This window comes from Gymnoscopelus braueri (genome assembly GCF_963280865.1).
Source record: "Gymnoscopelus braueri genome assembly, chromosome: 6".
Classification (NCBI taxonomy): Eukaryota; Metazoa; Chordata; class Actinopteri; order Myctophiformes; family Myctophidae; genus Gymnoscopelus; species Gymnoscopelus braueri.
The window spans coordinates 15,561,231-15,633,319 of record NC_137607.1 but is presented as its reverse complement, the minus strand read 5'-3'; the positions used below and the strand labels follow the sequence as shown (position 1 = coordinate 15,633,319).

Sequence of the window (72,089 nt, the reverse complement as noted above, 5' to 3'; positions counted from 1 at the left end):
TCTTTGAACACCCACAATCTGGGCCATTTTGTTTTGCAGACATTGACATTGGATTTGTCCTAAACTTCAATCCATACGTTCTGTGGTATAATGAATTCATACCAAGGAAGCAGTAGTACAAAAGCTGTGATGTTTTATCAATATGTGCCATGCAATGTATCCTTGAAGATGTCACATGAGTCAATGCCCCCACCTCAATGTCTGGGTTTTTATGAATAAACTTGACTTTGAGTGCTTATCATGTCCAACCTGTGTTTTTTGCGTTTTGTTTGGTCTAAAGCTCAGCTGTCGGTCCACAACTACAAAAGTCTTAGTGGTCAATGTCCCAATTTTCAACATATCGAAATAAATTGTGCTGTAAAGTTTAACCCAGCCAGGGGTGAGGGTTAAAGTGAAAACTACAACTTTTTCAGACTTAGTTGCAGTTAAAAGAGAAAAAAATATATTGACTAAACATCATCTCACTCCTGTGTACCAGTGCTGCAGAATTGGGATGTTGCTGATTTTTTTCCCCGTCACATACTGTATTGTCTAATATATTGCAGTTCATGAGAGCAGCATGGTGTCAATCCGTCTTTGACCGTTTGTGGAGCTGGTGCCCATTGATGGCATCCGAATGGGGTGGAAAAAGTCGCCTAATGGTCTAGTATCCAATCCGTTAATTTGAATGTTGATCACCAAGGGCACTCACCCAGAGGGAGGCTTAGCCATTGCACTCAGGCCATGATGACCACTGTGAATCCCTCAATAGAGGAGTCTCTCGACTGCATCATTTCTGGTAGCCGGGGACTGCGTCCACTTGTATTTATTTGGGTGGCCATTGCTGAGTGGGTCCACCCGCCCACCCTCCCATTAGCCAATTTTAGGATAGGATAGATTTACACCTGCATTTTTTGGCTGTAAGAGCGACGTAATGAGAGCTTTGTCATGCTGTAGTTTCCTCCACTCACTTTAATGACTCAAGTTTCCTTATCCTTGTACTGGACTCCGGTCACACCTCCATCCTCCTCCTCCAAGCTGGTCATGGTGTCTTCTTCTACTGTGCCACTGGTGGGGAGTAAAGCGCTAGTATGGAATATTCCTCCTTAAAGGAGAATTTTGGACTAAAGTTTTCTTACCTTTTCTATGACGTTATGATATCTTAGGATGAATGGTACAGTAGAAAAAATTCATAACTCCACCCCTGAGCCGCCACAGCTTAAAAGGTGCGCGGATAGGCCTTAGGTTAGATCACATATTTTAATAGCTTTTTCTTTAAAAAATTTTGGTGAGATCTGACGTTCATAGTGACAGAACACCATGCAACCAAAAAAAATTTAAAAAAAAAAACAGAAGTCTCGCTAGACGAGATTGAAATCTCAAGATTTCAATCTCGTCTAGCGAGACTTCTGTTTTTTTTTTTTTTTTTTTTTTGGGACAGTGTTCTGTCACAATGAACGTCAGATCTAAAAAATAAAATAAAATAAAAAAGCTATTAAAATATGTGATCTAACCTAAGGCCTATCCGCGCACCTTTTAAGCTGTGGCGGCTCAGGGGTGGAGTTATGAAAATTTTCTACTGTACCATTCATCCTAAGATATCATAACGTCATAGAAAAGGTAAGAAAACTTTAGTCCAAAATTCTCCTTTAATATTAGAGAAGGTTTCCGAAGGGAAATAGATTAACCACAGGGATTTCAGTCTATGAACCAACTTTCCAACCAACATGAAAGCAGTATTTACCTGTCATTACATGAGACATCTTCCTCTGAATATATCTCCTCGTCCCATGATAAAGCATCTGTGATGAAAGGCCTGTCCACACTGGCTAGGTGTGTTTAATCTCCACCTCTGTGCTACTCTCCACTCGGTTACATTTGCACATGTAGGACCCATAGGGGGTAGCTAAAGCAGTGACATGGGTTATATCATTCATTTCTGTAGCGTAGTATTAGAAGAAGTAGACCCAGATTATTTGCTGGATATAGCAATACCATAATGTAGAAGTTCTCAGTTAAGGAAAATTCCTGTGATCATAATTTTAATTGAGTATTGGCAACAACTTTCTTAAAAAAAGCACATTACATGCTCACAACAACTTATTGACTTATTTCTTATTTGCAATTTGTTGGCTTATTTGAAACAACATAGTTTAGCTTATTTGTGTCATTGTGGTGTATTTTGATGACATTGAAGAGTATGGTGTATTCTTTTTTTACTATATATATATATATATATATATATTGTATTACTAGCATTTTAATTGATTTATGGCTTGCAGCCTTTTGCAAAGCATCCCATGCTGGCTAAAGAGTGGAAAGGTTTCACATGCAGAGGCTCAAAGACATGGTGCCAAGTGGCCATTTTGGCCCGTATTGCTTAGGCCCATGCCGTTTGGGAACGATGCCCAGCATTGGGAATGCATGCCCCTCTAGTTATGCTATATAATATGTGTACCAATTGTCAGAGTACCCGTTGTGTTTAATATGCACGTTTAAAATTGAAATTTCTGACTCATCATTGTCCTCACCCTTCAACCCAAGGACTTAGACCTCAAGTGGCCTTATGGCTTATTGGTACTATAAGCTACTTGGTGTCATGTTGTTTGATTTAATAACTGGACACACACAGCAGTAGCTGTGCGACCAGCCATGCGTCAGCTCAAGCCAAAGTAGCTTACTTCAGGCTTAGCTGCCAACCTCTCCCTGTCTCCCTCCATCATTACCGGACCCATCATCAGTGATGCAGCAGAGAGAGGCTGCATGTCCTCTATCTTGTTAGAGCAGATTAAGTACTAATATACAGGCAGCAAAGAACACTTTATCCAACTAATACTGGATACATGCTGACTCCTGATCCTGTCCTCTTGGTTTCAATGGCCTGATATCTTAATGGACGCTGACTGTGGACAATCTTGTGGTTGTGAAACTGGACCATTGAAACATTTCAGGGGTTCTTTTCACAGAGGTTTTTCTGCAACTGATCATCAATTTGGCCAATATTTTATTCTTATTTGCCTTAAAGTCCACTCAGAAATCAATATTATTGTGACATAAGTATGTACAAGGAATTAATAAGGATACATACAAACGTGAGAGACCATCTTCTAACCAGACGTAATTCGATTTGATTGACTGATAGCTAGAGTCCATGACATGGCTACCAAAGTGTTAATTGAGGAAGACCATGAAGCCTACTGTTCTCCAAGGGCAAACACTATTAATTGACAAACATATGCACATGGTGTGAGTTTGCACATACAGCCTACATGTACGTGCAGGTTTTAGGGCGATATAATAATTCCTAATGATTGGGATGATGGATGAGGAGGAGTACATTCTACACGAGTTAATCAGATTTGCTTTACTATAAAACGCCACTGGAGGGCAGTGCAATACCATTTCTGAGTTGTGAACGCAAGTTTCTGGTGGTCTGTTCAGACTCTCTGTTGGTATTTATTTATTGTCTGAGATAAAGATTATGGTGTGCTGTTCACACACCTCTTCCCCCATGGCTTGGGCTTTCTGCCTTTGTTTTATATCAACAATTGTGTGTCTGTCAGGGTGCCTGATGGTTCTGTTAGTGCACACACCATACTCCTTGTGAGCAGTGCCATCTATTAGAGAGTTACGCCAACTCCGTTCACTTCTTCGGGCCAGGTCTTCTACATAGCCGTCTATTGGCGAATAGTGACAAATCCCTAAACCGGAAGTTCATGGAATGCATTGAAGTCGACGGCTCCTTGTCACTATTTCCAGTTACATGAACCACGTGACCAACGCTGTTTCTGACCCCTCATTGGCGCAACTCTCTAATAGAAGGCTCTGCTTGTGAGTATTATACCCAGGTTTGAATCCGGCCCCCCATCTTGTCTTGCATGTCCTTGTTTTCCTGTCTCTCTGCACTGACCTGTCATGATATTTGTTGATCAACTGAGACCAAAAGAGAGAACACCTACGGTTCCACTCCAAAAACTAAGCATTTGTTTCTATGCACCAAACATACTTTCCTTGACAGTAATAATAAGGATGTTTAGATTTTGTTTTTTGTTTTTTGTTTATTTGTTTTTACCTACATGGAATTGTTTTAGAAGATTTTCATTTCGACAAATGACACAGACACATTTATTAATGAAAACTATTTATCCACTGTCCCCCACTGCTGAACTGAAGAAACTGTTCCGAACAAATGAGACAGAAAGTACTTTAGAACAGAGATCTTCAGGGATCCGGGACCCCTAGGGGGTCCTCAGAGTTACTACAGGGGGTCCGCCAAATCTTTGTGTGATATGATCATTTTTTTCTTACATTAACCACTTGAACCCTAGCATCCTTTTTCTGAAGAGAACTTCAGCCAAAAATAGCAGATCTACAAGCTCACAACACCTCGAGCTGAGAGGCTTTGTGAGCTTGTAGATTGGCTATTTTTGGCCAAAGAGTTATAGGTGTAGAGGGGGGGAAAAAGCAGCAAAAGTTTAATCTGAAACACAATTTTATACAATATATAGAGGGGGTCCCTGCTTCATCACTTTCTCAGCTAGGGGGTCCTTGGCCTGAAAACATTGAAGACCCCTGCTTTAGAATGAATGAAAGAAAGAAGAAGAGAGAGCAGAAATGGTTAGATAGAGAGAAGGGAAAAAAGGAGGATAGGGGATCTTTTAGTCCTTGAAGGTCTGAGCTTCTCCCCTATATATGTGCTCTCACTCTGGCCGAGTCTGGCAGCAGCTGTCCTGCTTGACCGACTCTGATGAAGCTGCAGATTCCAAGTCCTTCGTGAATCATCTCCCTTCATTCTCTCCCCCCTCCTCCTCCTCCTCCTCCTCCTCCTCCTCCTCCTCCCCTTCTCCACCCCTCTCTCCCACCTGGAGCCCCTTTTCACAAAGAAGGGGGGATTCCTCTTCTTAGAACTCTTTCTTCACCGACGAAGCAATCAGACTGTTGAACGCATGGAGGAGATGAGACATTTCAAATTGGCGTGAGGAGAGAGAGAGAGAAGGGGAAAAAGACATTTTTCATTTTCTACAATAAAGGGTACTACATTGAATTCTCGGAGCATGACAATACGAAAAGAGCAGGTAATGGAATAGGAGCGGACGTCGTGTCCGTGTGTTAGTGGATAATGAGGAATTTGAAAACCGTAAGGTCCTCTACTCACTGCCATTCAATCAAACTCGCCCTTGCCACTGTACCTGTGTCACAATGTGCACTGTGCAGCAGCAGAGGTGTTCCAACTTTTTCTTGGGGGTACCAAACATTTTCTTTCTTTAGTTTTATTTTTAGATTTTTTTTTTTGGAGCATTTTATGCTTTAATTAGATCATACTTGGGCAACTGCGGGGGCCACATGTGGCCCCCACCTTCACTTAATGCGGAAGGTTAATATTGGAATACTGATGTATTATTGATTTCAGCTGTTACAATTCCAAACTTGCAAACATGAACCCTTTAATTACTTCAGTCTATATTAGTAGCTTAATGACTAGTATAAAAATTATATTGTCTTTTTTATGTCCAATGTATTTGTATTTAAGTTCATAAAGTTAACATGAGTATAACTAAATGCATTTGAAATGAAATAAAAATTTTACTTTTCAGGATTCCAATACAAAAATAGCAAAACTAGCAGATCTACAAGCTTGTAGATCGGCTAGTTTTGCTACTTTTGTGACATAGAAAGTCCCTCTGGAGTGAGTGTGGAAATATAGTGGCCCTCTCCATCATCAAAGTTGCCCACCCCTGATTTAGATAGGAGAGTGTAGAAAAACAAGAAAAACAAGTGTAGAGAGAGAGGAGAGACATGCAATATTGGGAGTCAGATTTGAACTCGGGTTCCTGGAAAGTTATTCATGTCTGTGTGTACATAATAAAGTCACCAGGAGCCATCCCTCGGGATCAACATTTTCAAAATATTTTTTTTTGTGCCCCCCAAAAAAACTCTGTGGTAAGCTAATCAAGCTGAATTCATAAGCAGCATATCCCACAGCACCTTCCACTCTGCTTTTCTCAGAGTCCCTGAAACACTGACATTTATTTATAGCACAGAACTATTAACGTCCTTTTATAAGTGTAAACTGTGACACAGCCTAATTTGTGCTCCGTTGTACGATGGAGTATAAATTAGACACAAGCCATTCAGTATTATCCACAGACCAACATTGATTCTAAGATACCTACAGCACTGTACAATAGCAGCCCAGTGGGTATAGCTGATTGTAATTTTTGGCACGTACACGTTGCTGTACACTTTGGAATGGATCTGTATTTTATTATACAATGTCTATGGCGGCCATAGCTGAATGAGCATGGACGCCACCTGGGGCAACAGGAGGTCCCCAGTTCGCGTCCGAGCCCCAGTCTATCGAAGTGTCCCTGAGCAAGACGGTTAACCCTATACTGCTCCCCAGGAGGTGCTGCCCCTGGTTAAATGCAGAGGACAAATTTCATTGTACGTGCAAATATACAGTGACAAATACCTCCAAAAGGAGTGGGGACCAGATTGTTATTATTATTATGACTACCACTTACATTATACTATACGTATAGCATCCTTGGGGGGGTGGGGTGCTACCAGGGGGTCCCCATGCAAGACTAGTTAATATGTCGTCGCAATCATTTTAACCACTTTAACCATATTATTGGGGGTCGTGGGGGGGGGGGGGGGGGGGGGGTCCGCAGCCAAAAGAAAACATCATTTTGGGGGTCCTTGACATGAAAAGGTTTGAGAACCACAGGCATATATATATATAATAGTATAATAAGAGAGAGAGAGAGAGGGAGAGAAAGAGAGTGTGTGTGTGTGTGTGTATGTGTGTGTATGTGTGTGTGTGTGTGTGTGTGTGTGTGTGTGTGTGTGTGTGTGTGTGTGTGTGTGTGTGTGTGTGTGTGTGTGTGTGTGTGTGTGCGTGTGCGTGTGTGTGTTTGAGAGCAAAAGAGAGAGGGCATCCTCGAGGGGTCATTTTCCTCACAGCGTGGGCGGTCATTAATAAACACACACAGCAGGAGACACAGGACAACACAAACAAGTCAGCACATCACAAAGAAGGCGGCATTGGACTTTATGTAATTTTCTATGACCGCTGAGCATGAATGAACAACACCGGAGCGTGTGCCTTATAATGGCATGATGCTTCTCATTGTATGCCCACCTGTGCCGTTCATTAAAAATGCAATATGTGTTTTTGTTATGAATGTTTTTCATTCATGCTAAACAAGGAAAGCACATTTTGCAAGCAATATCCTGTTTTTCAAGCACAAAAAACACACACATACATGTACAGCGGTGGACATGCTTTACCGTATTGCATCTTCAAGCAAAAACATTTCTTGAAACAGTTTTAGCAGTTTTTTTTCAGACTCTCTGCTGACAACCATCCCAGAATGTCAGCTCCAAGTATATTCTGATGATTTCCAATATAGTTTTCTTTTTCTTTCGCTTAACGAGTTCCAGATTCATATTTATTTTTTCCTTCACTCATTATTGAACGTGCCAATCGAAGAGGATGGGCTTTAGATGGGAGAGTAGAGAGCCTGTACAGCCCAGCTATCAGAGAACATCCTTCAGCTGCTTTGCAAAAGAAAAGATGAATGTTCCCGAAGTGTTCCAAGGCCACAGAGAGAGGGCTGAGAGGAATCTGTTGATTCGCTAATGGAGCGGAGATGGCAGAGAATACAATCTTCTCTGCATATGAAAACACTCTTTGCTCTGACCCGCGCACCCCCCAACCCCCTCCCCCCCCCCAGCACCTACGTTCTGTACCTCCTTCAAAATGTTGTGTTTTTTCCCTTCATTGTCCCCTGCATGCATAAATATTCTAGTCACTACTTATGATTGATATTTTTCAAGGCATCAGCATTCAGTTTGTTACCTCCTCAGCTACTCTGGAGATGCAGGGACAAATACATTGTAGCAACAAAATTACACTCATAGAAAACATGCACACACACACAAGTGTACACTGGCACTCTCTTTCTCTCTCTCTCTTTCTCTCTCTCTCTCTCACGCGCACACACACACACACACACACACACACACACACACACACACACACACACACACACACACACACACACACATGCTTATGCATAGTAGCATATGCATGCACGAAAGCCTCACACACATTCAGAAAGCTTGCAAATTCCATTACACTGAAGAACTCCAAAAAGATTTGGGTTAATTTAGTAAACACAGGGTCAGGGCTGCCACAAACAGCAAAGAGCTGTGGAATGAAAGTGGAGATGTGAGTGTGAGTGTGTGTGTGTGTGTGTGTGTGTGTGTGTGTGTGTGTGTGTGTGTGTGTGTGTGTGTGTGTGTGTGTGTGTGTGTGTGTGTGTGTGCGTGTGCGTGTGCGTGCGTGTGTGTGTGTGTGTCGCTCGCGCATATATTTGTGTGTGCACAAGCCTGGTGTGTGTGGCTCCCAGACTTATGTTGGTGTGTGTGTGTGTGTGTGTGTGTGTGTGTGTGTGTGTGTGTGTGTGTGTGTGTGTGTGTGTGTGTGTGTGTGTGTGTGTGTGTGTGTGTGTGTGTGTGTGTGTGTGTGTGTGTGTGTGTGTGTGTGTGTGAGAAACGCTGACTGTGTGAAGCAGGGAGTCCTGGCAGTAGCAGTCTAAACCCAGCCAGTCCCTCCAGAGATAGCGGTTCTTTCTCATTTGCTCTGGCCCTATTTTAATAATAGCTGTGCATAAGTAATTTCTGAAAGGCCAGGCAGGCACATGGGCACGGGTGGGGGAAATTAAACTCATTTTATCTGTGAGCAGGTGGATTCCTATTTATCATTAACATGCATAGAATTTGCACAATGTTATTTCTTGCTGCTTCTACTGATGGCACGTCATCCAAATAATGTAGGAGGGTTCTGCCTTCTTTTTTTTTTTTTTTTTTTGCTTATGCCAGAGTGAAATTCATAGATAAAAGTACTAGGGGGGTTTTTTCTCGCAATTTTCTGCAAACGGAAACTAATTCTGGGAAGCTTCTTATTACGGTGCAGGCTCATTTGGTTTGCATTAAAAGGGGACAGGGGCGACATTAGGATTTCTGCCAGATTTTCAGGAGATGCTCCTACATTCTCTCTTATATCATTAGTAACGCCCCTCCCCCCTACTTACAGCAGCCCCTTTTCCCTCTTTTAACCGGCATTAAACAATCTCTGCTCATTATTGGCGCAATAATAAAACTGGAATATATTTGACTTCCCTGATTTAGATTATATCAAAAATATTGGAATATAAAATGTGCAATTTTAATGCATGATATTGAGATTAATAATGGCTGGATATTCTATATGTTATTAATATTTTAGCATATGTCAATTTTTTTAATTAGGATTGTGCGTTTTAATTCGTCACAGACCGTTAGTCTTTTTTTTCTCCCTCTCACTTTGTTACAACTTGATTCTGGGCTGGTACCTCGTTCTTAGGCCTCGAAATTCAACCGCCACTAAATATCAAAATCCAAGCTGCTGTTGAGTTGAATGTTTGTCGTACACTCTGCCATCTCTCCTGTCTGTCTGGTTGTATACATCACACAAGGCCATGTTGTTGTTATGTTGTGAAACAGCATCACACGCCAACGGCGTGTGATGCTGTTTCACAACATAACAACAACATGGCCCTTCGGATGTACACCCAGACACGCCACGCTTTTCAGAGGGGATCACGGGCGATATGGTTTGCGGGAGGATTAGACTCCTCTCTGTGACCAGCCATTCACACCAGTGTTTACCGCGATGAAGAGAGAGATGATGATGTGTGTCTCTGTCTCCCCTTTCTCCTCCTCATGACAAATAACAGCATCACACGGTGGCAAACCCCACAGCTCTGACAGGCAGCCAAGCAGGCAGGCAGTCAGCCATTGTTTTGTAATGTGTTTCACTCTGCCAGCGCTGATCCTTTGCTAAGGTACTTACCATGCCATTGTTGTCTAAGTACGCTATTTTCTGGCTGGGCACCTCCACTATAGAATGGGGAGTTTTTTTTTTTTTTTTCTCCAAACGCTAGGTTTGTTACAGTCAATGTCATGCTAATCCTTGTGTGTGATATGTATATGTGTCAACACAGCGAGAGAGAGAGAGAGAGAGAGGAGAGTCTTGGAGGGGCTAACCTAACAGAGAATGGTGTGAATGGTAGAGAGATGGATAGACAGACAGGTCCTATTCACCCCCCCCACTGTCCTCCGTGACACCAAATTACGGTTTATCAAAAATAAGACGGGCAATATAATAAGACTACTTTAGGGAATATCATCTAATACCTCACGGATTTGTCAATGCATGTGTTGTATAGAGAGGCCTTATGGCATTTCATTAAAGTCCATAGCCGCTGTATGCATCCAAGTGGGGAGAACTTTAACTTGGTGTGATTATTGATACTTTATTGACATGCAATCAAAGGCGCTAGACAATAAGTTAAAGTAAACACAAAAGGCTATTAAGGTGTGCAGGTTAACATAAGGTCACATGGAAATATTAGTGTATAGTGACAGCTTGTTTGATTCTCGGCGTTTACTGGCTTCCATAAAAATAAAAAATAAAATAAAACATTTTGACCAATGACAACAGCAAAGAAGGTCATCTTGGGTCCTGACAGTGCTTGTATTCTTGACTACGTATATATTAAATACTGAATTCTGTATTTTCCCTTTCACAATAAACTAACATGTGTCGCTGCATGGTGTAAAGCAGCAGCACTATTTTAAGTAAATTCTCATTTTAAATGAATGATTATCCAGAGACCCTGTTTTACTTTATTTTATTTTCAATATTTCTGGCCAAGTGTACATATTTCACAAGCTCAGTTCGACTGCGGGCCAGTTTCTCATACATCTGCGGTAGCATTAATAGGCCTAATATAGAAACATATTTGAACCCTGGTCCTCCGGTAAGTAGATTATAAACATTTATTATGGCATGTTATCATAATATCCTGTGCAGCATAGCTACTGCAAAACTTCTGTTGGCCAGTTCTCCCGCTGCAGAGGAAGATCATAGTTAATTCTGCGGCGTTATGGTAATGCAGAGGTCCCTATCACTCCCAGCATCACACATACTAACAAGCTTAGGATAAGCCCCGCCTGGGATGGTATAAGGTTTGAATTTCTGGAACCGGCGCCGTCTCTACAGCCAAATCTCACTTCAGCAGAAACTGGTGGGGTGATTCCTCTGCTTAAAAATTAGTGCTAGTGCATTTTTTATTTTTTGCAAGGATAGGAGGTTTGGCACCTTGCGAGCAAAAAAATGCACTGTATGTAAAAAATATATATATATATATTTTGGCAAGGCAAGAAATCGTCTTGAGAGGGCTAATCAGCTGGGGACTCTGAAAAGCTTGTAATGTGCATTAAGAGATTTATAGGCAGCGCAGTCAAAGTCTAGTATCATTGTTGACTCATTTAAAGATGCCAGCATCCTCAACTTTGTGCACTGTTAACAAATGCACGTGTTAAGTTGGTGTACTCTGCACTTCTCCTGTCACTGTAAATCGCAGTGTATCTGCCATAAGCATGTCATGTCTCATCAGTCCCATGTGATCCCAGTGCAGTGCTGCCACTATATGACAACATGCTAAATCCTGTTTGTGTGTCTCGGCTGCTCTCAGCCCTGAGACTAATCTAACCGCGCTCAACCCTGCACACAGAAAACAGTGCATTTGACAATTTGTGAGGACAGGAGCCGAGAATCTGAATCCAGTCCACGGCTCTCTGTCGGTCGACATCAAATGTGGACCAGGTGACCACGTTCATCATTACGTTCCTCTGCATATCTAAAGTCGCAATCAGTTTCTGGGAGGAGGTTACAACTGAAATATTATACGTGAAATACAGTTTTAAAAGAAAATCTCAATGAAAGAGTAGGGAGATCAGCTCCAACCACTACAGATGTGCTAGTTATATTGTATTAACATACTCTACCATACAGATTTGTAAAAAAAAAAAAAAAAAAAGCTTTATGTCGCGTTATAGTGCAGCTTTAAGGAAAATGAGCAACCATGTGTAAAAAAGTAGTTAGGAGGTTTACACTCAGACCAATGAAATTGGACAAAACACATGAAAAATATCTGCATAAGAGGCACCGACAGTTTTAGTGATGAAAAGTTACAGTGAACATGTCATGTACATTAGATGGTGTTTTATGTGCAGCCTGGTAAACCTGTCATGTCTGTCTTCTGCTGCTCTTGCCAGTTTTTAATGTATTTAGGGCTGTTTCTGGCAAACACAGCTGAAAGTAATAACATTGATTCTGGGTGTGTTTGATTTAGAGGTTTCTGTGTGCCAGCATGAAGTTAACTATAGACCAATTATTTGTTTACCAACATGGAGACTGGACGCACAGGTGATTGTTTCATGCAATCAATTCCCAACATATTGTTTTGGGGTGCGCTGGTTTCAGTTCATTCAACCTCCTCTTGTGTGTTGGCTAGTGAGGCACGTCCTAGTGAGACCTGACAAAATGGGTTTCATTTGGTGCCGGCCTGCGAGCGCACACTGGTTCTTATCAGTGTGACCTCGTCTGTTAAGGGGTCTATACATACAGGAGTTGTCCTACTGTTGGTAAAGAGTAACACTGAAACGAAACAGCACCTTAACGTAAGTAGGCTACCTTCATCTACAGTTAAAATGCCCACTGCGAAAAGCGACCATTCTGATGGTGATCAGATCTTTGAAGGTCTATAGGTCCTACTCCTTTGTTTGCCTATTATGACAAGGGTTCATGTGTTTAATAATGTGTGTTAACCGGAACTACTTGGGGACCCACAAGTCGGGAGCGATGTAAATCAGGGGGCGATGCAAGTTGGGAATGCATGCCACCTAGTTATGCGAAACCCATTATTTTGTACCTGTTTTTTGAGTATTTTCTGTTACCACAGTTGTAAATGGGCACCAGCCTATTCAGGAACAATGCAAGTCGGGAACGATGCAAGTTGGCAATGCATTCCCCAGCCGCTTATGCAATATCCGGACTGTTGTTGCACTTGTTGTAGGCTACTTGTACTGGGTACAAGGGTACCAGAGTACCCATTGTAACCCGTTCTCAGAGTACCCAGTGCAGTAATCACTAACATACGACCACGGATCAACTAAATGGACTGATCATGCTGCCACTTATACAGGAATGGTCGCAGCGGCACAAACGTGACGCAAAGCTCCACCAATCTGTAAAGCCGACAGGTTGGGTTAGCCAATCAGGGAAGCCAAAGCCTATACACCCCCCAAACACACTTCTGAGATTCTGTGTGTCTAATACCCACGGACAGACAGACGGACAGACGGACAGACAGACAGACAGACAGACAGACAGACAGACAGACAGACAGACAGACAGACAGACAGACAGACAGACAGACAGACAGACAGACAGACAGACAGACAGACAGACACAGACAGACAGACAGACAGACAGACAGACAGACAGACAGACAGACAGACAGACAGACAGACAGACAGACAGACAGAGACAGACATTTGTGTTTTTTTTCGGTTATTGGAAACTGTTGGTCCGACCGAATTGCCACTCGGCACCGCACACCCTCGTGTCATATGTGACACATGCCAAGTTTGAAGTCAAACGGTCTGCCTTTGCCTGAGACCCCGAGTTATGCCCGGGACAGACATCCGGCACATGATGCCACTTCACACTGGTCTGGTTAGTGGGAGAGGTTTCTGTGATTGCCAGAGTTGTATCTGAGAAACCTACCTATGTGCATAATGAGCTGCTGGCTCCCTGAAGAAGATGTGGAGAATTAAGGTAAATGTCCTTTCGGACTAATAACTGCCCACTGATTTCCAACCAATGTGCAAAATATTAAATAATCTAATCTACTGAACAAATCCATCTCTGTCAAGTGGAAGTGGAGGGGGAAGTTTGGCCTTCATACCAGCAGGGCCTGGTGAGAGGTGTGTTGCTCCTCATACACTCACCACGTGCCTTCCTTATCGCCCACAACACTCACACGCTCGAATATTTGAAATACCCATTGAATATCAGTGACGGAAGAAGTACTCATATGTTTTACTTAAGTAATAGTATCAATACTGCAATGTAGATAAACTCTGTTACATGTAGAAGTCCCGTATTCAAAATGTACCTGAGTAAAAGTACAAAAGTATTGGCATCAAAATATACTTAAAGTTCCAAAAGTAAAAGTACTCATTGTGCAGAATGTCCCAATTCACATTTCTAAATGTATACAAAGATGTTTAGAAAATAGCCGATCTACAAGCTCACAATGCGTCACAATGAGCTTGTAGATCTGCTATTTTAAAATGGCCAAAATATATATATAGGGCTGAAGTGGTTAGTGTGTTTTGTAATAATAATCAAAATCTATGAAGTAATTAGTAACTTATTTTCATATTGTCACAACCCGGCCCGTGGGGCGCCATGACAAATTGAGGAGGACACAGTGGTAGTGCTTAAAAATAACAATTATTTATTAACAAAAGGAACTTAAATAATGCTTACAAAAGGAATGAGGCGCGTAATTCAGTAATCAGTAGTGTCAGCAATGTATAGATGTGTGTTCAATGTAGTGTGGGGTGTTTTAAAGTGTGTGAACTCAGTCATAATGGAAACAAACATAAGGGTGCTGTCATCTGGAGGGACACTTGGAAAAGCTGGCACCCACTTTTATATAGGGCTCCAGGGAGCATTGATCAGGTGCTCCCAATGCACCTACAGTACAGTAATTGGGGTGCACCCAAGTTGGCCGACGCCCATAGGATCTGTGGGAGAGATACACACATAGGGGAGTACACCATACAACCACACAGGCCCTGCAAGCCAGGCCAAGGGGCCGTGACACATATAATTGTAGTGGAGTAAAAGTACAATATCTTCCTCTGAGATGTAGTGGGGTAGAAGTAAAAGTAGTCTATTGAAAATTGGAAATACTCCAGTAAAGTAAAACATACCTCAAAACTTGAGTAAATGTACTTTTACACCACTGTTGAATATCTGAGTTTAATAACCACCCATAATGTAACTATTCTAACCTATGAAAGGCTCATACTTTATCTGTAAAATTAAAGTTTGTATTTAACTGTTACAGGATTTTACAAGGTGCCTTGTTTTTAGATAAACCTGTGGATTGCTGAAGCCATACAAACAGTGATGATAGTCACTGGCCTGAGGATTATTTAACAACCATGCATATCTTTTATGTACAGTTTGAATTGAAGTAAACTGCGTTGAGGTTCAGTGTGTTATTGTCAAGGACATGTTAAAGTGTTGGTGAATTGTAATGGAACTAAATTATAGAATAGAATATGAGGAATGGAAGTGGATGGCTTATCACTAAGCTGTAGAGCGTCTAATTTGAGAATCCACTCACCTTTATAAGAGTATATAAACACACATAGAGGCCCTACTCGGGCCTACTGTCTATTGCTTTGCATCCCTCTGTCTGTCTGTCTGTCTGTCTGTCTGTCTGTCTGTCTGTCTGTCTGTCTGTCTGTCTGTCTGTCTGCCTGCCTGTCTGTCTGTCTGTCTGTCTGTCTGTCTGTCTGTCTGTCTGTCTGTCTGTCTGTCTGTCTGTCTGTCTGTCTGTCTGTCTGTCTGTCTGTCTGTCTGTCCGTCTGTCCGTCCGTCTTTTCTTTCTCTCTAAATGGTAATTCAGAACCTCACAGATTTGGCATTTGTAGCAGGTCCATCAGAAAAATTAATTAATGCAAACTCCAAGCGCTATCAAAATTATACATTTGGAGAACACAGATAGAGAGAGAGAGAGAGAGAGAGAGAGAGAGAGAGAGAGAGAGAGAGAGAGAGAGAGAGAGAGAGAGAGAGAGAGAGAGAGAGAGATGAGGACGTTCTGGTCTCATTAAGAGAGCAGGCAGAGTGGAATTAGTCTGAATATAATGACAGACCACACTATCTCATGTAAAAACAGCCCTGTTTTTCCTCTCTTATTCATTGGCACTAGTAATTAGTTTTGGCCCTAAAACTGCCACCCTTTACTCTAGAAAAGGCAGATGTGATTTGAGGTGCAATTTAATCTTGCTTTAATGAAGAACTAATGGACGCATTGCAAATTACTTTTCTCCAAAAACCCCCTCTCTGATTGAACAGGCACTGTGGCGAGAGAAAAAAAAATCAATTTCCTGCTTTTGAAAAGATCAAGAGTATCTTTGATAATGGTGAGAGCGTCACCGGCTGTTTCATCGCATCGAGCCAACAAGCTCTTTTACCCTCGACTCACAATTCAGTGGAGAGGAGGCCACAATTAGTGACAAAGCAGGCAGAGCACCGCGGGGCCCGGGCAGAGCAGAAAGCCTCTCGGTGCTCCAGCCTCCTTGTTAGATGCAGGCCCTGGAGGTGTCACACAGCAACAATGAGGCCTGATAAATTACCCCTGAAAAAAAAAAAAAAAAGATGTACTACTAATTTTCAATTACACCTATAATGCATTCCCGATTGGAGGGAGAAATTGGACATGTGTGTGGAGGAGAACAAACAGTCATCGAACCTCTTTCTCACCCCCTCCCACAGTTCTCTCCCTCTCTCTCTCTCTCTTTTTTTTTTTACGTGTTTGTGACACAGGACTAGGGAGCTTGCTAAGAGCCTATAACATCCAGATATATTATCAATATGGGGTGTACTCTTTCATTTATTCATTCATTTATTACATTTTTTGTCAGAGGTTAATTCGCCAAAAGACGCAAAGTTTTTTTTTCATCTACAGTATATTGCTTAGACTCTAATTTTAAATATCTCTGTATTTTTAGGGGAAGAAAGTGAGAAAGAAAGAAAGAAAAAAAGTAAGAAAGAAAAAGGGGGCTTTTCCCCTGGCTTTGGGCTTTGGGTTTGTGTGTGCGTGTGTGCGTGTGCGTGTGCGTGTGCGTGTGCGTGTGCGTGTGCGTGTGCGTGTGCGTGTGCGTGTGCGTGTGCGTGTGCGTGTGCGTGTGCACGCGTGTGTGTTTGTGTTTGTGTGTGTGTGTGTGTGTGTGCGCGTGCGTGTGAGAACTGCTTGTATGCAGCCTTATAAACCACTTAGGTGACACTGTGTTTCAAACTGGCGTCACTAACGGATGATGTTTTATAGAATATATCAAAGCCAAATAATAGTCCTTGAAATGGCTGAAAGGGATGTGAGAACTGAGGAGGGTCAGACATGTGGAACATGTGTATCTGTCTCTCTCTCTCTGTGTGCATGTATTTGACTAAACTGGGAGCAAGGCTGAAAGCCTAATGGGAGTGGGCTTAACTCTTGCACACAGCCTGGCTACATATCTGATTACTGGCCCCAGTAATTTTCTTTCCTTAAATAAGGAAGAAATTGGATAGGATGAATGAAATTTGGCTGTCATATTGCAGTGATGGTGCGGCAGAGAGATTATGTATTTCACATAATCGTTCATCATTTCCCAACCAGTGTTCAGGCTTAGCATAATGGAATTGGTAAACTGGTTTAAATCAGAACATGTAGACAGACTATCAGGCAGACTGTGAGGGTCTGTGGTAAACGTCTCCAGACCAAGGGAAATGTTTTCCTTGAAGAACTACATGCAGACCCTGCAAACACACACACGCACGCACGCACGCACACGCACCCGCACCCGCACCCGCACCCACTCACACACACACACACACACACACACACACACACACACACACACACACACACACACACACACACACACATACATGCAAGCGTGCAGCCGTGCACACACACACACACACACACACACACACACACACACACACACACACACACACACACACACACACACTTTTCTCATCCCGTCAGAACACAATGTATATCTTCACATAATATGTTCAAAGAGGTATTACTGTATATGTTTATTTATTTTTATTGTGTTAGTCGTAGGACAACACTCTGTGGTATATTTTGTTACTTAAAAAGTATCAATCTCCAAACTAAATAATGAAATAGAATGTATGCACACCAAACTTGACTTTAACATCCTAAAAAACATTATTTTAGTTAAGAATCATGATAACTAAGTAAGTAAATTAAACTGGTCTCTATTCATTACAGCAAACCAAACAAGACTGACAAAGCAAAGCTTGAAGATGCATGCTATTAAGAATATCTCAAAGAAAATATTAGCCCTTTACCTACAGTTCATGTACCTACTGTACATGATTGCTATTGTAGATTTACAATCATTTCTTTCCATTTGTGTGTGTACGCTGTTATAAAGGTGTTATTTATTTTACAACCATTTCATTCTGAAGTATTTTGAAGCTGATGAATTATTTATTACGGTGTTATATTCAAAATGACAGCATGGAAGGAGTGAGAGGGACTTGGGAGAATATTATATATTCTTGATTTTCTCTAATTATTTGCATATTCTTGTTTTTAACTTTTACTGAACAAACATATATATGCAACAATACATTGTCCACCATTAACCTCCTGAGTTTGAAGTAATGACATATAAGAAATTAAATAACAGTATAATTGTCAATTGAGCAACCTCATTTTAGACAAAATCTCTGTAATAAAACAGAGGTTAAGACATTTTTAAGCTTAGTACATTCTTTTGCTAGCTATATAATTATATGACTAATTCTTACAATTATGTTTCTAAACAAATAATTGTGTACTAAATGTATAATAATATTATTTATTAATACTTATTGTGTTTCCAGTCGCAAAATTTCTGTTTAAACGTGAATTAAGGTCAAAGGTCCTTAATAAAAAAAGTCCAACATGGTTAATCATTTTGTAATGACATTGACAGAGAGAGTAATCATATTTTTTCTGCAATATTTCTGAACCCGAGGTGACCCAAACCTGAGAAAAAGATGGGAAATGCAATTTCTATTGAATTTGGTATGTAAGCTTAATGTCAAGCTCTAAATCGTGTCACTGTAGCCTGCAATATCAAATGTTTCATTTTGTTTAGCAGGCACATGTAGGAGGTTAACTATTGGCCACTAGGTGGCACAGTAGTTGTTTCTATAACCACAGCACAGGCTGTTGCCTAACTGAATGGCTCCAAAATACACACAGCATTTTTAATAAGTGTAATAATAATAATAATAATAATAATAATAATAATAATAATAATAATGATAATGATAATAACAATAATATGTTTAATGCACATAACCTTTTAAGACCGAGAACGCTGTGTCATTTAAAGATTTCTTTGGCTATTCAAAAATAGCAGATCTACAAGCTCATAGCGCCAGCTATGAGCTTGTAGATCTGCCATTTTTTGAAAGAAACGTGACATTTGTTTAAATCTTATGGTAATGGGTATATATATATATATATATATATATATATATATATATATATATATATATATATATATATATATATATATATATATATATATATTTAAAGCTCAAAACTCAAATCTTTGCATCTGGGGGATTTTACAAGTCTAAATCCTATCCTTGCTATATATATATCAGTGGTTCTCAAACTTTTTCATGCCAAGGACCCCCAAAATTATATGTATTTGGCCGCAGACCCCCATCTGAAAATATTTTGTTCCAGAGACCCCCAGAAGCAAAGATTTGAGTTAAAAATGTATATAAATATTCAAAGATTTGCACACATTTTCACGCCTTTTTAAAAGAAAATACCCCTAATGATGATAACGGTGTGCTTGGCTTGTTGATAAATGATTGGTTTCAAGGAAATACCTGTGTCGTTGCTGTCCGGCAGGAACCAGCTAACTCCATTTTCCCGCTTTTGCATTACGTCTGTGTGTTGATTCAAAAAATATTGAACCAATGAAAAGTATTAAAAAGTGCTTCTGACAAAAGCAGAGCAACTCCATTGGATCCTCAAACTTTCTGCTAAACCAGCTAACTCCAGCAAAGGGGGGTGGAGTTAGCTGGTTTTGCCGACTCCAGGCTCCACCTCCTTTTGACCTCCAACCTCTTTGTGAGCTTGGAGGTCCATTCAGCTGTTCTTATCATTATCAATGATGAACAAAACCTCCTAAAACTCCATTTTTGTTTAGTTTTTTTCATTTCCTGAAAAATGAACATTTTGGAGTTAGCTGGTTCCTGCCGGACAGCAGAGATATTCTAGAGCAATAGCGGAATGAATAAACATACAAAATGGCAAACTCCCATTTGCTTTGTTGGATACCCATTACCATGTTAGCTGGAGCATTTCCACTGGCTGGCCCTATAACCCTGGTTCCAAGACTGATATCAGGCTACATCACCAATTCTGTCAATGAATGAATTCCCTGTTCATACAGTAGATATCTTATCTAACAATTTAATCTCTTAAAATAGATTGATGCATTGTACAGTATCAGATATACTATAATATATATATATAATATAAGAATTATACCACAGACCCATAAGTAATTGGGAGGACCAGCAATGTGGCATATTAGTTTGTTCCACTACATCAGGGTGGTGTAGTAGTCAGTTTGAAGCCCTATATACTGTACTACAATAAGCTCACATTGCGTCTCATCTTGACGAGTTACAGTATAAAGGGCCATTCACACTGAGCACTATAACTATAAAGATAACTATAACGATACAGTATTTTGGGCGGTGAAACCGCCCCTATATGTGAGGTTTGGATATTTGCACACCAAATCCTGCGCTGTGATTGGCCACCAGTGTACCCCCCTAACCCTGCACCGTGATTGGCCAATCACAGTCTATTCAGGACTGTGATTGGCTAGGGAAACATGACACATGTGCATAGCCCTAGAAATAGGACTATGCACTTAGTTAGGTACAATGGTTGGTCCACAATATTACTTTTCTTCCATCACTTCTTCCATCACTGTGATGACCACTGTGACCACACCGCCCACTTCACACTGGGTGTGATTTTTTAAATATAGTTGGCGTGCTTATAGTTATAGTTATAGTGCTCAGTGTGAATGGCCCTTTAGCTTGTAGATCTGCTATTTTCATGACATAATAATGACATGACCAAAATAGAATGCCAGGTTGAAAGTGGTTAAATTGTTGACTTATTCTATGCTTGAATTGTTCTGATTAGCAGCCTATAATAAGATGTAAAAGTAAAGTTGGTTTTCACTGTCTGTCTGGCACTGGGTGAAACAAGGTTTAATATCTGTTATACATGTAATATTACTTGATATAGCCTAGTAGGAGCTATTAGAAATCTATTGTGAAGGCAGTTAATCAGTTAACCATTTGGCTGTGTAGGACTCAACTCTATAGGCGGGCTTGTGTTTTTGTGTGGTATTGTTTTAGGAGCAGGGATTCCTCTGATAACAATGTCAGAGACATACCCCTTGACTATAAGGCATTAAGGCACTGGTCTTAGAGCTGGAGCGGGTCTGTGGTGAGTGCCAGCGCCCACTGCTCCTAACAGGACGAATGCAGGGTGAAAATTCTGGGTGTGTGCAAATCTACTTGGCAAACAATGGAAACAAACCACTTCAAAAGTCAACATTTTCTAATAGAAAAGTGGATTTTCAACATCCATGTGCCTCTTCCAACTGCATCTTATGAGATAAACCTTTTTGGATCCATGGGGGGTAAATTCAGGCGTCATAGCAGCAACAGCAGTAATATTGGGCCTGTCGCACCTCCAACGGTGCCCATGGTGGACCTAAGAAGTTCTCATCAGCATCTATGCTCATTTATTTGATTTGAATTGTATCTTTATTTTTATTTATCTTGGATTAGTTCTTGACTCTTGGGAGACTTGGGCTACCTGTTAGTAGGCTACTTCTCAAGTGTTTTATCCAACGCTTAGCAGGAAGACCATCCCTCTGTATGAAATAAAGTTAACAATGAAAAACCTAATGTTGCTTTATTAGTATTCTGTAGCTAATATTCTGCACTGCTCACTTTACCGCCATACAGTCTCTCACTTATGTATGTATATATATATATATATATATATATACATATATATGTACATACGTACGTACATACATACATACATACATACATACATACATACATACAGAGAGAGAGAGAGAGAGAGAGAGAGAGAGAGAGAGAGAGAGAGAGAGAGAGAGAGAGGTTCTAAGTCTTACAGATATATGTCTTTCCACTGATATTAATAGCTATGTGAGGATCAAAAGAGGGGTACATCCATTTTCCATTTAAAGGCAGGTGCTGAACTTCAAACTTATAAAATGACAAAATGACACCCATGATGGGAGTTATATGTTATGTGACTTCTTGGGTAATCTCTCCAGACTGTAGATCCTGTCATAGTACAGGTTCCCATGCAGTAGCTCCCCACACACACTGCTTCTTTGGGTGGATTCCAAAATTAAACTCCAGCAGCACCTGTCTCCCCCGCCCCGCCCCCTAGTCTCCCCGCTGCCCACAATCCTTTGCGTGTCCAAGATGGAGGAACTGGCGGTGGAGGTCCGTGGAGTAAACGGAGCTTATTACAAGGTAGATATACCGCCTTAAATCACACCATAACAAACACCAAGTTATACGTTGTGCTTATGTTATACCTTAGTTATACGTCCCTGCTGTTGTGCGTGGGTGAGACTGTAAACAAGCGGGGTTGAATCGTTAGCTTCAACTTGCTAAAGCTAGCCAAAGTTAGCCGGGGCTAAGCTAGTTAGCATGTGAGGCTGCGATGCCAAGGATTCGCCAGTGACGTCATAACCACGCGTCGTCTAGCAGGGGTTGGGGGTTTTCCGGGGGGGGCCTCGAGACTCAAAACAGCAGCTCGTGTCACGTAAAAGCTTAATATATTAGTTAAAATAGTAGCGTTTTTGTAATCAAGCAGCCCTGGTCAAAAGGGTTGTGTAACTTGTGTGCACTGTTGCCAGATTTTGCGAGATAAATAAGCAACCAGGAAAACAAGCCCAAACAAGCCCCTTTGAGCTTGTAGATCTGCTATTTTCAGAGAAATCCTGAAGATGTGAAAAATGTGGAATATTTTTGAAACATTTTAACAACATGAATCTGGTAGGGGGGTCCCTGGCATAAAATGTTTTCAGATGGGGGACAAATAAATATTAATCTGGGGGTCTTTGACATGAAAATGTCTGAGAACCACTGATTTAAACAACATTAGGAGGAAGCAAGCTCAAAATAATCAACTTCACTTTAGAAACGAGCCCAAATAAACAACTACACTTTAGAAACAAGCCCAAATAAACAACTACACTTTAGAAACAATCCCAAATAAACAACAAATAATAAGCGGACTTGGCAACCCTACACACACTTCAGGGTTGTGTAAGCTGTGTGTGACGTACCTGTACCATCCTTGGTGTGTTCGTCCTGGGTCGCAGGTCCTCAACTCTCACCTGTTAGCGACGTTCTTTCAAAGATGATGATGATGATGACCTGATATATCACATCATATCGAACTGAACCGTCTATCTGCCCGATGTTTGCTGTTTGATAGCATTTGGTCTTAAATAGACTCATGCAAAAGTCGAAGGCGAATGCTATTAGCTAGTGGACAAAAAGTTAACGTTAGCAATTGCCTCAGTTTCTTTCTACGTAACATTATACACCCGAAAGAGCCTGGTATCTCTACAGCTGACATGGTCACTCAATATAATGTTCCAAATGAGTTAAAAAAACATATTAGTCACTGGCCACGGCGCTTCTATAGGTTTATTTTAGGTTTTGTTTATTTTTGGAAGGTAAACATCAAGTTGGGGCATTGAGTTTGTAACGTTTACTGAACATGGTTTCCTGGACGCTTTTGTAACACTATTATTTGATTGTGATTCATAACTCAGCTATGTGGGTTGTGGGTGTGTGTGTGTGAGTGAGTGTGTTTGTGTGTCAGCTGCCCCTTGTCAATCTGGACCAGTTGTCATGTCAGGACAGGGTCACTGATACTCTGTACTCTGTCTAAAGCTATTTCTAGACATGCCTGCTTCAACAGCCCCTTCCCCTCCTTTTCCTCTGGCCCCATTCCTCATCTTTCCTCCCCCCTTCCCTTCTCTCTTCTCATCACACCCCCTCCTGTCCTCTGTAACTCAGCGGTTCTCAAACTTTTTCGTGTCAAGGACCCCAAATTGATTATGTGCGTGGCCGCGGACCCTCATCTGAAAAGGTTTTGTGCCAAGGACCTCCAGAAGCCAAAATGTTCGCTTTATTTTTGAGAAAAATAGCAGATCTACAAGCTCGTAGCTTGTAGATCTGCTATTTTTTAAAAGCTAAAGTATAAAATATAGTTAAAGTAGTTAAAATGACTGGGACACTATACATTTGGCTGGGGACCCCCTGGTACCCCCTGGGGGACCCATCTCTTACAATCTGTCTCTTCACAAAGTCATTCTCTTCCCACCCACTCAACCCTGAATGTATGACTTTCCCCGTGTGATCCCGTTTGGCCCTCCTGGCCAGTTGTCCAAGCTGAATTACTGAGTGTTTCTACTGTGTGGTGTAATTGTGTATCCTGTTGATTTGATTGGGTTTATCCTGTTTTCCTAGTAGGAATGTGTTTTCATTGATGCGTGTTCCAGTCTTAACAAATCATCCTTCAGTACAAACCTTTCCAATTCAAAGAATATATTGTGCTCAAGCACATTCCTGTCAACTTTCCTTACTTTATCCATTAGTTCTTATTGACATTAGTTGTTTGGTAAACTTCACTGACTTGACCCGGCTTCTGTTGTGATCTTGATTTGATTCCTGTGGCTAGACTGTATAATTATGATTTGGGTCGTCTCGCTTGGACTTACGTATCCCTTCTTGTGGCTTGAGCCAGTGTCACTTGGCCCTACCTCTGGTATTTTAAGGTTCTGGTACACAGACCTTTTATCGGTTTATCTGTTTATCTTTGTTTCCGATAAAGTCATTATTTTAATTGCAAGTCAAGAAGACGGTGTGCGGGGGTCCGTTGTTTTACGATTGTCAGCCCATGATCTTCTGACTCACCTGTTGATCTGTAGGTGTGGAAATGTTCTACCCTTATATCTGTTACAGTAAAAGTTGCAACATTTGGGAGAATGTAATAAGGAGAACATGGTCAATTAGCAATTCATTAGATGCAAGAATAAAATATGACTTTATATAGGTATAGGGCCCCGTATTGGCTAAGCTTCAGTGAAACTAAGGTTAGAATTGTCCACCAACGGCAGTAATTATTAAACCGGACAAAGCAGTTGGTTTCATTGCTAACCGTACAAGCCTGGCCTAGAGTGCGCAGTGATTATATATTTGGTAAACAGGACATTTTGGAAGCACATCATAAACCTCTCAATCTTTCCCTTTGATTAAATGAATAAATACATTTGACCAACAGCCAATGTTTTGATTTCAGTATTCCAGTATGAACAGAGTCTTTGACTTAAAAGAAATAAAGAATATAGATAAAAACCAAGGCATAGCCTAATAATTCAATTCTAAACCTGTGAAAGAACACGCCGTTGCCTCATACATGTGCAGTTTGTGAACACACACCGCATAAATCACAATGTGGTGTTCAGTGGCAAAGCCACATTTTACAGAAACATTCCTGCCTTGACGAACTGCCTGCTTGTGGGCACTTGTGCGATGATGACTAGCCTATAATGTTTCCTTTGGCCAAATGAAAATGGGGAATCTTTATTCTTCACCTATAGCAGCCATGGACCCCTAAATTGATATACATTTGGCCGCGGACCCCCACCTGAAAATGTTTTGTTCCAGGGACCCCCAGAAGCAAAGATTTGAGTTAAAAATGTTGGCTTTAAAAAATATATATTTTGAAAGATATGCACACGTTTTCAAGATTCTTCAAAAATAGCAGATCTACAAGCTCATAGCGCTATGAGCTTGTTGATCTGCTATTTTTGAATAGCCAAAGCTAAGTGGTTAAAATGATTGTGACGCTATGTCAACTCATTTCGCTGGGGACCCCCTGGTACTCTCTCGAGGACCACTGGTGGTCCCCGGACCACTGGTTGAGAACCACTGACCTATAGGAACAAAACAAAGGCTTCACAAAAACAATGTATGGTGTAACTAAGTGATTCATTTATATTTATATATTTTAGACATGATCTGTCTACAATCCAACTTTCACACTCTTCATAAGTTTCACTTTCATTTCACCAGGCATTTTTGGGGAAATGGGCCTGGTTGTGCAGACTGTTCATGCTGCATTTTGTTTATGGCTGCAGGAGATTTAGTTCGTGACATCATGCACATAGTTGCATGAGTTGTAAATCTTTTTTTTGGGCTTTTCTACCTCTATTGGATAGTACAGTGAAGAGTGACACGCAGCAAAGGTCATCAGGCTCTAGAATCGAACCCGCGACTTGCTGTCAGGCCATGTTGGAGCCTGTATGTGGTATGCGCCTTAACCACTAGGCCATCGGCGCCCCGTAAATCTTGTACTTTTGAGGGGACAGGCATGCATACAGACAAATCCTTTTCTAGACAGCTTGAAAAGTGATATTTTCTTCATTAGGCTGTCAGTCTGCTGTTCGGTAGCTACAACATTGAAATATTGAGGCTCTGGCAGAGCAAGGCTCTAAGCCAGTGGGTTTTTCATGTTTTATTATCTGATTGTCTGATTATTCAAAGGCTATGAATTAAGTACCGGTAGGCTTTTCTTTTATCTTGGCATATATGTCTTCGTCATTTTCCTCTGCACTTATATTCATTGTCCATGATGTGTCTTGAAATGTCAGTTGCTATACTTCCATTACATATAGTAAGCTTAGCAAAAAAAACTTTTAGCATTATTTTCAATTTTTGTGTCATCAAATGATTATCTTTTATTTTGTTATTGAATCATATTGTAACTAACACAGTCCAATGTGCTCCAGTAAGTTTTTGTTTCCAAAGATGGAAATTGGAAAAAATAAATCATCTTCCACATTTGAATGCTGACAATGGAACTAACAACAAATGTGAGCAAGTTGTATTTCAAATGAACTCATATTTCATTCTGTCTTTGTCTGACCTGCAGGGCTTTGTCAAAGATGTTCACGATGACTCTCTCACCATTGCCTTTGAGAACAAGTGAGTTTGTCCAGCCAGTTGCATTTAAATACTTTTTATTTTTTTAAACGTGTGTCCAAATACCCTTAACACATCGACCGCCAGAGGTTAATCTCATAATGTACTCACCAGTGCCAAGGTGTTTTTGTTGTTTTTTTGTTTTTTTCATGTCGCCATAGATCTTGTTAAAATCCTTAAGATTGAGCTCTACACGGTCTGTTTACATCCGCGAGATCTCCCTGTATCTCCCAGTGAAGATCGCGTGTCAAACGGGGCATCCATGTTGTAGTTAGAGCGGATTACGTTAAACAGTGAAATGCGAGGAGAAAAAACTACAGGAAGAGAATTGAGTTTCAGTTTCGTCTGTAGAATGGGAGCGGGCGTGATCGTCAAAACCGGATCCCAAATAATTATATTTCCGGTCATCAAACCGGAAACGGAAGTGGATCAAAAAAATTCCGAAAGTGAACCCGGAAGTGAATAGCGCGAAAAGACCGTGGACCGTAGGGCTACGGTCTCGGCGCTTAACAGTTGGATTTAACGGACCGTAGGACTACGTTCTTGGCGGTTAATGTGTTAAGAAAACTATAATATGGTTGTGATGGCATATTAAAGTGGTATGTTGTATGTTAGCAAATATTAAGACCGGAAGCTAGTGATTGGTAATTTAACTTAAAAGTAATGATTATACCTTAACGTTTGGGGTTTATTTGGGGGTAGGGGGGTATATGGGTGGGGGTATTGGGTATGGGGGTATCGGGCTTCAACTCAATGGATGTCACAATTTCTATTACATGGTATTTGTGATCAAAATATATACATTTGTATATGTCTGTTAATGTTAATTTCCATTATCATTGTTTCCAGCTGGCAGCCAGAACGCCAGGTGCCCTTCAGTGATGTCAGGATGCCACCTCCTGCTGACGGGAAGAAGGACATTGGAGAAGGGGAGGAGGTGGAGGTGAGCATGAGTCACACAGTGCAAACATTCAAGACGTTCCATACAGATAGATGATTGACTTCATTATTTTATAACTACCTGCTCTTTGTTGAGCTCTCTTTTCCCCCCATTTCACTGCTTATTGCGTTCTCCATCTTTATTTCATTATTTTTCTCTAATGTTTCTCTGTCTCTCTTCCCCTTTCTGTTTTTGCCTCTCTCCTGTTAGATCTTCTCCAGAGCCAATGACCAGGAGCCTTGTGGCTGGTGGATGGCCAAAGTGCGCATGATGAAGGGAGACGTGAGTTCCATTTCCTTATAAAGTTTAATTATGGAATTGGTCAGAGATAAAATGTGGACCTAGAAAGACAGTTTGGATTTCATAGACTAAAATCTCTCGCTGTGCTGAGTCCAAAATAAACACTGGCAACAAGCTGAACAGGGACTGAGAATAGCGTGTGTGCTATTTGCTCTCTCTGACAAATCATGCAAATGCAGTTTCATTCGTTAAACTACCTGTGCCCTCTTATAGCCAATCTACATACATACATTATGTAGCTAGCAAGCCCGGTAAAGTTAGCTAGCCTAATGCGCACGTCATTGTCAAGTACTATGTGCAATTTGAGAACGGGTGATAACTTATTCCGTCCACTACAACTTGCCATCTCAGACGGCGTGCTTGTGGACACACAAGTTGCTGTCTGTGTGCCTGCCTTGTTGTCAAGTGATGTAAAAATCATAGTGATGGGGGTGTGGTTTGGATGATTTGTCAGAGGGAATAGCATTCACTGTTTGTTGGTAATCTGAACCTAGGCTGGCTAATGTGACTGGTACAACAAGATGTATCCACTACGTCTGGGTTAGCCTCACGTAATCACAGAGCGTGTTTTGACTGGTTCTCATATTTGAATCCACAGTGGCTCTCGCCTACCAATCAGTTAGCCACGCCCCTACTAGAGAAAACCAAGTAGGTGGCTTGTTTGGTTCCCTAAGGTGGCATGCACATCGGGAGTCATTCGATTCAAAGTGGTGATATGCAAATAGCATAGGAACTTTCCTTAAGGTCTGAGGGCTTCGCCCCTTCATTTTCTGTGTAATATGTGAGACCTAAAAAGGGTTCCCAGACTCGGGATTCAGTCTAGACTTGCGTTAGCCTGAATAACCTGAAGCACCCTCACTCACGTACACTTCCCACAACTTCGTAACAAGTGAAATCCAGTAGCTGACTAAAATGTGGACATCAAAAGAACATTGTGCTTGTAAGTCTGTCATGACGTGTCGTGTCTTTTTTATGTGTTGACCCTCTCTCTATCTGTCCAGTTCTATGTGATTGAGTATGCAGCCTGCGACGCCACCTACAACGAGATAGTGACCTTTGAGCGTCTGCGTCCGGTCAACAACAACAAGGCGATGACCAAGAACTCCTTCTTCAAGTGCACTGTCCCTGTTCCGCAGGATCTTCGAGAAGCGTAAGTACAGTAAAGCAGCTACAGACATGCAATGTTAATTCCTACCATGACTATTTATACTATCTACCTAACTAATTTGCTAATGGCATTTAGCAGATGCACATATGCAGAGTAGGTTAGATACAAAATAAGTGTGCTATAAAGTAACCTGAGCAACAAGTAAACAACATACTTGGCATCTAAATAACGTGACTGGCATCTATCTAAAATGGTAAACAAATGGGAAGTGCAGACACAAAGATAATAAGTAAATGCAAGGCGATGAGTTCTCAGATTTTGGCAGACGATGGGGAGTCAAGTGACTCTGCAGTTGAAAGGACGTCTGATGGGAGGGAGGTCATTCAACAGCTTGGGAGCCAGGAGGGAGAAAAGTCCAGGCTGCCTGGAGCTTTGGGACAGGAGAGATAGACCTGTGTTTGTTGATTTGCTGATCGTAGTGTGCAGAAAGTGTTGTAGGTCTGGATCATACCCCGCAAGTAGGGGGTGCCATGGCCCCTGGCTGCCTTGTAGGTCATGTTTTGAATTGAGCACAGAAGTCAGGAGACTTAAAAGATTTTGGGAGGTTGAAAGACCAGTCCTGTTTTGGCTACTTTACTGACATTATGACAATGACGCTTGCACACAACAACCGAAATAAAAATATATTTTCGATGCTTACATATTACAGTAAACAAAAACATCTACTGATGCACAAACTTGGAAACATCATCAGTGTTGTTTCCTCGAGTCACTGGGTGTTTGGGGTCTTGCAACAAGACACCCTCCACCAGGCGACCCGATCGAGGCTGATCAGACCCCTGGCCTGTGTCCAAGTGGCATGCGACTACCCCCACTGTCTCTTGAGGGGAGTTGCTAATTAGGGGTTAGGGTTTAGGGTGGCAGTTGAGATGTTAGCAGCATGTGTTGGCGACACTAGGAGGCTCAAGGCACTGTGGGTTGACTCCGGGCCTGGCTCCTCCTTCGTCTGACCAGAAGTCGGCATTCTTCTGTGCGCTGCGTCGTCATCATTGCTGCTAGGCAAGAAAATCTCATTCTGCCTAGATGGATTTTTTCCATTTTTATTTTTTATTAAATGTGATGATAAAAACATATATAAAAATATCTATGCATGCATACAACAACCAAAGCACAACAATAAGTATACAAGCCTTATATGGTGCCTCATACAGGATTTTGGTAGGCTGAATGAACCAATCCAAACTCTGCTATATACATGCTGTACCTCATCCTGGAAAGAGATTGATATTTGCAGATTGCCTTTGCTAGAGAAACCCAAGTTAAAAATTGCAGCCTGAAAGGCTGATGTTCATTCATATTTATATATTTTGTCCTTTTGATTTCAGGTGCCAGAATGACCCACATAAGGACTTTAAGAAAGCTGTGGGAGCCATTCACATCTCCTACTGTCCCGAGACCAGCCAACTAATCATCATGGTGACTGTTTTTTGTTGTTGTCCTTCTGCCCTGCTTCTGTTCTGTGCCTGTAATTCTGTGACGGCAGGATTTAGGATAACAGTTTTGTAGACTAGATTTAGCGGACCACCTGTAGGGTCCTCAGAGATACTACAGGTGGTCCGCTAAATCTTTTGTGTGATGGGCAACATTAGCCGAAAAAAAGCAGATCTACAACGCCTCGCGCTGCAAGGCGTTGCGAGCTTGTAGATCGGCTATTTTCGGAGAGTCGGTGTAGAGGGGAAAAAAGAGCAGACCAAGTACAGAACCAACCGTCAAGTTGACTAAATATTGAGGATTTAAAAGGTGAACTGTCTGAAAATAGTCATTAACACGAATCCAGCTATCTGTGAAATCTATGAAAAAGTTTAATCCTTAACACAATGTTATACAATATGTAGTACCTTAGTGGAAGACCCTAGCCTGGCTCCACCCCCTGAATCGTTTGCCTCGCATTCAGGGTCTGGTGACGCTGTCGAAGGCGGGTGTTTCTCGGTTGAAAATCTGTACGACGAATCGGGATCGGGATAATCCAGTATGAACCAATTGCCAAAGAGTCCCACTTTGGCCACGCCCCCATCTCAGAAATCGGCTGCAATGAGAGGGGCTTTCAGACTGAATAATGGAGTGAAACGAAATGAAAATTCAGGCTGAGTGTCAGGCTAGGAAGACCCCCTGTTGTAGACTGTTCCTGTGAGAGCTGTGTTGCTGCAGCAGATGACTCGGTGCTCTTTAGGTTCTTATCATCAATGCGACAGTGAAGTATGTGTTGGTGATTCTTACTCCTGCTTGGTGTGTGTGTGTGTTTCTGTGCTTAGTCCACCAATGAGGCCACAGTCAAGCGTGTCACCTTGCTGAGTGACATGCACTTGCGCAGCATTAGGACCAAGCTGCTGCTGATGTCACGCAACCAGGAAGCCACGAAACATCTGGAGGTCAGTACTAACCACAGTAACAAGTTAATAATGTTGTGATTTTTTTTTATAGAACCGCTGATCCGACCATATAAGGGGATTAGCGTATTTATAGTTATTTTTAGGAGAATCGCCGATCCGACCGACTTCACACCGGGCACTGTACTCCCCTGGCTCTTCGGTGATACACATGCCGGATTTTGAAGTGGATCGGACGGGCGGTTCTTTCGATAGGCAGAGGACAGATACACACTCACAGAGATTTTGTGCATTTATAGTGGGATGCTTTACCGCTCCACTTATGACTTGCACGAGCTGGTCCTATCATTTTTCATCATCAACAGAATTGCTTCTTTCTTATGGGAATAAGCTGGAGAATAAACTTATAGAGAATAATACAGTATCTTAACCCATTAAGACCGAGAACGCATACTGTGTCATTTTATATTTTTTGCTATAACCATTTTATACTTTGCCTACTCTGTGTGGAGTTTGCATGTTCTCCCGTGTCTCTCAGGGTAGTTAATACCCTCACAAAAACATGTAGTAATCCTGGTCGCTATACCGCCTCCCCCATGACAGCCGGGGCGCCTGATGGAGGAGAAGGGAACTGGTTGGAATAACGTGTTCCTTCCACACGCTACGTCCAACCAGGGAAACTCCCCCCTGTCAGGTGACAAGAAGGTCAGTTGGCTCTCATGCATTGAAGGAGGCATGAGCTCGGCCCTGACCTCCCTAGGCTGGTGAGGGGAGTGTAGCGCCCAGGATCACTTAGAAATTGGCACCGGGTGAAAAAATAAGGGTTACAAAATCGCGGGATAAAAATTTTAGTTAAAAAAAAAATAGCAGATATACAAGCTCGTAGTGCGGCACTTGTAGATCTGCTTTGCACATTTTGTGCAAATCTTTGAATACATATATTTTTTTGAAACACATTTTTTAACTCAAATATTTGCTTCTGGGTCCCTGGCACAAAATATTTTACAAATATTTGCTTTATAAAAAATATACAAAGATTTGCACACATTTTCACGATAAAAAAAAAATAGCAGATCTACAAGCTCAGCCGCGCTATGAGCTTGTATATCTGCTATTTTTGAATATTATTTTTCAAGAAATCTAAAATGACACAGATACTTTCCCGGTCTAAATGGGTTAAATAATATGAATAATGTGTGTATATTTTACAGTGTATAGATCTATCTGTTTATCCATCTGTCTAATAGAGCTCCAAGCAGCTGGCGTCATCCTTCCAGGAGGAGTTTACAGTGCGAACGGACCTGATGGGGCTGGCCATTGGTAGCCATGGCAGCAACATTCAGCAGGCACGGAAAGTTCCAGGCGTCACTGCAATAGAGCTGGATGAAGAGACTGGCACCTTCAGGATCTATGGAGAGGTGTGTGAGAGAGAGGAAGGGGAGAGAATGAACATATCGATATCGCTTTGCGAGGCAGAGTAGGAGAGAGAGAGTGTGTGTATGTACCAGGGTCCCCACGGGTTTCCTGGAAATATTTTGAAATCAGTCAAAATATTGACTTGGGTCCCCACGGTTTTCCTGGAAATATTTTGAAATTAGTCAAAATATTGACTTTTGGAATTTATCAAAGGTCCTGGGAAAACATTTGGCTATGCATTGTTTTTGGCTATTGATTTTGTTAATAAAAACATTTTCCAAAAGATGTATAACATTACACGAAATATGTAACATAAGTTCGCCGAACGGGCTGCGTCATTGCAGCCTAATGTATACCGGACGTGACAAAAAGAACAGATCTACAAGCTCACAACGTGCTGCAGCATGATGCGTAGTTAGTAAATTTGGCACGAAATTTGGAATGGAATTGTACCATTCTATGCTTTATTTTTGCTACATTTCCTGTCTTTGGGCATTGCACATAGGAGTAAGAGACTCATTATTGCGCTGAATGATTGTTATATAGGCCTGGAAATGGACCCTTCGCTAAGCCCCACCCACTGCACTCTGTGACTGGTGGTGCGAAGTTAGTCACACCCAGGCCTGGCAGCGCCTGGCAAACTTAAAAATAATCGATCATTTCAGGAGCAAGAGCTTCAAAATCTCTTCTAAATCTAGTCAACAAGGCCTGCCGTAGGCTATGCACTGGACAAATGTGCATGACATTATTTCAATAAACTAAAAACATGGGAAATGTTAGAGGGAGTATATAGCCATGGATACACGACGGTCAACTGTCACGAGCGTCATGGATGAACTTCAACCTGGTGTTTGCACTTTCTCCATTTATGGCCCGTACATCTACATAAATGTTCATATTTCAAGTATAAAGTGCTTATCCCATGACCACGGATGTTACATTTATATACGGGCTCTCAGAAGTACCCGTATCATCCGTATTGTTCAATAAAAAGCATTTTAATCTGATCGGTGGCCATTTTCTCCATGCGCTTTCAACTTAGTGACCCTATCGGTTTGTAGGTGTATTGCACTCTGATACATTATGAGAAAATGGCCACTGATCGGATTAAAATGCTTTTTATTGAACAATACAGAATATACGGGTACTTTTGAGAGTCCCGTGCATAATTTCAACATCCGTGGCCACTGGCCATGGGGTAAGCACTTTATATTTGAAATCTGAACGTTTATATAGATGTACGGACCGTAAATGGAGAAAGTGCAAACACCAGGTTAAAGTTGATCCATGACTGTAACAGGAGTTTACATGTACCGCAGGGTAAGACTGCCAGGAGCAGTTAATAAATAGACGAACAAATGAATTAATATACTTTAACGTGTGGAATCCAAAACAGGCAGCGCTGTGATTCTGAATTTTGTTACGATTACAGTGATTAGTAGCCTATTATTGACACCACCTGGGCGAGTGAGTCGTATCGTGTAACTTTCCTGAAGAAGCTGTGTTCAACAACACAGCCATTCAGCCTTGTAGTTTAAGTGCAGATTTCAGCTTGGGAAAAGCAGCCTCAAACGGGTTTGGGTACGCGGTTCATAGTCACCATTGCGTTATCGTGGTATTCCTATTCTTGCTATTATTTTGCAAATGATTGTGTGTGTGCGGGCGAAATAACATTGACAGCTATGGCAGGTGACGAAAGTTTGCCAGACCTATGCCAGGCTAACAACGGTTGCTAAGCTGGCATTGGACAATCGCTTTTGGGGTGGGGTTTAGCGAAGGGTCCATTGGGTTAAATATTCTGGAAAGGTTTTGGGAACGTTTTGGAAATTCATTGGTAGAATTGTGTGGGAATCCTGATGTACTGTATATGTTGGTTTTGTACAGATTTGATGCAGTAGGCTTGATTTCCAGTTTCCACACAACTTGCTTGGTTCTGAGTGGATACCAATTCATCATTCTCAATACTCAAATACTTTTCTTCCAAGAGTGCTGAACTCTTTATTTTGCATGGTGGCCCAGGTTTGAAGCATGCCAGGTAAGGAGTATGTAGCTGTGCTTATTCTCTTGAGTTAGAAGGCTAATATATCTGTTGTGTTGTTTTTCAGACAGTGGAGGCGGTGAAGAAGGCCAGGGGCTTCTTGGAGTTTCTAGAGGATTCTGTACAGGTGCCTAGGAACCTGGTTGGTACGTTGACATATACATTTCCACTTGAGTCTGGCCGTAAATGATCCCCAATGCCAACAGTGCCTTTTACGGATCACTTACAAGTAGTGCAAGTGATGTTGTTTAGAAGTGCTCCGATCGATCGGCCACCGATTTAAATCGGACGATTTTCACTCCAAATGACTCGGTGATTGGCAATTTTCCCGATCTGGAGAAAACAATCTTTTATGACGGAGCTGCACCTTTAAGTGGTATAAAAGTCAATCAGATGTATAGTATAATATCGCTTTGCATCTTTGTGACAGGCCTAGACATGCCCCCCCCCCACCAACACACACAGGAACAGTTTTGACATTTAATCATTTTGGAAATATTAGACAAGATCAAGACAAGACGCACAAGATCGGTATTGGGCGATCGTGAGAGGGAAAAGATCGGTGATCGGGATCGGTCCCAAAAAACCTTGATCGGGGCAACCCTAATCTTATTTTTAACAGTTACCATCTGTTGTGTATTGTTGCTATAGGATAGTGCAGGGGCTGCTGACACTGACCATTCATTATCCCTGCTCTGTAGTTTCCTGAAGTCTCATAACATCTGTCAGTTAGCCTCAGTTTTTCCTACGATTGTCACGTTTTCTGTCTTTTCTTCCTGAATGTCGGTCTGTCTCTCTGTCTCAGGCAAGGTGATTGGTAAGAATGGTAAAGTGATCCAGGAGATTGTGGACAAGTCCGGTGTGGTCAGAGTCAGGATAGAGGGAGACAATGACAACAAGCAGCAACGACAGGACTCCCGACAGGACTCCCGACAGGACTCGCGACAGGACTCACGACAGGACTCCCGACAGGACTCACGTCAGGAGCCACGACAGGATCCAAAACAGGATCCAAAACAGGAGCCAAAACAGGAGCCAAAACAGGAGCCAAAACAGGACGTAAGAGTCAACTGCTCTGGCTACTACTATTACTACTAAAGTACTACACTGTACGATCCTGATGGTTAATTTAGTACACTCTCAGAGTCGCACATGGATACATTAACACAAGGATTTTACTGTGTACTAATGGTTACAAATGTACGACAAAGAATGAATATGCCAACTAGTAGTTTAGTGTAGTTCATGAGTGTCCTGTACTAACGTTGTGCCCGTGGGTCGTGTCTGTGTCACAGGGAATGGTCCCCTTCACCTTTGTGGGCACCAAGGAGAGCATCGGCAATGTCCAGGTCTTACTGGAGTACCACATCTCCTACCTCAACGTAAGTACACGTGTGTGTGTGTGTGTGTGTGTGTGTGTGTGTGTGTGTGTGTGTGTGTGTGTGTGTGTTGCACTGAGTTTGAAAGAGTGGTCTGTGAGTAGTAGGTGTGCGATGATAAGGCAGTCTCATTTAACCCCTCCTTGTAACCAGTGGATTAGATTCAGTTGGGCATGTGAAAGTTTACAGGAAAGAAACCCATACTGTATATACAGGCAGAAAGACGGGGAAAAAAATTATGGTGGATGACGTTCTTCTCATAATGACATTTAATAAGAGGGGCATGAAAACAAGCAGATTTTGTAGTTTATTTTCCTGCAGTGATGTTGTTATATACGCGTCCCGTGTCAAGAGACACATTTTATTCCGAAAGCACGCTTTAAACTCACTATCGTTTCGTCCGGGGGATGCATGATATTTACCTCGACAAAATAACAATACAGAAGAATCGGCATTTTTGTTTTACCGCCTGCTGTTCATCTGCAAGTTCTGAGTCTGAACTAATTCACAAGTTGTAATTCGCTATGCATGTACAGTCACAACCACTATCTTCCACACAAAAAAAAAGTCTGTCTGTCAGTCCCGCCTTGTCATGCTGTAGTCTGTCTGTCTGTCTGTCTGTCTGTCTGTCTGTGAGTGTGTGCCCACTCAGCTGAGAGGTTAATGGGGTGCTCCGTTATTTTATGACGTCCTGCAATATGACGGGGTATAAATTAAGCATAACGATTGCATCGAGTGCACAGACGGGACATCGTCAATAAACGGGTTACTTCGGAAAACCCCCTGGGTAATAAGTTGTCTGTGTGTGAGAGAGAAAGACAGAGACACAGGCTGGATTTGTGTGTGAGAGAGAGACAGGTTGTTGTGTAGCCTATAATATATATCTGCATTTATGCTCATACTGTAACCACCATGTCCTCAACACAGGGCACCCTTTTACCACTTGGTCTCTATTTTATCATTTATTTTGGTGCTAGTAAAGTACATTTGACAGACTTATTTTGTTTGCTTAATTTTTTCAGACACATTTTCAACATACATGAATATACTGTAACCATAGAGCACCGAAGTCCTGACGTGACTCGTTCATCCCCAGGTTTGCGGAAGTAATTTCTCTATGGAGAATAACATTGGGTCATCTTAGAATCGTCTCATATAAGAATTGCGGTCCAAAAATAAACACCGCGTGTCGGCGTTATTGTCAGGGAGGGGGTTCTGTATCGTTTATGATAGTCAGTCACTTATATTTGATACAGTCTGTTTCTGGCGAAAATGTAACTAATTCGGCGGAAGTAACATTAGCGTTTTCTCACCGTCAGTTGATGCTTCATATCCATAAGAGTCAACACGCCGGGGTCATTTGTTTATTTTTGGAACACAGTTCTTATTTGACGCGATATTAAATACGTCTATGGGATTCAGAACGGGGGTGGAAAACTGCGAACCAGGTAGACAAACAAAGGATGTGTAAATGACGTCAGACTTCGGCGGTCTATACTTATTAGAACTACCGTATATATGGTCAAACCCGAGTTAAACATTGCAATTTGTCAAAAACCACACATTTTAATTTGGGATGCTCCCCGGGAGTCCCGGGTTGCATCACATTGAATGAAAACCTAGCAACATCACTGTAACTGTACAGGTAGAAAACTGCAGAAGAGTAAAAACATGGTAGGCCGCTAGTAAGCAATCCAGCTGCAGCTAATACGATTAACAATGGGTGTTTTAGATGTAGGTGTGCCCAGAGCCATGGGTGTGTGCCAAGACAGTAGTCAACAGTATTGTCCATGCTTGCACTTTGGCACACCTAAATCTATCACACACGCACGCACCCATTAGTAATTGTATTAGGTGCAGCTGAGTTGCTTGCATCACTGTGTTTACTACAATAAGGTCAGTGTAATGGAGCCTGCAATGTTTTGACCCTTCTGTAGTTTTTAACCTGAACCAGAAAACAAAATACAAAATCCGCCTAGAGTTCCATGTCCCTCAGCATTGATATTTTTTTTAGGGTGTAATTGGCTGGGCAGTTCTAATACAGTAGTAATGAATACCCAATAAAGTAATGCTTCGAATTGATCAGTAATTACCATATGTTTAAGGCTACTTAATGTGTATATAATTAATATCCTGATAAAGTGGATTTCTAAATTTGAAATGGTTATCTGATTCTCATAAGTTCATTTTATATAGCATGGCTTTGAAAAATAACCACCAAGGGAAATATGCCCTTCTAACTGGCCAAGACACATGTGGGGTAAATTAATTATTTCTATCACTAATGAGACGATTTTTTTAACATTTTGTTCCCAGCTTAAAAAAACAAAACAAATCAGTGCTTACACTGTACTTCTAATTCATGAAGGTGCTCCGGTTCTTAATTGGTAACACCTGGGGGACAAACATATCTTAAGTTACTGCAGCTACATTGAATGAATTAACTATTTTTTTATTTTTTCTAAATGTTTTAATTAACATTTCATATTTTGGGGAATTACGGAGACTTCACAGGTTAGCTGTTGTATTAGTGGGTTAATGCACTGTGAGCACGTCGGTTATGAGAAAATCACCTGCTAAGTATTTTCTCATAACTGACTAGCTCCCAGTGAATTATCCTTTACATCAGTGGTTCTCAACCTGTGGGTCGGGACACCCAGGGGGGTCCCCACATGATTTTGAGGGGGTCCCCAGATGAGTGAAGTGAAAATTTAAGGACTTTTTAAGACCGTTTTAATACCTCAAAAAGAAAGAAAAGAAAATGACCATTACTGCATCAAAAGTAATCAACAAACTATGCTATAAAAACTGGTCAAACATTGGCCAAATTGTCAAATAATATAAGAAAGAGGCAAAAAGTTTGAAAATAGCCGATCTACAAGCTCACAACGCCTTGCAACGCTTGTAGATTTGCTATTTTGCTATTTAATATTTATCTGTGGAACCGAGTCAAACTAAATGTAATGGCTCAACTCCTACATTCCAAGTGCTTGTCGGGGAGGGAGGTCCCCAGTTCAAATATGATTATTTGGGGGGGTCCCCAGTTCAAATATGATTATTTTGGGGGGGTCCCCAGTTCAAATATGATTATTTTGGGGGGGGGGGGTCATAATCTGTCACCAGTTTTGATGAGCATACCTACAGTTTGTGTTTTGCTGTGTGTTTTGTGTGTGTGTGTGTATGAATGTGTGTTCCTCGTGTTCTTGTTTTGCATGTCTTGTGCTGTTTTGAGTGGTGGTGTGTGTGTGTGTGTGTGTGTGTGTGTGTGTGTGTGTGTGTGTTTTGTTGCATCCTTTTCCTGTTTTTGTGCATGTGTATGTAGGAGATGCTGCTGCTTCATAAGGAGAGCCAACATTTGCACGAGGAGCTGAGGCAGATTACACAGGGACACTGCCTAGCAACATTGAGATGCAGCACAAGGCACCGATATGTTGTAGACGTGTGTATGATGCATGAGACCATGGATTAACCCATTCAATCCGGCAACGTGTCATTTTAGATTTCTTTGGCTATTAAAAAATAGCAGATATACAAGCTGCTGCGCTACGAGCTTGTATATCTGCCATTTTTTAAATATGTGTTTAAATCTTTGAATATATGTATACACATTTTTAACTCAAATCTTTGCTTCTGGGGGTACCTGGAACAAAATATTTTTAGATGGGGGTCTGTGGACAAGTACATATCATTTTGGGGGGGCCCTTCGACATGAAAAGGTTTGCGAACCACTGATATTATAACAACCTAAGTTTAAAAAAAGAAAAAACTGAGATTTTAACTCAAAAGATTTGAGTTAAAATGTTCGCTCTAAAAAACATACATATTCAAAGATTTGCAAAACAAATAGCAGATCTACAAGCTCGTTGCACGGCACCGAGTGCAGTGCTATGAGCTTGTAGATCTGCTATTTTTGAATAACCCAAAGTATAAAATAATGGTTATCGCTACAAATCTAAAATGACACAGTAAATGCGTTCCCGGATTGAATGGGTTAATGCTTCTGGAATATACCTGTGCATGCGATGATGAAATGACTCTTTTGGACAGAGGTCATTCTTTAGTTTATGTATTTATTATGTATCAGTCTCTTTCATTCATTCTTTCCCTCTCTAACTCCCTCCCTCCCTTTGTCTCTAATATCTAATATCTCGGTTTCTCATCATCCATTGTCTCTCCTATCCCTCGTTCTTTTCTGCCTCCCATCTCGACCCCTCTAGGAGGTGGAGGAGCTGCGCATGGAGCGGCTGCAGATCGACGAACAGCTGAGGCAGGTCAACCAGGGCCACCGACCCACCGACAGAGAGAGAGGAGAGAGGATGAGGGAGAACAGGGAGAACAGGGAGAACAGAGAGAACAGGGAGAACAGAGAGGACGGCAGTGGCACGGCTTCTTCCGCTCTGCATAACAGCCGCTCCTACTCTGGCCGCGGCCGCGGACAACGCAGGGGGAACAACTACACCTCTGGATATGGTAGGCTCACATCACGGCCATGTTACACAAGATTCATTGACTGTTGTTTGGTGCATGCCATGTCTCTTAATCTCTTAACCCATTAAGGCCTGAGGGTCCGATTCTACAAAAAGTCTTCTAAATCCTAACAGTTTTCTGAAAAAATGTATGTTACTATGTCAGCGGTTCTCAAACTTTTGTATGTATTTGGCCAAGGACCCCCATCTCAAAATATTTTGTTCCAGGAACCCCCAGAAGAAAAGATTTGAGTTACAAATGTTCGCTTGAAAAATATATATAGATATAAGATTATATAAGATTTGCACACATTTTTACAATTTCTCAAAAATAGCAGATCTACAAGCTCATAGCGTGGCACTCGGTGCCACGCTATGAGCTTGTAGATCTGCTATTTTTTAATAGCCAAAGTGTAAAATAATGCTTTTTAGCAAAAAAAAACGTGAGACAAACCGAATATCAATAAAGTTTTTCCTTAACCCATTTAGACCAGGAACCCCTAATCGTTGTTATACCTTTCAATCCGGGAACCCCTTTTTGTAACATTAGCTGTTGCTATATTTATAGAGAGAGACTTAACGGTTCAAGCGAGGATCGAAGAAATATCAAATAAGAGACTTGGCAGGAAGACCATCCTTCTGCATAAAATAATTGGGATGCACCCATTGTGTCATGTTCATGAACTTAGCCTTTGGAACTCTTCACCTCTACTAATATCTTCATGTATCTCCTGCCTGTTTAAAAAAAATATCTATGTTTCTACTAGGCACCAACTCTGAGCAGTCTAATGCCTCAGAGACGGACTCGGAGCGCAGAGATGAGCTGAGTGACTGGTCCCTGGCTGGCGAGGACCAGGACAGGTGTGTGTATGACTGTTTTAAAAGCATTTTGTCTGCAATTAGCCACGTTATCGCCGCAATCCTGTTTGACGGACATGGTTTTGCTTTTCATATAAAGTACAGAATAATGTTGTCTTTGTGTGACGTTCTTCTCATTGAGTCATTAATTGGTTGATTGACAGGGACAGGGAGCGGGAGAGAGGCCCACGCCCACAAAGGGACAGTCGCAGGAGGCCGGGGCCCGGCAGGGGCCGAGGAGGAAGAGGAAGAGGATACGGTAACAGCTCTGGTAAAATTGTGTTAAGAGGACACAGAGAGTTTGAAACACACACACACTGCCTGTCGCATGTCATGTCCGATGGTAACTTTAATTTATATTGTGTGTTTCCCCTAGCCGGTACTCGTGATGCTGAGGGTAACCATGGTTACGGGGCCTTGGAGACAAACACGGAGACCGACCAGACCGCCGATACAGACGCTAGCGACTCCAACTTGACTGCTAACCGCCGCCGAAGATCCCGACGGCGCAGAACGGATGAGGAAGCCACGCTCATAGACGGCATGAGCGAATCGGACAACGCCTCAATGAGCGAGAATGGAATAGGTGAGGGCATTAGGTCTCTTTTATGTCCTTTTTGTTTGTATGTCATTTGTTAATGCCCTTGTTGATATAAACGGTGACAATTCATAATGATTAAAGGCTTCTGACGGTGCAGCCTGGCCAAGAGGGCAGCACCACGTATACAAACAAAATAAAATACTTTAAAAACGTATGAAGTAGTTACAAAAGAATTGTCCAGTTATGACAATACGTTAATGAATCATCAGCGGCAGTCTTTAAGAAGGGTTGTTGGGGCACATACCACATGGGCACAATGCTTTGACCAGCGAGTCTCCAATTCGATTCCCGGACGGATGGACCATTTGCTAAATGTCATCCCCCTAGGCTCTCTCCACTGTCGTCTCTCTCCACTGTCGCTGTCAATAAAGGCCTGTAAATGCCCCCAAAATATCTCAAAAGGAAAAAAAAGATGGCTAAATAAATACCTAAGTAAAAGTTCTAGCGTTCAGCCATCCACAGTGGTGCTTCCTCTCTGTTATGGAGACAGGAACAAAAGCAGGTAGCCCCCTTCTCCCCCCCTTTTTTCTGACACCCCCTCCACCCTGGTCCCTAGATGATGGTGAGGTTAAACCTCAGCGCCGTAACCGTAGCCGTCGCCGCAAAGACCGCCTGCCAGAAGAGAGACAGCCAGGTAACCGTGGCAACAACAACTGGCTGCAGTGTGGTCACTCTAACTAACTGCTTGGCTGAACCCAGTGTGGACCCCCCAGTTCTGGTGCTTGTTTGGTTGTGTGTTACCACCACCAACAACAACAACACACTTGTGTTTAAGCATTCATTGTTTTAACCACTTAAAACCCTCTAGACTTGGTAAACTGGACCCGAGTGGTCTCTTTACTTTGGACCGCGTTTTTCAGAATATGGATGTTGCGGTTCAAGTGGTCACAATGTTAAGCCATTGATTGTCCTGGTTTGTGCCGGTTGACTAATTAACTAATTATTGTGAGCTGTGGGAGTGATGTGGTTCTTCCATAATGCACCTCTAAATGAGTGTTATGATACACATTTTCACTCTTTCATACCAGGCCTGCTACTGTACAGTGTATTAATGGTTGTATCTGCAGCTTATTTTATAGGCATGTGAAAATGTACTTATTCACTAACGAATAGGCTAAAGCGTCTACTGCACAAGATACACTATATTTGTTATAATAAATGCACTTTTTGTGTGGCATTGCTCTGTGTGAGTTGATTATAACTTTCTCCACTGATTTCAGATAAACTTAAGATAAACAAGGCCTGCAGCTGCTACTAGCACTACTGTGGTGTATTTTATTTATTTTATATGTCGGTAGCAGCCATGAGTTTTGCACAGTCACAAACTTCAATGTGTCTTGCCAAGTAACTGGTGATTGATTGTGTGCCTTGTCATCATGAGTTGGGTATTTCTCCATTGCAATGTAGAGGGCACTAGTCACACCAACATTTCACTGCCTGTACCTGTATGAGTGAGTGACAAATAAACCCTCTGTTTGTTGTTGTAGAAAAGAAAATCTTGGTTCCAGAAATGTGACAAAAACAAAGTGGCATTTTCCTTTGGTTTGAAGAACCTAAGATGAAAATGCTTTTAAGAATTGCTGTTTAGTAACATTGTTCCATAGTCATAGGGGAATAGAAGTTCCTCTATGACTCAGCATGAGTCCCACTAGTCAAAGAAAGACTGAAATATCTTGACTAATTGGCTTCTCTATTGACAGTGGCAGTGGTGACAGTGGCTGACTACATATCCAGGGCGGAGTCTCAGAGCCGACAGAAGCCTGCCAAGGACCCCAAGAAGAACAAGGTAATGGTTAGTTTATGGTTGGATGCCACCTGCATTTTATTTATTTAGCGCTTGGCTGATGCACTACAGCTAATCCATAAAAGGGTTGGACCATTTTGTCACCGTTTACGCTGCTCTTTTTTCGCTGACTGCGGATCACATGCTTGTTGAAACGTCTATACAGCTATGCACAGACATGTTAAACTATAATAAACCTAAGTGGTGTTTTTCTGATACACTGATATTTATTTATTGTTGTTTTGTCTAATATATATGACGACTTCCACTGGGCAATCCTAATACATTCATTGCCAGGTATTAATGAATTAATTAATTCATCTGCCACTGCCAGCGGTTTTACCTTATTTGGATTTTTTTGGGGATGATGTCATTTCCGGGTGGATCCTTCTCTCGAAGTCAAGGCATCATTCATAGGTTGGGCGAAGAGCGCCCTCTAGTGTAATCACAATAACATGTTTTTTTTTTTAAGATGACGTAATATTACGTCTTTGGCAGTGAAGCGTTGGATTTGAGATGATGTAATATTACATCCTTGGCAGTCAATGTGTTAAAGCCATGTAAACATTTAAGTCAAAAATAAGTGCACTAAAATTTTAAGTTGGACTAAGTGTAACCAGTTGATCTGTCACTCTACTTAGGGGGGTCAGGAGGATGCCATTGCAGAACACAGCTCTGCCTCGGCAACTACCAACGGCAATAGCAACGGCGGGGAGAACGGCAAAGCAGCCAGAGATCCCAGGTCTTCCACCGAGAAGCCTGCCAAAGTCTCCTACGAGGGGGAGTCAAACCCCCAAGCTGTTGTCAATGGACTCTCCTGATCAGACCTCGACAAAAGAAAGAAAGAAAAGAAAAAGGTTTTTCAAATGTTTGAACATCTTTGTGTGTTCTTCATTTGTACTCCCCAGGAACAAATCAAGCACATGCAAAGAGGCCATTTTTTTGGACAGCATCGGAGATGGAATATGAGAGTGTAATAACACAAGCTCTCCTCTTTTTTTCAGATATTTTGAGACCTGTAGGTTTTTGCTGAGGTCTGCCACTTTGCCCCCCGCCACCCCCCCAAACAGGTTCTGTCCAACTTCATTCATTTTGCTACCGTTTTTAACGATAGTTCTTCTTGTTTGAGCTTGCCAAAGATAGTCAAAAACACAGACGTGCAGATATCTCAACTCACTGCGCTTTTCAGTCCCTTCTCCGTGGGAGTGGCCAGGGAGGAGCCGGACTGAATATAAAAGACTTTAAAAAGACATAGAGATTCCACACAAACCCAGACTGTGGTATTAATGCAGTAGCTCTCTTTTTCACATACTTGAAGAATATTACGGCGTGGTTTTAGTGTTGAATACTTAATCTTCTACCAGGTGGACTCATTGAGACGTTTCCAATGCTTTTCTTTTCTTTCACAGAATATGATGTTTTTGTGCATCAAATGTTTGTAAATTCTACATTTTTGCATGAAGGGTACCACAGTGTAGGTTTGCTGGAACCTCCAGTCCAAGTATGTTTACCATACGTGTGATCAGCTGTTGTGCCTTGAGAGTAGATTCAACATGTCGTTGCCTGGCTCCCCGTACCACCTGAAATCCCTTCATTTACTTACGCGTTATTTGATTGGTCACGCCTGCCAGAGCTGTTGAATTGATCCCCAAGTGGGAACTATTCCCTTTATGACATCAGAAGTATGCCAGGCTGAAGTAAAACGTTTAAAGCATATGAAACTATTTCGGTGGCATATTCTTTTCTGAAATCAGGTCTCTGTTCTATTCATGGGAAAAAGATGAGTCCAGTTATCCTTTTATCATATCTGTTGAGGAGTGTGTCGTTTAGCTGCTTTCTGTTGACTTGTTTTCTTTTTTTTTTCAATATGCAACCACTTCTGTCATAAGAGGCAATGTTATTACAGTGTGTCTGGAAAAGAAACAAACAAACAATCAAACAATATAAGAGTTGTTTTTCTTTGCACTGAATTGTAACTTCTTTTCCGTAAGAATTAATTGTAGTTAAGTCTGGAAAGTGGCCTATTACTGTTTCAGTGCTGGACAAAAGAGGTAGCCATCACAGCTGGGGTTCTCCAAAGCATCTTGGTGCTACGCAGTGGGTTTGTTGTTTGCATTTAAATGGACAATGATAATGGGAACGGAAGTGTTGTCTGCTGTCACATTTCTCCATGAACCATTCTTAAAAATGGAGAGACGAGACATTATTTGTGCTTTAACACAGAGGGGACTCCCTCACTCCTTCTGTCTTCATCTCCCTCTAATCTGCCTCCTCCTGCTAAGACTAGACTATATTGAAAGGTTAACCACGTGAAACCTAGTGTCCCTATTCTTGGGGGGAACACGCACTAAAAACAGCTGATCTACAAGCTCCCAGTGCGCTTGTAGATTGGTTATTTTCAACAAACGAGTGTAGAGTGAAAACGGGAGGTGGCATATTACAGCACCCTTGGGAATCCGGTCAACTATGGGGTTAAAGATGACCCTACTGTCAAGATGCTTCTGGGAAATTGAGCCCAGGTCACGATGATGTCATTTTCATGGTTCTTCCACAGGCTGGCTGGCTGGAGACGGTCACGACTGTTTCACTAAGGAAGGAGATTTATTTGGTTTATTTATTTAAAAAAAGAAAAAAAAAAGAATGTACAGTATTTAAAACAAAAAAGAAGCTGTTTTATCCTTTCTGACACTAAAAAACTGGCGTTGGCAAGTCATTTTCTGAGGCAGGTGACAATTTGGACTACTGAGAGTTGTATCTCCCCAAGTGTTTTTGTTGGGTCGACTACAGTATGTTTGTCTGTTTTTTTAAAAGGATCATTCTGGTTGGTTGATGTGCAATATGTTTTGTATGCAGGTAGTTCTTAAATAAATATGATCTTCCATCTAGATCTAAAACCCAAACCTTTTGTCTGTGCCTTTGATATTTAGAATGAAAACAATTTATCTGCTGTAGGTATATGACACAGTGAAATTATGAAACTCCACTGGTGTATAAAAATAAGTACTTCACTCATGAGAACAACCAGTAGTTCACATAGCCAGACTTCATCAAAGGAGCAACAGATGCAGCAATTGTTATAAATTGAGACAATGCCTCCCAGGTTCATGTTTGCCAACTCTCCTGTGTCATCCGTTAAACCCATTAAAGGAACGCATCTGTGTCATTTTAGATTTCCTTGGCTATTCAAAAATAGCAGATATACAAGCTCATAGCGTGGCTTGTACATCTGCAATTGTTTTGAAAAAAATCTGAATTGTTTTGCAAATCTTTGCTTCTGGGCATCCCTGGAACAAAATATTTTGAGATGGGGGTCCGCGGCCAAATACATATAATTTTGGGAGGTCCTTGACATGAAAAAGTTTGAGCACCACAGATATATAGCAACATACGTTTTTCTTCTTCAAAAAGCAATAAGATTTGAGTTACAAATGTTACCTTTAAAAAAACGTATATTCAAAGATTTGCACACATTTTCACGATTTTTCTAAAATAGCAGATCAACAAGCTCATAGCACTCTGTGCCGTGTTGTATGAGCTTGTATATCTGCTATTTTTGAATAGCCAAAGAAATAAAAAAATGACAGATGCTTTCCTCCCGGTCTTAACGGGTTAACCCTCAACAACTCTTTCTGTGATGACTCACTCAACCACCGCAGGCAGAAGAACCCTGACGGTGGGAACCGCTTGTCTTTTTTTTCAAACTACAGCTGAAAGCTGTAGCATTTCCCCAGGCATCTTCAACTCTCTGTGCACTGTGCCAACAACACATTACTATGTAGTCATTCAGGGGTTCTCAATATTCTTTTAATACCAGGATTCCGCTTTATGGGGGAAATGCTTTGGTGACCCCACACTTCAACGTTGAAATAAATAATATAGGCTTGAATATGAATATCGTTGCTGTCGGGCGGAAACCTTGCAAGTCCAAAACCGTTCCTTTTTTATCATTTTAAAAATAGCGAAGATAGCCGATCTGCAAGCTCACGAGGCGTTGTGAGCTTGTACATCTGATATTTTCACTACTTTTGCGTGACATTATGAAGTAGGGAATTCATTTACAAAACAAAGTTGAAATAGACATGCTTTCTGCCTGATATTTATTTAGAAAATCTGTTCCTGATTCCTGCCGTTTCTAATTTGATTGACTGAATACTTTTAGTCAGAAATGTAAACAGCACATGGTGCAGTAAGACATTAAGGCTAAAAGGTTAACACAAAAACATCCTGGGGACTAGTTTCCATTCCGCACAGCCTATCTGTTGCCAGAACAAAAAAAAAAGAAAAGGCTATGCTTTTTTAAAACAAATGTGAATGATACATTTCTTTTTTCAGTTGTCAAATGTGCAACCCCACCTTCATCTTCCTGCGACCCAACTTTGGGTATCGACCCACAGTTTGAGAATCTCTGAATAATTTTGAAGAGGTGGTGGTATTTGCATGATTCATATTTTATTTGTGTTTGCAATTGCATGTATGCATTTGCAAAAAACAGCTGGCATTAAGTTAGCTCTGATTTCATTTAGACAGTATTGTTTGGATTTAGCACAGAGCATACTCATACTGTTAAATACTGTTTGGATCAATGGGAAGAATCGGTTGGATAAACAAAATGATACATTAAATGAACAGCCACAAGTAGACAATAAGTGAGAAATCAATACATAATTTATTTGGGCACAATCAAGTTCAGAAAAGACCCTTGCTCAGTCAGCAGAATAACATCAATATCAACAACGGTATGAAATAGCATAATGTCTTCTACATCTTATTCTGGCCATCCATAAGATCCTTGGCTTCATTTATCTTTGCTGCTAGGTAAGGTGATCCACCTGGGAGAAAAACACACACAATCTTTCCATTCAGATTCAATCCATCCAACTTCAATTTCATAAGTAATGCTCACTAGGCCTGTCACAATTATTACATAATTGTCTGATCGCTATTATTTTTGCATACATTTTCACATTTTCTTACTGTAAGCTTGTAGATCAGTGTATAAAACTTAAATACATATTAAATATGTTAATCATTTCTTTGTAGATTTAAGGAAGCCTAAAAGGCAAACAGAATTCTTAGTTTTATTAATATGTTCCGATGTTCAATGCCAAACACACAATTAAATCGTTAATCGCAATTATTTGAGTGACAATTAATCGTCAACATAAATTTGTAATCGTGACAGCCCTAATGCTCACTCTCTCTAAATTGATGATCAGCCTGACTGACCCATGCCCTACAGCAGAGGTCATCAACAGGGGGTCCGCGACCCCTAGGGGGTCCGCGGAGGTACTGCAGGGAGTCCGCGAAATTGTTGTTTGACTATACAATATTTTTGTTTGAAAAAAAAAAAAAGAAAAAAAGAAATCCCCCAAAATGTCAAATTGTCTTTAAACATAACATGAATCCATAGCAAACAGATAAATGGAGGCACAATGCACAATAACATGGTATGTTTATACATATTTTGTAGAGAATTTTTATTTTGCACACCTACTGGGGCAGGTGCGTAGGAGCAGGCAATATAAAACACAATTTTATACATAAATATAAAATATATGTGTTAGCCCCCCCTACCCTACGAGGTAGGGGGTCCCTGCTCCATCTACCCATCAGTTTGGGGGTCCCTGGCCTGAAAAGGTTGAAGACCCCTGCCCTACAGGACACTCAACACACCTTGGCAACTGTGACAAACTGTGTATTCCATGCTGCCTGAATAAACACAGACTGAATGTTGAAGGTATACTTGAAAGGTATACTTGAAAAATTGTATTTATAGTCTCCTTTCCATGTGCCCTAGCTCCGTATTTGAGGTATCTATGCCATGTGTTTCAGAATGTGCCTATTTAAGCTATCAACATATTTCTGCAACAATGTCACCGAGATAAATTTAATATTCTGACTCTGACAGGTCCTCTCTAATGAGATATAACAAGGGCTGATCATATACAGTATGGTTGTACGGTGGTTAACTCCATAGTCATTAGTTGTTGTTTGGTTTTAACTTGGTGGAACTATTTGTCATATTAGTTACCTGCTACATGATGTTATCGTTTCAGAATGTGAAGGGGTCTGTAATGGCCCTGTTGGGTTTTGCTGAATAGTTCTGTTTACCTCTATCAGGGTGATTTAGGACCATCATTTTTCTGTGGGCATCTCTTATCTTATTCTTGTTGGCTGTGGGACTGGAGGACAGAGGGAAATAAAGGAAATAATTATCATATTGTATCAAATATAGTTTTTTATGGTACACCGATAGTGAAGAATGCAAGGAAAGATAGAATGAATAACATGCAGCATAGGCTTTGAGTAGAACTCTTAACTTGTGACGTAATAACTAAAACATCAAAGAGCAATCTTGTGTGACAGTGAGTACTGTTGTTCCAGAAATCGATCAAATATTGTCGAGTAGATCTTAACCATATTCATTTAGCTCACATACAGTAAAAGCTAAACTCTAGCCATGGTCTACTCTACACAGTATGTCATTCAAAACACACACCAATGTCTTTAAAAGGAAAAGCTACATAAAATGCAACATATGCTGCTCATCTACAAGTGAGGTGTAAACTGGTAAACCTTCAGATACACACCTGACACCTAAAACAAGTGCAGCCTCTCTCTTGTTCATCTTTGGATCAAATCCACCTTTATAGTATCCTGCTCCAAACGCCTGTAGCAACAACCAAAAGGTCAAACTGTGCCTTGGATCTTCACACATAATATACAATACTACGTGCCGTGGTAATGGTTCTTTTTCTTTTTGTTTTATCCCACGATTTTGTAAACCATTTTTTTCACCCAGTGCCAATTGCCTAAGCTGTAATCCTGGGCGCTACTCTCCCTCTGCCAGCCTGGGGAGAGCCCGGAACTGAATTCATGCTTCCTTCAAAAGCATGAGGAGTGAGCATGCCGCTTCTTATCACCTGACAGGGGGGAGTTTCCCCGGGTAGGACGTAGCGCGTGGAAGGAACACGTTATTCCAACCAGTTCCTTTCCCCTCCATCAGGCACCCCGGCTGATCGGGGGGGGAGGCAGTATAGAGACCAGGATTACTGCATGTTTTTTGTGAGGGTACCTACCCTTTCGCCTTTCGTGGTCATGGTTCTTAAAATCAGTAGCCACTTTTACAGAGACCATGCAATATTGGCATGACGACGAAGAGCTGCCATTAACCACTTCCAACCTGGCGGCCCTATTTTGGGCACGTCATTAAAGGGTGGAAATGTTCATGATGTGTGTGGTCAGGTCAGGAATACATACATTTCCATAATTAAACCAAAAAAAACAAAATTGTGTTTATTTTGTGTGTGTGTGCACTCCATCGTACCGATGTGGGCAAGTTCTGGAAGGCTTGTTTCATCTGAGGTTCCATGTGTTTCATAGCCTGGATTACATAGCGCCCTGGAAGACAAAATGAATGCAAAGTCACACGGGTGGCGTGGAGGGTAAAAACAACTTCATTAATGTCTACTCACAGTAGGAAAGACAACCAGGCACTCAAGTAAGTAACAAGGTATTTGGACAAAATATAGGTTAATGTCTGGTGCTCTTGGAACAAAGAAATATACACAACAATACCCAACAAGAAAATATAGGTCCCAGGCACTCAAAAGAAATGCTAACAGTAACAGTAAGGAAATAAATGATAAAATAATAAATAAATTGAATTAAAACATATATATATATATATATATATATATATATATATATATATATATATATATATATATATATATATATATATATATATATATGAGACAGAGTCTCAATAAATATCCATTTACAAATATCTTCACTGTTCCTGATTGATTTTTTGAGTGCCTGAATCACCTGATTTGCAAGAAAGTTGAATCATATGTTCATTCTAACGTTAAAAGTCTTATCTAATTTTAAAGTTAATAGCGACAAGAGAGGCAAATGAAGTGTTCATTTAATACCTAAAAGGACACATATAGTATAGCCTCTCATGTGTAGATGATGGCTGTTGACCACAAAGTGATATAACTAGATAGTAGGTAGGTCTGGGAGATATGGACAAAATCAAATCACGAATCACGATCTGTTTGACCAGATACCCTCAATATGGATTATTGTGGTGAATGGTATTTTCAAAAAATATTTACATTATAAGTTTTCTCATAAATAATCATCAGTAATGCCTACCATAATGCCTATGGTAATGCCATACCATGCCATACCATAATGATGTGCCATTATTTGCCTGGCAAATAATGGCACATCTAGACCAGTCAGGTAAATTCAGGAAATTATTACATCACATCACTTGTAAAAGTTGTAATGCAGCTAACACAGGAAAAGACAGTATGCCATACCATGATATGGGTCCATTTGGTTACATTTGTACACTTTGTTAAATTAAAGCTACAATCCGGAACTTATATGAATAAAACGTTCTTTTAACCGATCTGTATGGTAGAGAGTAGTAGAGTATGAATGTTAATACAATGAAAACTCTGCATCCTATTCCCTACTACTCTTGAGACATTTAAACCCTGTGTAGGAGGACACGTACTGGTTGACAAGTAAGTAGTACTGCCTGAAGTGCAATATTTCCCAGGCAACAGGACATAAAAGTTCCGGATTGCAGCTTTAAATGATCTACACACCCTCTTCCTCTATATAATGTACCTGCAAATCCTGCTGCTGCCAGCGCCAGTCCCGCAGCAACCATTGAACTGGCCTGTGTGGATGACAGAGGTTTATGTTTATAACACACACCATGCAGACCAGCTCAGTGTTTACCAGTGGTGGAAAAGGTACTCAAATGTTTTACTTCAGTATCAATACCGCAATGTAGAAATACTGTTACAAGTAAAAGTACAAAAGTATTGGCATCAAAATATACTTCTTAAACTAAAGTACCAAAAGTAAAAGTACTCATTGTACAGAATGTCCCCATTTCACAAGTTTTCAAATGTATTAAAATGTATACAAATCTTTTGAAAATAGCAGATCTACAAGCTCACAATAAGTAATAAGTAAAATATTTTCAACGTTTTTGTCTAAAAATCCACCATAGACATATGACTTCTTGCTACTTTGTGTCAATAAATTCCGTGCAGGTGAATATAATATATAAGTGTTGGAGTTTGGAAGCACTCGTTTTCAATGACGCAACGTCCTGCTGCCTCCTGCTTTATGTGACATTTAGAAACAGGTGGTACGCAGGACAGTTGATTGATATCCAACGAGCGCTTCCAAACTCCAACAATTGAAAAGGATAATTCAAGCTTTACGTACAGCTGTAATGTTGGTGAGTTTAACGTCGTTTAATACAATCAGATCAGACTTTTCTGTTTGGATGAATGGGCTGTCAATGGTTGGTATTGCAACTCTAGATTTCAGTCAGATATGAAAAATAGGATCTAGAGTTGCTTGCGGCTAGACCGTCATGGATTAACTTCAACCTGGTGTTTGCACTTTCTCCAATTACGGCCCGTACATCTACATACACGTTCAGATTTTAAATAAAGTGCTGACCTCATGGCCACGGATGTTATAATACTGTACGGGTACCTTAGAAGTACCCATACGTTCCGTATTGTTCAATAAAAAGCATTTAAATCCGATCGGTGGCCATTTTCTCCAATGGTGGCCAATGTATCAAAGTGCAATACACCTCCCAACCGATAGGGTCGCGTAGTTGGAGAAAATGGCCACCGATCTGATTAAAATGCTTGTTATTGAACAATACAGAAGATACGGGTACTTCTGAGGGTTCGTACAGTATTGTACCATCCGTGGCCATGGGGTAAGCACTTTATATTTGAAATCTGAACGTTTATGTAGATGTACGGGTCAGAAAGGGAGAAAGTGCAAACACCAGGTTGAAGTTCATGTTCATGTTCAGTTTCGGGGCTAGTTCGATCGTAAAGAGGGACGTCGCATTACACGTGAAGCTAACACTTGCTAACAACACACCAGTCAGACATCCTTCTTTTTGCACTCATTCAAGCTCTGGAGAGTAAAGAGAGACAGTAAAGGTCAACTCACCATGTTTATGTAACGCTGCTGTCTCTGTTCAAATCATAACTTCTGATATGACCCCTTAGCCTGGTCAGTTATTAACTGTGTCTGTCACATTAACTAACTGACCTCTCATGTTTACCACTCAGACTGCCGGAAAGTGACTAGCGCTGTCGTAAGTATCGCAGCAGTGTGCCCGCAGTCTAACCTCGCGTCACCAGGCTTCACCCACAGTAACGCTATGGTACTTTTCAGCCGCTGCCCGCACAACCCCGGTAGCGCAGACTGCGCAGCCTCTCGTCTATAGTAAAGATAAAAACTACACTTTCACTACTCACCAAAACAAAGACCGTTTTAAGATGTTGAAAGCCTGCTTTCCTTAGTGGGAACACTCTGAGCACCCCACCTCACGTCTAAAATACTCTTTTTGGCCAGATAAGAAAATGTTTCACCGGAAGGAAAACACGTTTTAGTTACTCCACTGCGCCCCCTACAGATCTGGTAAATGAAATATTTCTATTGACAATTATTTTCCCTTCCGGTGGAATATTTTCTTTTCTGGTCAAAAAGTGTATTTTAGACGTGAGGTGGGGGGCTCAGAGTGTTCCCACTAAAGAAAGTAGCCTTTCAACATCTTAAACCAGTCTTTGTTTTGATGAGTAGCGAAAGTGCAGTTTTTATTTTTTACTAGAGACGAGAGGCTGCTTTACCGGGATGTGCGGGCAACGGATCGAAAGTAACATAGCGTTAAGGAGAACTCATTGTAATGCTATGGACCAGAGCTACCCACAGTCAGTCTACTAGACGCACTCCTCGCCTGAATGGCTGTGACATGTATTCCATATTTACACTCTCCCATGCCTGGTTTAGTAGTAGCAGAGGATCTTGGCAGAAAATGTGCATTTAGTTGATTAACTCCACTTTTCTCACGAGTTTCGACTGGTGTGAATTGAATTGTCAATTGAATTGAATTGAATTGTCAATTGTGATGCCTGGTGTAATTAATGACACCTGTCCATTATGCTCCCCATTTGAGTAATTCCGTGTGGAACTTGTTGGAAATTGTATATATATATATTTTTTAAAAACTAAATACACCTTTTCTCTCCAGAACCTTCAAATAGATATGAAACTATATGTGACAATTTATAGCTGACCCTGACAGCCACGGACTTAGTTATTGGATGAGTATGCAGTGTGAGTCTGCTAGGAATACATGAAATGAAATGTTATCACAGTCATAATTCTAGGGCTAAGTGCACTCCAGCTTGCTTTTAGGACTAGGCCTACATGTCATTAGTTTCTCATTAACAGGTTGTTATATATTCATGTTACATTATAGGAACTATATCCTTATATCCTAATATTTCTTATCTTGTTTCGTTAGACAATATGAGTTATTTATTTGTCTGTTTGTTTGTTTATAGGTTAACCTACATCAAAGTCACAAGAGTGCCAGAAGGCAGGGTAACTTAACGCCTGACACACACACACACACACGCACGAGCACACGCACACACACACACACACACACACACACACACACACACACACACACACACACACACACACACACACACACACACACACACACACACACACACACACACACACACACACACACACACACACACACACAATGAGGCTTACTTAAGGATTGCTTGTTTGGAGTGGGTGGGTTATTCTAATTTAACAAGGGAAATAACTGGTTAATACAGTTATTAACCAGTATTTACGGTTAAGTACTTACATAAGCAAGGGTTAATATTGTTGACAAGGAGGGGGTTCCAACCTTCATTCACCTTCATTCTCCATGAAATACCATAATGTGATATGATATATAGTGCATTTATTCTCTGAAATTGTGGAGCCACATACCTTTTGTCTTTGAACCTTTCAAGCTTCAGGAAAACGAGTAGCCTACTGACCTACGTTTTGGGAGCAACTGGCCCATGTCAGGCTATATCACAAACTGGCTCCTCATCAGCATTTGCATCACTGAAATCTCAGCAAGTACTGTACGTCTCTGCTTCATTCCTACAGTCACAGTGCAAACAGTGAGCCCAGGCCAGCTCTATCGCTAACCATAACTTAAAAGCAAACAGACAGGCCCTCTACTAACAGTCTATAGGCTCCGGGTATTGTAATGCTGGACGAAATAGCAGCTATGGCTGTTGTTGAGAAGACCTATAGGGAGTCTGTAGCTACAGTATATGGGAGCATAGTGCATACAGTACAAGCAGGCATTGTGGCAGGAGCGTATATGGCTGAAGTTGCTATGAACATCTGCAAGCTGTCTGTGTGTCTGTGTAAGGAGCAATTTAAAACAGAATGTACCCTACCACGTTGCTTCTTCTGCCATTGGAACGGAACATTGCAGCAGCTAACACAATGGGACAGCAAAGGGCCTAATTATTGCCCCTATCATTTGCATAATTACAATGTTTTTCCGAGGCAGGGGCAGTATAGAAATTGTAAATTGTAGTGGACCTGCTGTCTTTCTTTAGTGGGAGTCAGGTTTAAACGGAGAGAGAGAGCCTGGCTCTGTTCACGAGCCAACCAGGCAGCCAGACTGCAGGCAAGAGGTTCCAATCAGCCAGCCACACAGGCTGCTTTTTCAATAGGATTTAAAAAGCCAACTGTGTGGAGAAATGAGAGTTTTGCCCCCCAAATCATATGGAATTACAGTGCTGGTTGCATGTGGGGGGGGGGGGGGGAGCCAGTGGCAAAGGCACAAAAGCCCACAGGAAGCAGCTATTTCTGTGTGTTTTATTAACCCAACCAAGCAATTTAATTCTTTTGTTCGGGGGAGTTCTACTTCATTGATTAACAAAAGCGGGGATATAATTTTTTTCAGCCCCGTTTGAAAAGCCTGAAATGTCAAGCCTTTTAAAGGAGATTATTCTGCCTGTGTGCGATGAATAGAGCCCAGAGTAACCTTTTGTCTACAATTAACCCGTTAAGACCGGGAACGCATCTGTGTAGTTTTAAGATTTCTTTGGGCTATTCAAAAATAGCAGATATACAAGCTCGTAGCGTGGCACCGAGTGCCGCGCTATGAGCTTGTAGATCCGCTGTTTTTGAAAAATTGTGAGAAAATTGAATAAACATATTTTTAAAGCGAACATTTGTAACTCAAAACTTTGCTTCTGGGGGGGGTCCCTGAAACAAAATATTTTGAGATGGGGGTCCGCGGTCAAATACATTTTTTGGGGGCCCTTGACATGAAAAAGTTTGAGAACCACTGATATAGCAACATACATTTTTTTTCTTCAAAAACATTTTGTAGAATCGGCCTCAGGTCCTAATGGGTTAAATATTCCAGCATAAATATAAAAGAAAATCAGAGATGGGGAAGATTGAGTCAGGAGAGATTGGAGAGGTAGATCCTCAGCCCGATAGTGGCAACAGCCTGGCTCTAATTAGATATGCCAGGCGGGCTCTGAGCAGTCACTCCCCGCAGCACGCAGAGAGAGGAGGTATAGCCGACAGAGGAAGAGAGAGAGAGAGAGAGAGAGAGAGAGAGAGAGAGAGAGAGAGAGAGAGAGGAAACCTATCTGCTCATCTGTCTGTCCAACGTCTTCCTCTGGGCATCCACAAGGTATTTCAGGAGACTTTTGTTTTGTTTTGCTTTCCATCGCTGTTTGTTTTTCCGCGTTTGGTTCTTTTCACAGGAGAGGCCATTCTAAAAAGGCAATGCCTTTTGGGATCTGCATAAATAGAGTGGGATAAAAAGTTGTGGGATTGTTTATGATTCTGAGGAGTGATTAGGAATGACAATAACGTACGTTGGGGACTATGAGGGTTTTTTCTTTGACTCAGAGAGCATATTGGAGAGCTTGATGGAGGGGATGAGCAGGGACAATGCTAACTTTTCATCCATGCTGATGCAGTGTTACGTTTAGTTGAAGTTTTGGACTTGACTTGATGCTGAAATATGCATGGAAGGAAGTGACATGTATTCTATGGTATGAATCATAACTAAGCTATACATGACTTCATTTTCATGTTTTTAAATTACAAATTTGTTTAACATTCATTAAAGTTTTTTAATTTGATTTGATTAAATAGGTTTTAAATTTGTCACATGCTCATACAAGTATGTGCAATGGCATGTTTGTGTGGCATACTCCTTCACACTGTGCTAACCATGACTAATGTGCTGTATTAAAAACAATATATAATACAATTTGGTATTGATTGACAGTCAATCAGAAGTTGTTGAGACAGAATAGACGTTGAGGCTGTTGGTAACAGTCAGTAGTTGTAGCTGTCTACAGGCGTTAGCCACAAACTATGCAGGACAAGGGCCTTACCTTCGACCCCACTAGATTAATTTGAACAAACTGCCAACTAGTATCAAGGTGCTGAGGTTGTGGTGACCTCCTGACCGACTTATTGGGCGGATTATTCTCCGGACCAATCACTTGCTAGAATGAGTTCATGATAATGACACACTTCTGCCAATAGAAGTAGGGCTGAAGGCTTTTGACAGGAAACTTTGGAGACGACATTGGAGTCGGCCTTGTACAGTTTAAACTTTGTCTTCTTAGCAGACTTTATTGAGATATTTACCCTCTTGTTCTAAAGCCATTTTCCCCATTTGACGAATTAGCAACTTTCTCTTTTTAAGTTTACTGTGCCTTGTTGCCTGGTTGATAAAAAGAAAACATACTCTTTAGTCTTAAATATGAAATGACTGATCTGATTTGTTATGTTTATCATTTAGCTATAGTTGCTGTAGCTGAATAATCATACAGGCATGCATTCCTTCCAAACAAAATACAACTTTACTTTTGATATTTATATCTGTCCTCTCATACATTTTATATTATAGGAATGTGGGAGGAAGAGCAGAAGATGCACATTTTAATTTTTGATACTCTGTTTGTTGTGGGTTAGAGAGAAATGACAAGTTTTCTCATTGCATTTTATAGACATTCAAATTAATTTGAGATTATTTTGAGATGTGTTTTCTTCTGCTCAAAGGGTTAGGGTTACTAACTGGTAACATCAATGACAAAATAGGCCAAATTAAGTTTTATTCAAGGCAGCTGTTTCACCCTGCACATACCAATACTGCTATGATAGTGGGCTAATACAATGCCAAAAAGGTGGAAGAATTATTATTATTAGACATGTTTTCTCCCTCAAAAGAGCCATGTGTTATATATTAGTTTTTCTTTTAGCCAATTCCTAGTTCTTGATGTTAACCTCAAGACAGTGGTGTCGAAACATGTTTACTAAGATAACGTGAAAGTGTGTTTGTATGGCATTTTTTCTCCTCTCCTCTATAGTCGACTCCTTTTAACTATTGTAGGCTAAAGCTTAATTTATCATTGTTAGCACAATGCGTTGAAAATAGCAGATCAACAAGCTCAGAACGCATCACGAAGCAAGTATAAGTATTCATTAAATCAGGCTTTAAGATCCAGAGCTCTTGCATTTTATTTCATGGCTTCGATAATAAATTAAATATTTTGTTTCTTGCACTGTGAAGCAGGCTCATTAACTGCTTCCATAATTTGAAGGAACATAACAGTATGCTGTCAATATGCTGGGTCCTTACTCTTGATTATTGTACCATAGTACAGTAACGTCTCTCTAATATCTCTTTAACTCCTGTCAAGATCTTGTCACCGAAACCATTTGGGCCATTCTTTTATTTTAGATTAGAAGAGTAAAATCAAGTATAAGAGGTGTGAATACGGGATAGGGATAGGATTTCATGATCAGTGCAAAAACAAACCAGAAAAGTGCGCTCCTCTGAGCGCAGATCTCTGCCAGGCCTGGTTGCCTACCCACGGCTGGCTCAGTCATGGGTGCAGCTGTCTGGACACGAGGAAGCTGTGGGGGGAAATAGTTTGTACGACAGACGTTGCAACCGTTTGCAGTTAACCAGTGTTTTCCAATGTAAAACTCGAGTCACTTCCTGACTTGCCTTCGTAATTGGAATACGAGTAAAATAGAACCCTGGCCAGACTGAGTAGTGACTCTAGCGAGGTGAGAAAAAGACAAACGTAGCGAATCAGTCTGGCTATTCCAGGCTAACAAAAAGACATTTGTAGCATTTGTGGTGGACCCTATGGGTGTAAGTGAAATCACCTTTGGCTTTGCGTTGTTTAGCCCCCTCAATGAGTGATTCAACTTTGGGCCCGATCGGATGCTGCATTCATGATTTGTGTAATTTTTTGCTGAACGGGCCTCTCTCGCAAGTATTTGGATGCCTATCTTAGCCAATGGAAGATGGGAAAACCAATACAGCATCTTGATCACATGACTCCAAGGAGAATGTGTACCGATTTGTCTGAGTTTTGTACAGAATCTGTAGGAGGAGTGGTACGTTTTGAAGAAAATGGAAAAAGGCGGAAAATCTTGTCAGGCATAAATGGGCGTGGCCTATATGGGGAGTTGCGTCATGATCCACAGAATCAAGGGGGGTACATTTAGATTGTATGACCTACGGTTCAAGAGTTATAGATCAAAACGTTCAGCGGCCTGTTATAGCGTCACCATGAGGCCTATTTGAAATACGGTATTTGTAGATATTCTCCCTTGGCCCTGGTGCAGAGCTTCACACTGATTGGTCCAGGGGCGCCCAAGATTAGCTGCTCAAAGTCACTCATACGTACGTACACACACAGACTGACAGGGGCGAAAACATACTGTAATCCTTGCCCTCGGCCGTTCCGGCCTGGCCGAGGTAACAACCCATCAGCATTACAACACAATATGCAGGGTGTGAGACCGAGGCAGCCCAGTCTGAGGGGCGGGGCCGCGCGGGGGTATCAAGGTGAGCTAGAGGCAGATGGCCTCTGGGGAGTAGCTTCGGAGATGCTGAGCTGGCGTTGCCCATATATACCATCTCTGTAATGTGTACTTTGCAAAGAGGTGGCTGTCTGGATGTGAGAGGTCAGTTGAGATCATTTCACCTCTGCTCCTAGCTCTGGTGGTGCACAGGACTGTGATGTGGCCAAACAGTCAGCCTGTAATCTCCTCGGCCAGGTCCAGTCTCGGCCTGCCTCAGGACCCCCCACACACACACACACACAAACACAAACACATGCCGGTGCCACAGCCAGAGCCAACCTACGCAGTGTGCGCACGTCGATTATGCACACACACTACACAGCTGTCTATTTGCATTTATAGGACACGCACGCACGCACGCACGCACGCACGCACGCACGCACGCACGCACGCACGCACGCACGCACGCACGCACGCACGCACGCACGCACGCACGCACGCACGCACGCACGCACGCACGGACACACACACACACACACACACACACACACACACACACACACACACACACACACACACACACAGGGGTCTTCAACAACCACGTAGAACCTCTTTAACAGTTAGATAATGACATGAGCTAGGGTTTAAAGCCTGACACATATGTACAACAGGCCTTATGCTGTAGTGACCTGCCATACAGTATACCATCAACAACCAGTATACAGAGAGAGGGTGCAGGGGCAACCAGAAAGGACAGCAAAACGAAGCCTCTGCAGAGTATGTGGGGACTTTTTGGTTCAACCTGAAATTCAGGGTCAGGCTCTGGAAGTGGGTATAAGTTGGCCCAATTTTATAAAGGGCTGCCTGGGCCCGAACAGGCCTGTTTGGAGATCCAGCTCTGTTCTCAGCTCAGGGGGCAACACACTGCAGCCTGGCGTTGGAGCTCAGAATCAGAATCAGAATCAGTTTTATTGTCACATCACAGGTTTACAAGGTAAAAAAGTGGGTGAAATTCTTTTTTGTACATCGTTCCCATCGCAACGTTAGTTTCCATAGAAAGAAGAGGGGGGGGGGGGAGAAGAAGAGGGTGGGGGGCAGGTGGGAAGGAGATCAAAACAAGAGAGCAACAGAAGGCCAGACAAGTTATCTACATATTTACAAATTACCTGAGATAATAAAAAAAACTAAAAAAACTAAACTAAGGTGCCTGAGCATAGCAGCAATGTATTGTATACTGTGCATGTTATACTTATACTGTGCATGATAGACAATGGACGTTAAGGTGCTTAGAGGAAAAGGAGCACAATAAAAAAAGACCCAAAAAAGTCAGTGCGTTATACAAGGGATTAAGGTGCAAAAGGTCAGTGCGTGTCCACCTAGAGTGGACTGACCCTAGTATAATCCGCATGTAGCTCCAGGAGGGAGTGCAACAAAAAGTCATTTGTACCTGGTGTGGTCCACAGGTGTGTCCGAGGGGGGGCTAAAGTCCAAGTCATTGTCCCTGGTATAATCCACAGGTGTGTTCAGGAAGAGCCAGAAAAGTCTGCGCCGCCTGCTGTCAGGCTGCTGAACTCATCCAGGCTTATGCCCCATTCAGCATTCTGACAGCAGCTGGATTGAAACTACACCAAAATCTGGTGGTGGAACTCTTGATACTGCGGTAGAGCCCCTTGCCCGGTCGCGGTCGTTGTAGGGGGTTGAACAGTCTGTGACTTGGGTGGTGCTTGTCCTTGATGATGCGCTTGGCTTTGACCACGCACCGCTTTTTGTACAGTTCCTGGAGCGCTGGGAGCTCGATTCCCATTATCCGCTCTGCCGATCGCACTACTCGTTGTAGGCTGACCTTTTCTCGGGCAGTGCAGTTCCCGTACCAGGCCGTGACACAGCCTGTTAGGATGCCTTCAACAGAACTGTTGTAGTACAGCCTGAGGATGCGACGTCCTACTCCGAGCTTCTTCAGGCGGCGGAGCCAGTACAGTCGCTGCTGAGCCTTTTTCCTCACGTGTGTGGAGTGCGTCTCCCATTTGAGGTCCTCCTCGATGTGTACTCCGAGGAACTTGAACTCGCTGACCCTTTCCACTGCAGCACCGTCGATGAGGATGGGCGCATGGTCTCTCCGCGGCCTCCTGAAGTCCACGATCAGTTCTTTGGTCTTGTCGACGTTAAGAGAGAGGTTGTTCTCGCGGCACCAGTGTGCCAGTGATTTGATCTCCTCTCTGTAGTCAGACTCGTCGTTGTTGACGATTCGGCCTATTACTGTCGTGTCGTCCGCGTACTTTATGATGGTGTTGGAGACATGTGTGGCTATGCAGTCATACGTGTACAGGGAGTAGAGGAGAGGGCTCAGCACGCATCCCTGGGGTGCTCCGGTGTTGAGGGTCAGGGAGTCGGATGTGATGCTGCCCATTCTCACCACCTGATGTCGGTTGGACAAGAAGTCCTGTATCCAGTCGCACATGCTTGGGTGTAGCCCTAGGTGTCTGAGCTTTTTGTCAAGTATTGCTGGGACAATGGTGTTGAATGCTGAGCTGTAGTCCACGAACAGCATACGTACATATTTGTCCTTCAGCAGCTTGTTGTCCATGTGCGAGAGGACGGTGTGGAGAGCCATGGCAATAGCGTCGTCGGTGGATCTGTTTTTGCGGTATGCATACTGGCACGGATCCAGCGAGGCAGGTAGCGTGGAGCTGATGTATTCCCTCACCAGTTTCTCGAAACACTTGCTTTTTCATAGATTTCATAGATAGATTCATAGACTTGTTTGACAGCTGTATCATTGTGTAGCGTTGTGTTGGATTCATGTTAATGTGCATTTTCAGACCGTTTAACCACTTAAAACCTCACAACTTGTACCTGGTCTGCTCTTTATTCCCTCCACACTAAACCTCTTCGCCGAAAATAGCCGATCTACAAGCTCACAACGCTTCGCGCTGTGAGGCATTGTGAGCTTGTAGAACGGCTATTTTCGGCTAATGTTCCCCTCAGAATAGGGATGCTAGGGTTCAAATGTAAAAAAGAATCATATCACACAAAGATTTGGCGGCCCCCCTGTAGTAACTCTGAGGACCCCCCTAGGGTTCCCGGACCCCCTGTTGAAGACCCCTGCTAGACTAGATCTCTTTCTTTTTTGTTCACTTCATGTACTGGTAAAGATGCAGTGCTTTCATCTTTACTTTATATCTGACCGACCGTACATGTAAACCTGTCCTAATTTGACTGTATACCCCTCTGCTCCCTCTCACTGATCTTTATCACCTCCATGCAGTGGTGGAAAGTAACATAAGTAAAATTTCGAGGTATTTGTACTTTACTTGAGTATTTCCAATTTCCAATACTTTTACTTCTACTCCACTACATCTCAGAGGCAAAAATTTTACTTTACTCCACTACAATTATTTAAACACTTTAGTTTCTAGTTACTTTTCAGATATAAATTATTATAGTATAAAACATACATTAACCACTTTAGCCCTATTTTATACGTGGCTATTTGAAAATAGCAGATCTACAAGCTCACAACGCGTCGCATCGCGGCGCGTTGTGAGCTTGTAGATCTGCTATTTTCTAATATTTTAGTACTTTAACTTTTGGTACTTTAAGTATATTTTGATACCAATACTTTTGTACTTTTACTCAAGTACATTTTGAATTCAGGACTTTTACTTGTAACAGAGTACTTCTACATTGCAGTATTGATACTTTTACTTAAGTAAAACATTTGAGTACTTTCTCCAACAACTGCCTCCATGCATCCTCATTGGTTGAGCTCTCATACTTCAACTTGGCCATACGCACGTACAGAAATCAGCTTGTGCAGTCCTGGAGTGGCTTATCAGAAGATGATGATGGGGGGTGGTGGGCCTGGGTGGGCTTATCAAAGAAGACAGCAGTAATGACCGATGGTCACAAGGTCGCGACCCTCTTAGGATGACTAAACACTGGGGTCAGATCCCTAAATGGCAGCCTGCTCTATCTGATAACAGCAGATGGATATGACCTGTCTATTTGTTGAAGGGGGAAAATCCTCAAAACCAAAGTCTATGCCAGAAAGGACATTAACCAACCTCCCTATACACATGAAAAACATTCTATGTCATATAATAATAATTAGCATTCTGCTAGTTTTCTTATATCAACGTTGAACTTTGAGAGATCCTTGGGTCGATCAAATCATGCCACGGAAAATGTGGAAAGATTTGGAAATGTGTAGATTTGCTGATTATGGGCATCTATACATTAGCACGTATTTTTGTATAATTATATAGATTTATGTGTGCATCTGTTTGAGTGTGCAATCTTAGTATGAAAAGTGTCAGGTGCCGGTGTGTGTGGGGGATATGTTTAAATAATAGTAGGTGAGTGAGGGGTGAGCAAAATGCATTGATGAGCATAAGAATTTCACCCGACAATTTTGTGTGTGTGTGTGTGTGTACTGTAATTCAGCTGTAGTTAGCCAATGCCCGTTTATTATTAACTGTGGTAATGGGTACCGCACTGGATACTCTAACAACGGGTACAACTAGTACTCTGACAACAGGTTCAACCGCACGTATGTTTCATAACCGGGTAGTAGAGATGAGCGGGCCGACCCGTGGTCGAGTCAGGATTTCAGAGGCAATTATGCGGGCTGCGGGTGAGTCGGTCAGCCGCTCTCAAAAAAAATATATATATATATTTTGAACAACATGCTTGTTTATTTAGCACATGAGACATTTAAAGCGACTTTGGGTACTTAAAAGAGCGCTATATAAATCGGAGCTATTATGATGATGATTATCTATTTTTTCCCACCGCGGGTCGCGGGGCGGGTTGAGCCATAGATTTATATATGGGTTCGCGGGGCGGGTTGAGGCGGGTTGGGTTCCGGGGCGGGGCGGGGCGGGTCATGAAAAAACCCGACCCGCACATCACTACCGGGTAGGGTTTGCATTGCATTCCCAACTTGCATCGTTCCCGATTTACATTGTTCCCGACTTGCGTGGTCCCAGAGTAGGCCGCACCGTTTTAGTCTCAATAGATTACGTATTTTGTATTTATTTTGCTACTCGAATGGGTTACATAATGCTAACAGATCTTTGAAACAACTTTGATGATGGAGAGGGCCACTATATTTCCACACTCACTCCAGAGGGCCACATTGCATATACTGGCAGACATATCTTCTCTCCGTATTTTTTTAACTTTTTTCGTAAATGAATGCTGTACTTCGCCATTCTCACTAAAGTTCCAAAAATAGTCGATCTACAAGCTCAAAACGCGTCGCAGTGTGACGTGTTTTGAGCTTGTAGATCTGCTATTTTGTGCAATTTTTTTATTGGAATCCAGATTTCTTTTGTGCTATTTTTTTATTGGAATCCTGAAAAGTAACATTTGTATTTAATGTCAAATACATATAGTTATACTTATGTTAACTTTATTTACTTAAATACAAATACATGGGCCAAAAAAAAGACAATAACCTTTTAATACTAGTCCCTAATATAGACTGAAGTAATTAAAGCGGGTCATGTTTGCATGTTTGGAATTGTAACAGCTGAAATCAATGATATATCAGTATTCAGATATTAACCTGCGGACCGCATTAAGTGAAGGTGGGGGGCCGCATGTGGCCCCTGGGCCACCAGTTGCCCATGTATGTTCTAGATAGACAAGCAGCTGCATTTCAATGACGTCACAGTATTTTCACCAGCAAATTTGAAGTTAAATGCAGATCGACTGTTGTTTTTCAAGTATATTGAATATTTCACAGGCTTGTATGGATTCCCTACCTGCCACGGAGCTGAGACGATATATATTGACAAGTTTAATCTTGTGGGTTTACCTTGTTGTCCATTCTGCAAAAGTAGATGGAGCCGACGAGAGAGGTACCTTCATGACTTAAATATACTAGGGCGATGCCTGTTGGGAATGCATGCCCCCGGTTATTTTTATTTTCACATAATTTTTATTGAAGATTTCAGTTTTACAGGACAATAAACAATGACAGAGGACTCTTCAAATTTTCTGTGAAACAAACAAACAAACGCACAAGACAAACACAAACCCCCCCACCCGGCCCTCACAAGATTGTAATTGACAATGTATTAAAAAGTACAGGAAAAAGGGCAAAAAGTGGAAAAGGAGAAAGAAAAAAAAGAAAGAAAAAAAGACAAAAAACCTAAGAAAAAAAAAAGAAAATAAATAAAAAACTCAGCCAAAAGAGTATCAAATTAGATATGCCCCCGGTTATGCAATAACTGTCGTCAGAGTACTTAATGCAGTAGACCCATTATATTGTACTTGGAGGCCAGCCTATAATGTCATGCGTTCAGAACGCATGACCCTCCGGTGATTGAATACCCGTGGTACCCGTTGTCATAGTACTTACTACTGCAGTACCCAGTATCATAGACTTTTTAAAGTCTTTGAAGGCCATACATGGAACACATATGGAACACACATAATTCCTTTAACAGGTCCGTTCATGAAAGTCCTTGCGGTCTTGTTTCCAATGAGGGCCTGTGAGCAATTAGGGGTTAAGAGTCTTGCTCAGGGACAAATTTCATTTCATCGACACATTTGCTGGCCTGGCCTGGAATCGTACCTGGGGCAACCAGGGCCTCTGGCTCCCTAGGCGGGCTCACTAACCCCCCCTACATGACATTTAAAGCTGCAACTCAGAACTTATTTTATAATGTTATTTTACCCAGTCCGTATAGTAGAATATGAAATACAATATACAGTAACTTGTACATCTGGTTGGAGGTGGTCTTCCTACTCTTTCCATTTGGGAAATTTGACCCTGGGGTCGGGTAGGACTACTGGTTGACAAGTAGTACTGCCTGAAGCTCATATGCGGATTGTCCCCAACCAAGGGCATTCTGTATGTCTCGCCCCCTTTAAGTGACACGGTACAAGGGTCACATTTGTTGTATTGTTGTGAATGGAATTTAGCAGACAGAGAGAATGAAACTTGTTCAGAATTGGTACTGGACACAGACAGTGTCAGTAGACAAGTCCTGTCCGATGACCCTATGGTTGTGCATTGATTGATTGATTGATTGATTGATTGATTGAATACTTTATTAACAGTTAGCAAAAAGTGCAGAGGTACAGTTATACGATAATGCTAAAAGGATAACACAAAAAGCCCTGAGGGCTTGTTTCCATTGTGGTCCTGTGTATTCTATTCATCAAGACATAAAGACATGCAAACCGTTTTGTGTCAAGGACCCCCAAATCGATGTGTATTTGGCCGCCCATCTGAAAAGGTTTAGTGCCAGGGATCCCCAGAAGAGAAGATTTATGTTAAGAAAATTAAGAATTATTCAACATTTTCCAAACGTTTTCAATATGTTTTCAAATATTTTCAAAAATAGAAGATGTACAAGCTTGCAGCGTGGCACGAAGTGACACGCTGTGAGCTTGTAGATCTGCTATTTTTGAATAGCCAACGTATAAATGGATAAAGTGGCTAAAAGTGATGCTACATTAACCCCTGGAACCCCCCCCAAGGACCAATGCAATACTGTACAAGAGATCATCAATACAAGGAGCATTAAAAGTGTATTTACAGAAAAACTGTGGGGTGTACTGGGTGCAGACAGGTGCTCTTTTATGGCAGTTTTGAAGGGAGTCGCGCTCTTTGATGGCATATCTCTAGAGAGAGAGACATGGACAAATGGACAGTGAGTGAGGTAGACTAAAGACACAACGAGGCAGGCGAGACTGGCAGACAGACTCACAGAAACACACACAATATGCAGGCAGACAGGCTGGTAATGGAGAGATAGGCAGGGAGGCAAGCCGACAGGCAGACAGGTAGACAGAAAGATGGGCCGGCAGCAGCAGCAGAAAAAACCAAATGCATTAAATCTGGCATAATGCTGAATTTTTAGTTTTCTAAAGAGGACTGCAAGCCTGGCAGAAAGGAAACAAGAATTATTCAATCAAACAGCTCTCCTTCCATATCCAGATTTGACTCCAGCCGCATAAAGCTGGCTGCATAATCCTTTTATCAAAACTACCGATGGAATACTCTTATTGGAAAAACCCAGAGAGAGAAATAATATTAAGGTCACTTCTATCTCTAGTTTATTTTCCTCATGGAGAAAAAAAAAAGAAAGAAAATCGCCACTCTTTCCCTATTTTTATCAGAGACAATAATTACTTCAGGTTTGTGGAGGGAGACCACAGTGCTGATTGTGACTGTTCTCTGACCACAGACACAATCTAGGACTTAATCAGCAATAGCTGAATGAAATTGTCCTCGTTTCTTTTTTCCTACCAGTTTCTCTAGGAATGTGTGTGTTGGTACTGGTCTCTGGCACTCCATGGTTACTTCATGGCTAGGCAAGAAGGTTGGGAAGGAATATGGAATTACCAGTGATGATGGCTGCCTGGTAGTAGTTATATCTCTACAGTTGTAGATATAGAGGCTGTAAGGCCTGGGAGTTGTGTCACTGTCAGCATTTTTTACAGCTCTCTACGTAAAGGAATAAGGGCTCACCGGGTTAAACTGTAGATGTCTTTGTGTGTGTGTGTGTGTGTGTGTGTGTGTGCGCGCGTGCGCGCGTGTGTGTGCGCACATGTGTGCACATGTGTGCACATGTGTGCGTATCAGTGTTGTAAAGTAACTAAGTACATTTAGTACTGTACTTAAGTATTGCTTTTTGGTATTTTCTACTTTACTGGAGTATTTCCAATTAGTAGTACTTTTTCTTCTACTCCACTACATCTCAGAGGCAAATATTATACTTTTACTCCACTACAATTATTTGAGAACTTCAATTACTAGTTGCTTTGTAGATTTGGATTATTATTACAAAAGATACATTACCCACTTCAGCCCTATATACATTTCGGCCATTTGAAAATAGCCGATCTACAAGCTCACAATGTAAGCTTGTAGATCTGCAATTTTCAAAAAATATATTTTTTATTTTATACATTTGAAAACTTTCTGAAATACATAATGAGTACCTTCTACTTTAGTACTTTAAGTACATTTTGATACCAATACTTTTGACTTTTACTACAGAGTATTTCTACATTGCAGTATTGATACTCTTACTTTAAAAAAAATGTAGTACTTTTTCCACCACTGGTGAGTACGCGTGTGTGCGTGCGTGTGTGTGTGTGCGCTTGCACGTGCGGACGAGTGCGTGTATGTATGTACAGTAGGTGTGCTATAAGTGTGTATTTTACTGCTGTTGCTGCTACAGCACTTCCCTCTGGGGATCAATAAAGGTTTATCTAATCTTATCTTATGCTACTGGCTTCTCAAATACTGCATTAAAGCAACATTATATCATCACACTGACCTTTCACCTGGGATCTTATTGATATGTGGTTAGGAGCAGACACCACTGACTGATCTGGGATCATCTCTGTATAGCAGGCTGGGAGCAGACCAGTGTTGATTTAGACATCAAATTTAGATTCTATATTCAACACTCCGCTTCTCGCTACGGGAGAGCGCCCTCTAGTGTGCTAGAGGGCGCTCTCCCATAGCGAGATCTCTCGCTTCGTATTTCATAGAACCGGGGTTACGCTAGTAACCTATAGTTTTCATTCAGTTTTAGTCATAGTCTTTTGAATACAATTCTGTTTAGTTTTTGTCATATTTTAGTCACCTGAAATGTTTTAGTCTAGTTTTAGTTGGCTAAATATCATAAGATTTTAGTCGACTAAATCTACAGTTGATTTAGTCGACTAAAATACATTTTTGGCGGGCCGTGATGGCATCGAAATGATTTTCACTTAGCTTCATGCCGAAAATAGCCGATCTACAAAACTCACAACGCGTCAGCGTCGCACTGCGACGCGTTGTGAGCTTGTAGATCAAATATTTTTGGTCTGTGACACCCGCGCGCACCCATGATGACTTGTCTTTAGTTCTACTCTACTAGATCTCTTCTCCACTCGTCCCTCTCTAACATTTTAGTCTAGTTTTTATTTGTTGACGAAATTGTCAGTATATTTAGTCATAATTTTAGTCACCATAGCTTAGTTTTTATTTTGTTTTCTTATAAGTGAAAAAAGGTAGTCGACAGAAATGTTTCATCGTAGTTTTAGTTGACGAAATCAATACTAGAGCAGACAACCTCAGGGTTCATAGAAGTCAGGGTTATGTCTACAATGCAGACTAACCACACATTCATTACATTATATTCAAATGTATTGATATACATATATTTTTTTGAAGCAACATTTTTAACTCTTTGCTTCAACATATTTTGATGGGGGTGGGCAGCCAAAAACATATAATTTTGGGGGGTCCTTGACAAGAAAAAGTTTGAATCTGATATATAGCAACAATAGTTTTTCAGAAAAATGAAGACATTTGTTGAGACATTTGACAGTTACAAATGTTCGCTTAAAAATATATATATTCAAAGATTTCAAGCTCATAGTGCGGCACTCGGTGCCGCACTCACATTCACAGACTGACGGCAGAGGAAGCCACGCAAGGATTGCGTGGCATTTCTTCCTCGGCCTAGTGGGAATGTGTGTGCAAAATTTCACGGAAATTGCACGTTCATGATTTGAGGCATTTTGTTAAAAACGGACCAATCCTGCAAACTTTGGAAGCCAATGTTACCCAATTAGGATGGAATATGATATATCGGACTGGTCCGTCTTCATCACATGACTATAGAGATACTCTGTATCTCTATAGCCTATTGGGGACGTCACAGAATGATTATATGGAAACTGTTTCCATAATCTGCATGTCATATTGTAGATTCCTTGTTCTAGTAGAGCTGAATTTTGACACGGTGCCCTCTGCACTGCACACACTTAGCTACACACTTGTTGTCAGAACTTCCAATCATTTCTTTTGAAATGCCACGTTTCGGAACTGGTTGGAATAACGTGTTCCTTCCACGTGCTACGTCCTACCGGGGAAACTCCCCCCTGTCAACTGACAAGAAGGTCAGTTGGCTCTAATGCATTTAAGGAGGCATGAGCTTGGCCCTGGGCTCCCTAGGCTGGTGGGGGGAGTGTAGCGCCCAGGATCACTTAAAAGATTGGCACCGGGTGAAAAAGGTTTACAAAATCGTGGGATAAAAATAAAATAAATGCCAACGTTTCCCTCTGGCAGTTTTCTTCAGGGCAATTTTCCTTCTATCAAATACAATCCCTAATTGCTGAGGATCATGAGCCATTTGTTTTATTCCTCTGTGATGCTTCATCGCAGGATGATGAAATTGTCCAGCAGGCCACATTTATGTTCAGAACATTGAAAT

General features: G+C 41.5%; 3 protein-coding genes across 9 annotated transcripts in view; 2 read left to right on the top strand and 1 right to left on the bottom strand.

Annotated features, from left to right (window-relative positions):
- The window catches only part of ttc14 (tetratricopeptide repeat domain 14), a 12,830-nt gene extending 12,594 nt beyond the window's left edge, over positions 1 to 236 (top strand). Inside the window, exon 13 of the mRNA XM_080431214.1 lies at positions 1 to 236. This exon is cut by the window's left edge and continues 1,519 nt beyond it. The gene's annotated coding sequence lies outside the window, so the exon portion shown is untranslated.
- Positions 237 to 22,244: 22,008 nt separating this feature from the next.
- Positions 22,245 to 47,021, top strand: fxr1 (FMR1 autosomal homolog 1). Of its 7 annotated transcripts, none has more exons than XM_080431217.1 (18): positions 22,245 to 22,312; positions 26,796 to 26,848; positions 27,695 to 27,788; positions 27,996 to 28,067; positions 29,087 to 29,235; positions 30,579 to 30,669; positions 31,506 to 31,622; positions 32,828 to 32,998; positions 35,102 to 35,180; positions 35,840 to 36,093; positions 36,330 to 36,416; positions 40,631 to 40,883; positions 41,647 to 41,740; positions 41,902 to 41,996; positions 42,114 to 42,323; positions 42,895 to 42,972; positions 44,039 to 44,124; positions 44,763 to 47,021. In XM_080431217.1, exons 1-18 carry the CDS (start codon positions 22,262 to 22,264, stop codon positions 44,940 to 44,942), a joined length of 2,214 nt encoding a protein of 737 aa, XP_080287343.1. In that variant the 5' UTR covers positions 22,245 to 22,261; the 3' UTR covers positions 44,943 to 47,021. The 7 variants fall into 7 exon arrangements, with proteins under 7 accessions (XP_080287343.1, XP_080287344.1, XP_080287342.1 ...); XM_080431218.1 differs by having other exon boundaries at positions 41,902 to 42,008; positions 44,054 to 44,124; XM_080431216.1 differs by having other exon boundaries at positions 41,902 to 42,008; positions 44,048 to 44,124.
- A 1,747-nt stretch (positions 47,022 to 48,768) lies between these two features.
- On the bottom strand, positions 48,769 to 54,269 carry dnajc19 (DnaJ (Hsp40) homolog, subfamily C, member 19). Its single transcript, XM_080431228.1, has 6 exons — positions 54,136 to 54,269; positions 52,771 to 52,822; positions 51,449 to 51,522; positions 50,712 to 50,791; positions 50,233 to 50,303; positions 48,769 to 48,950 (listed from the first exon to the last, which is right to left on the bottom strand). Exons 1-6 carry the CDS (start codon positions 54,136 to 54,138, stop codon positions 48,880 to 48,882), a joined length of 351 nt encoding a protein of 116 aa, XP_080287354.1. The 5' UTR covers positions 54,139 to 54,269; the 3' UTR covers positions 48,769 to 48,879.
- Positions 54,270 to 72,089: the final 17,820 nt, after the last annotated feature.

Coding starts and splice junctions, on each gene's coding strand:
- fxr1 (XM_080431215.1), top strand. CDS start 22,262: ATGGAGGAACTGGCGGTGGAGGTCCGTGGAGTAAACGGAGCTTATTAC. Junction 26,849..27,694: donor ACCATTGCCTTTGAGAACAA/GTGAGTTTGTCC, acceptor CATTGTTTCCAG/CTGGCAGCCAGAACGCCAGG. Junction 41,741..41,901: donor GCTGGCGAGGACCAGGACAG/GTGTGTGTATGA, acceptor GTTGATTGACAG/GGACAGGGAGCGGGAGAGAG.
- dnajc19 (XM_080431228.1), bottom strand. Junction 51,523..52,770: donor GGCAGCAGCAGGATTTGCAG/GTACATTATATA, acceptor TTTGTCTTCCAG/GGCGCTATGTAATCCAGGCT. Junction 50,304..50,711: donor GCACTTGTTTTAGGTGTCAG/GTGTGTATCTGA, acceptor TCTGTCCTCCAG/TCCCACAGCCAACAAGAATA.